Raw genomic sequence first — 72,089 nt, 5'->3', positions numbered from 1 at the left:
AATGTGTGCTTATTTAAAGATTTAGGAGTTATATTCGTGGGAGCTCCGATGACTGCATCCTACTTCATTGCTCGCTACCGGAAGATCATAGCTGTACAATTTGAAATTGTAATATCATCATTCACCACTAGATGGCAAACATGGTGTAGTTGTGCTTAAACTGGTTGTATACTGCCCTATACTTCCACATAAGTCTGACTTATAATTTATTTATTTAAATATAATTTTTTTTGTCGGCCGTCCTCCGGTGCCCCCATCTCCCCTTCTGCCCCCGGTGTTCCGTCCCTCCACGCGGTGGGGGGTGGGGTGGGCGCGGCTGCCCTCTCCGCTCCGCTGTCCGGCCCCTCGTCGGCGCCGGTGCCTGGGTGCGGGTGTCCCCGGGGGCTGGGGGTTGGGGGGCTGCCGGTCGGTCGGGGGGGGGGGGCTTTGTTGGGGGGGTGGTGGGGGGGTTGCGGGGTGGGGGGTGCTGGGGGTGGGGGGTGTCTGGGGGATTGGGGACTTGGGGGCGGCTGGGGCTGGGTTGGGGTAGATGGGGGGCGGGGGGGGGGCGTGGGGGGTGCGGGGGTTGGGGGCCGGTGGGGTGCCTGGCGGGCCTGCAGTGCCCCGTCCTGCTGCGTTGGGTCGGGGGCGCGGGCCGTGTTGGGGTGGGGGGCGCTCCTGCTCCTGGGATGGCTCTCCGGCCGGTGGCCCTGGCGGGGCCCGGGGGTCGTCCTTTGGCGCTGCCGCGGCCTGGGGGGCCCTGAGGTGTTGCGCTTGCTCTGTCCTGGCAGGGGTTGACGGCTCCCCTCTTTGGTGGAGATTTTCATGCATGCCAGATCCACCACACCAGCATTTACCGAAACTCAGACACAATCTGCTTCCTCCTCAGGTCATTGAATCGGTGGAGGCTGGTGTCTGTGGATCTCACTCGGCTTTGTCTGTCCTTCCTTCCTTCCCTCAGTCTCTCCTTCGGTCTCTTGAGGTCTCCCTGATTTTTTTATTTTTTGGGGGATTTGTTCGAATTTAGATGTTTCTTGGGTTGGGGAAGAATTCTGGTGGGTGGCCCGGTGGGTGGTGTCTGGTCGGTGCTGGATTTCACCTTCCTTGGTTTTCTTTGGTCCCCTCGGGTCCCCTCGGGTCTCCTGACGGCGGTGTTCGGTTTAGGTGAACGGTATGGGATTTTTTCTAATAGGTTTTTGGTGAGCTAACAAATACACGCACGCACGCACGCACGCACGCACATACACATACTCACCCACATACAAAAAAAATATATATATATATATGTATATATATATATATATATATATATATATATATACATATATATTAAAAAAAATAAAAAAAAGAGCAATGATGATGACATTTCCGAATGAACAATACTGAGCTCTTAAAAAAAAAAAAATAATAATAATTTACAAAAAATAAAATAAATAAAAAATAAATATATTTTTTTTTATTTACTTATTTATGCTGATGTGAAATGCCATTCAGGACAAACACAATACCTGAATAATATTAAAAACACAATATATTTTTATCATGAGCTTTTTTTTATAACGCTAACCTCGCCACAATATTGTGATAATTATCGTATTGTGAGGTTAATATCGTGATATTTATTGTTATCGTGATGTTTTGATATCGTTACATTCTTAGCTAATAGATGGTGTTGAGAGTTTTGAACTCGGCCTACAGTACATGGTGTTTTGAATGAAAGGCCTGGAAGTATCTTTCTTGAGTGACTGAAATCGGATCAATGTGTGTGTCTGTGCATGTATGCAGCATGAGTGGTTGGCATCCAAATATTGTAAATTGTTTTCATTTAAAGTGGGTGACACAAATGCGCAGGCAGTTAATCTCTCCTATAATTAGAAGATGGGCTACATTTATCTGATTTATGGTTTGTGTTCAAGTAAAGAGAAGTTCCAAAATAGTTTTCAAAGTGTGCATAACATAGAGCAGATGAAGGTTCTTATTCCAGTCACCCAATAAATCTGAAGAGGTAAAATAGCTAACTAAAATATCTGTTAATTGGACACAGTTTCCTAGTAATTGGGAATGTTCTGGGTTGAAAATGTTGGTTTGGGTCTTTCTCAATGGAGATTAGCTGCTAAACTAACTTGGTTCTCTCCACGTCTACATTATTGAGGACTTTAGGCGAATACAGGAGAAGTGACAATGGCGGGTGATTCAAGTCCAACACTGCTTGTTGAACGTGAGAATAAAGAAGCAAAATATTTTGCGCAAAACGACTACGACACTGCTATCCGGCATTGTTGTTGACAGACTGACGGTTAGCGCGCAGTCACGCGAGAATTGGCACACACGTCATCAATCTGCGACAATGCATCGTCATCGAGCTGCAACCATTACGTCTACACTGGAGGAGTATCTTGCATATGGTGTCTAGACGGATGCGTACGGGGCGCGTTTTGAAATCTTTCCACTCTGGAGCCTGGTTTCAAAAGTGATCGGTTTCAAGCTCCGAAACCTCGCCATCGTGTGGACGAACGGCCTGAACGGTAAGAAACTTGTAAAGGTTACATTGAAACTAGCTTTTTCTGTGGACGGAGCCTAAAAAATGCAGGACTGCGACCCTTCATGATTTCAGTTTGAGATTGTTAGAAAACGATCCTTGAGTTTTCCGCGTGTTCGTAATGTTGATTTTCTGAATACAGACTGGAGATCGGTGAACAGGTCCTTTGAAGGATTTATTTTACAGAAATTTCTGAACACAGACAAGTTACAGACAAAACGCTGAAGTTCCCCTTGCCAGTGTGTCGATCCCTCCCACTTATAGTCGTTCTTATACTTTCAGCATAGCGGTTCCGCCAAAACCCCTCCCCTCTCTCCTTCCTCCCCAGTGCTGCCCTTAAGTCCCAAGATAGACAGTACTCAATACACATTGACAGATGGCCAATTGATGTGGAAATATAGTAGGTCTCAGACAACCTGGCACATTGACAGATGGCCGATTGATGTGGAAATATAGTAGGTCTAAGGCAACCTGGCACCTTTGCAGCAAATACAACTTTACAAAGGAATCATTTTTAACACATTTTCTCCCCCAAAACAGATTGCTAATTACGTGGGAAAAGGAAGGAAGAATCTTCAAACGTTCCGTCACATTATTACACTCATCAAGCTTTACTGAGGAGGTTAAAGCAGTTATGACTAAATCTAAACAGTTATAACTAAAATCAAAACAGTTATAATTAAATCAGAGCAGAAGACTGTCAACAAGATCTATATATCTAGGTGGTTTGGCATCCCAGGTTTATTACTATGTTTGAGTTGTGTAGGTAGGGATGCAAAAGTGATGATCACCCTAAATTGTCTGTACAGTAGGTACAAATGTGAGAGTTTAAACAGTAATCTGACTCTCACCCTGTCAGCTAGGATATATTCAAGATTCCCATTATTTTGCAGATGTGTAGTAGGGGAAATGAATGGAATGAAATGTAATGTAAAATGTAATACTTCACATTATATGTAAATTTACATCCATAGCTAATTAACACTCAAGGGTGTTGAAGTTTTTTTTTGTATTAGTAATCTGTATACAATATGTAATTATAATCAATAATTTGGCAAATGAACACACAAAAAAGACTGATATACTGTCAGTCATGGGTAGGGAAACGTGGTCCTCGCAAGCCGCTGTCCTGTCTCCCTCCACCAACACACCTGATTCAATAAACAGGACCGTTATTAGGCTTCTACAGAGCTTGCTGATGGGTTGACCATTTGTGTCGGCTGTGTTGGTGGAGGGACACATTTAAAACAGTGGCTCTTTGAGATCAGGGTTCCCTCTGCCTGCTGAGGCCTTACAAATATGTGATGATAGCTCCCAATGCTGGTATCACTGTTTCATTTACAGCCGCATCAAGCAGCTGTAGACAAGTAGTAAAGATTGACGTCTGCCACTGTAGGGACTCGATTCGAGACCATCCACCCCCGGATACACGACTGCGGTGTCCTTGAGCAAATTTGATAGCCCAAATGATTTCCCAGGTGCTTAAGTGGACTCACGTTCCAGTATGTTTGGATAGCAGAAGTCACTAGTGTTTTATCTAGTGTGTACTGTACAAGTCAATGATGGCTCATCTAGTTCTGAGTCATCATATTGTATTTACCATGACAACATTCCTTCTCAAACCTTGTCAATGGATGACCATTTAAAATCTTTACCTTTCCTTACATCAATTTGTCCACTTTATTGGTTAATATTAGCTCGGCTAAATATATTTTGCAAAAATATATTTAAATTAAAAAAATACATACTTGTATATCTTCACGTTTCCAACCATAGAGTTGATATCTACAATACCAAGTTAATACCAAGTACCTTGTCTTAGTCATAGCTTTGTCTACAAATTTAAAAACAGTACTGAGCTAGAAGAAGCACTGTTAGCTCAGTCGGTAGAGCATTAATTAGACTCTTAATCTCAGGGTCGTGGGTTTGAGCCCAACATTTGGAGGTTGTTTGTTTTGTGGGATATTTTGTCAAGTCTTTGTCATAGCTTTGTCTCCATATTTAAAAACAGTACTGAACCAGTAGGAGCTCAGTTGGTAGAGAATTAGACTCGTAATCTTAGGGTCGAGGGTTTAAGCACCACATTGGGCAGTAGTTTGTTTTTAGATGCATTCTATATCCCCTTCGTCATCCAAGCCTTATTTAGACCTTTATATTTTCTTTTATTTTTAATATGTACTTTAATGTTTAAACATTCTATTATGTTGTCAATGGTGGGAGTCAAATTTTACTGCATCTTAGAGCTTTGTCTACATATTTAAAAACAGTACTTAACCAGTAGAAGCCCTGTTAGGTCAGTTGGAAGAGCATTGGACTCTTGATCTCAGAATTGTGGGTTTGAGCCCTACATTAGGATTTTTTTTTGTTTTGTGGGATATTTTGTCTAGTCTTTGTCACCACATTGGGCAGTAGTTTGTTTTTAGATGCATTCTCTATCCCCTTCGTCATCCATTCCTTATTTAGACCTTTATATTTTCTTTCATTTTCAATATGTACTTTAATGGTTAAACATTCTATTATGTTGTCGATGGTGGTAGTGTTAGAGTAGACAATATTAAATATTGTACTCTTTGCGTGTTCAATTAACTGAATGGTGAGATCCTGGTGAAGAAGTCCCTTTGCAAAGGTATCATTATAACAGAAGCTTCTGATGACAACAATTGACGACACTGAAGCCGTGTTCCATCAGATTGTGTGTCGTCCACTCCGGCACATCATTATTTATTGAAAAGTGGGTGAATACGAAAAGTCTCCTCCCATCAGCCCACAATACATTTGTTTACAACTCAATAAAAACAAGAGAATCTGTTCCCATGGGTATAAATCAGATTAGAGAATAACAATAATCAGCCTGTGCCTCCCCTCTTCCGACAGAGACCGGTACCAGACTTCCTTCAAGATAGCAAATGTAAAAACCCGTTGCCCTTCTTCTGAGAGTGAGACAGATAATACAATTCTATTCATTGAGCCATACTGCTATAACTAAATCCAAAACGGCTAAAATATAAATTGAAACTGAAAAACAATGTTAATAACTTAACATTCCCTCATTTGAGCTCTTGAGAGCTCAACACATTAAAACATTTTTTTCAATGGTTGTGTGGTAAAAATAATTATCCTTAAAACATCCCTTTAGCAGAAGAGGAGATAGTTTAGCAATCATATGACATTAAAAAAAACAATTTGATACATTTAAAAGATGTTTAGTGGAATAAGCATAACATATGTGAGGCTTAACATAAAATGTTGTTCATTAAAAAGTGTCGCAATGTATCGGCAGACGAATATGTGTTCTCTGAAGCCATCTCGTGATGAAGTTCTTTGTTGAATGAAAAAAGTGACGCAATAGTTTTTCTCTTCTTTAAGAATCTGGGGTAGACTACCCAAATTCTTCGATTTGTCACCGGGATTATTCTGCCCGAAAATGTGACTCTTCGTGGAATGATTGCCCAAGAAAAGGCACTTGACTTGATCCGTTGAATGATGTCAAAACGATGTCGAATGATGTCGAAACGGCCGCTCCAGAACCGAACACTGGGTCAGCTGACGTGGCTCCCAGGTCGGAGGTGATAAGATTGATGATCATCAGTTGATGAGATAGCCGGCAGCCTTGTAGACCAGTTGTGGAATTTCGTCTCTCCTTTCAACCTGAGAGCGGAATATGTTTTTAGTCTTCTCATAAACCCACATAAATTTTATTTGGAAGAAAAACCCTGATAGTTTTTGTTAGTTGGGATTAGTAAATGTTATTTGGTTAAGATCCGTAGGTCCTGTCCTGTTGGAACAGGAAAATATCTATTTTTTTTTACATTAAAATAGAGCCCAGCCTTTGATTGAGTTGAATGACATTCGCTCATTCATTAATATAAGACAGAGCTTGTAAATATTTATTTTTCAAATAGGTTTTGTTCAATAATAGGTAATTTTTTCCACGACTAAATTTGTTCTAAATTTGCATAACTTTGCCTTTCACCATCCTGAAAGGAATCATTTTACTAGCATATCATATATTCTCTTCCCAGAATCCCATGACCGGCCGAATCATGATGATCCTGGAAAAAACCCACATATATTCATATTATCTATACTCTTTTGCAAACACTGGGCTCCAAACATTACATTTTTCAAATGTGATTCTGAGATAAAAGATATAATATAATATAATTACCTTCATTCGGCGAATATGCATTATTGTCCTCTTTCCCGCTGCAAGCTTACCTTTCTTCCGCTCTTGTTTTGTTCCCTGTAGAAACTGTGAATTATCCCATTCAAACTCATCCTGTCAATTGGAGTGTAGGCCGATACCCCACAACCTTTTTAATTTTGTTTTTAAGTTTGTTTTTAATTTTCTAACCCACAACCTTTTAATTTTGTATTTAATTTTCTAATTCGTCTACATTGGTTAATTTCTTAAACATAAACTCCCTCATTTTGACAAAGATCCACTGATTTTTTCAAACACGTCAAGATAAAGGGAGGATAAAATAGAGACCTCATAACTCAAAAGACGTCGTAAATAACACAACCCTCTAAATCAGGCTATGAGGTAAACGAAAAAGCTACAAAACACTATAAAAATGAGCACAAGCAGATACAATGTAAGACAGTAATATATGATGACTTTGGGACCATAAAAATAGAGGTAACCATATTAATCTAATTCTCCTAGAGTTAAGCAAACTAAAAATTATTTAAACTGCTAATCAACCTCACCTCTTTTACAGATTAGTGGGGCTCGTAAAAAACACAGCACACCAAATATTTCTGGGATTCATAAATCACAGTGCTGTGAGAGAAAAAAAAAATCTAAAATTAACCATCAAACTCCTAGTTAGTCTTTTACTTGTTACTATTCATTTTATTCTATAATTTATTTTATACTGTAGCTGCAGCTGGACGAAGTCCAGGAAAAAGTTCCTCACGGGGAAAATAAAAGTATATCGTATCATATCATATTAATAAAATTCCCATTGTACCAATTCAGAAACTGATTCTCCCAAAAATATAGGCAAAAATATAGTAGGCTATAGATTGAAATAAATTTTCTCAATCCCTCATTTCAAATTTACATATGTCGTTATCAATTTCCTGAAATATCTTGCTATAGATCACAGTTCCCCACTCAACACATTAAAAATGCCTTGCATATACCCATGTAGCATATCTCTGAACAAGGATCACATCCCATTCCGACCACCAGCTTTCAAAAGTCAATGTTCAGGGCGGGGCTGTGTCAGACAAAGTTCGATGAGAGGAGACATCTGTAATGAGGCTTGTACACAGTCACTGGGCATTGTGGAAGGTGAACATCATGTTTTTTTAGGCACAGGAGGAGAAGACTGTTGCTCTGGGCTTTTGACCTTTGATCTCTGCCACATCCATTCAGACGCTGTCTGCAATGTGGATCCGATGACACATTTTCTTTCTGAGAGCTCACCTGACCAAAAAATGCACACTCGTTGATACAATGCATTAAAAATGCCGGACTGAGGATATGGGATCATAGCAAGACAGTTCACTTCCTGCTTTCGCAAAAATGTTTCGTAAAAAAAACACAGCCTCTTTTTTTTTTTTTTTTTTTTTTTTCTCAATACCCCTTCCAAATAGCTACTAGCAATACTTGCAAATACAACGTATCAGCAGCTGGGGCGCATCCTGTTCGCAGTTTGTAATCAGTGAAGGCCATCAAACCCTCATCTGCCTTGGAACTCAAACATCAGTTTCTGAAATGACACACTCAGAAAAAAAACAAATATTAAAAATCATTATCATTATGTCAATTTCAAAAACATTTATAACTTCTTATTCAACTATCTTACTTCTAGCCACAGCTGTACAGATGTAGGCATAATCATGTCAACTCAACACAGCTCAAACAAAATACCATTATTTTATCATTATTCTTTATTCATTTGTCCCAAAAAGGGAAAGTTAACAAATTAACCATCTTCATCAATCATTAAAGTGTAAAGACTATTGGCTCAGTCACTAAAAAAAAATAATAATAAAAAAATAAAACACTAATTTAATATTCTTCTACAAAAACTCAACAATATCTTTCAAATACTATTACTTAATTTTTATTGTTTATCATTTCTCTCTTACCTAAAAAAGAGAAAAAGTCCCACTACGAGGACACATTATGCTCTAACGCACAGCCCCCTCCTTTTCTTCTAACCTAGAAACGGGGAGGGGGGGGGGGGATCTTAACATTATACATCGCAAAACCTATTTTATCACATTCCCATTAATAAAACAAACGCCACTATCACAACAGTCTCATCTCACACAAAAACAACACCAAACTTAGTTAAAAATATTGAATAAAAACAAACAAAATCACCATATGCACATTTCTCACACACAATAACAATAATAACCCCCACCTTTTAGAAGCTAGGTCACACACTCAAATGCATACGCACACACTCTTTAGTCATTATAAAATAATAAACGGTTTTATTCTATCAATTCGTTGTCTACAAATCTTATGGCATTTAAACCGCAGTCTTGTACGGTGATTTCAATAAACGGGTTAACTTCGAACAAATCACCCGTAAACTGCTCCACAAATGCTGGAGTCATTTTAGCATCAAATTCAGCCACTACATCATTACCAACAAAGAAAATACAAAAGTCTGACGTACCATTTTGTCCAGCGAAAGCTTTTCATACAATCGATCCATAGTTTGGTTTTTCATTTTTCATCGACGCTTTTTTTTTATTTTCTCCGCATGGCTGCGACTCACAAGTCCCGACTATAAACCGGAAGCGCATTCAGGACAAACCATTCTGTATCCGGGTCGAAATCGCCTCCATTTTGTCTGTAGGCTATTTTTTACTTTCGGTTTCAATACAGTGACGTCTCACTTTTAATATAATAGTACAATAGGTTAACACATATGGCCACACAACAGACACACATAAGAATCACGTGACCTCTCGTTTATACACAGCAGTTATCCAATCCCGCTGAGCTAAACTGTTCTCCATATATTGCAAAATTTTTGCAAGGCGCTCATTTTCAAACTAACTTGTCACGCGCTATCGAATTCAACCGTAGAACAAAAGGAATTCATACGGTAATCCTGACCCCAAAACTACAATCGTAGGAGCGCCAAAAAATAAAATAAAATTCACTTAATCTCTCGATTGCAAATACAGTGATACAAAATCCAATCATCGCTGTAATCAACCTGGACCCCTCAATACTGTTCAATTTCAAACAGGCGCTTTTTTAAAAAACATATTACGTGCAAATAGGACGTTCTCACCAAGAGTCATGAGCTATTATGATACTAGTCCTCCAATCGGCCAAAACTGCCAAAAAAGACAGAAGCGCAATACCATAATCTTCGCGATACTTAGTAAAAAGAAAGACTTTTTACGTCATCCGGTAACCCTTTTATTCAATATATATTATGGTCTAAGGATTCTTCGTAGCGTTGACGAAAAACAAAACAAATTAACAAATTAAATACACTACTTCATCCCGTATAAAAAAGCTTCATCTCTACAGGCTGCATTTACGTCACTTCTAAATGCACCACCCCACGACGTGTTTAGTTCAATATCGTAGGAATTATCCCAACTATAACGACATCAAACTACAACTTGTTCACACAGATCTCATTTAAAATTTAGACAATTTGGAAGACGAAAAACCAGTTGCAGCGGACCCAAACAGACAGAACCTCCCTACGTGGATAAAAGTCTCCACTTACCGTACTTTATTTATTTAGGCCTAGAAGTTCCGCTCGTCCGTGAACGCCGCAGCTTGTTCTACGTCAGAATACCACCATCCGTTAGAATTCAACGGAGGTCACCATTCGTTAGAATTCAGCGTCGGGGACACCATTTGTTAGAGTAGACAATATTAAGTATTGTACTCTTTGCGTGTTCAATTAACTGAATGGTGAGATCCTGGTGAAGAAGTCCCTTTGCAAAGGTATCATTATAACAGAAGCTTCTGATGACAACAATTGACGACACTGAAGCCGTGTTCCATCAGATTGTGTGTCGTCCACTCCGGCACATCATTATTTATTGAAAAGTGGGTGAATACGAAAAGTCTCCTCCCATCAGCCCACAATACATTTGTTTACAACTCAATAAAAACAAGAGAATCTGTTCCCATGGGTATAAATCAGATTAGAGAAAAACAATAATAATCAGCCTGTGCCTCCCTTCCGACCGGCAGAGACTAAAACTCCCTTCAAGATAGCAAATGGAATAAACCCGTTGCCCTTCTTTTGAGAGTGAGACAGATAATACAATTCTATTCATTGAGCCATACTGCTATAACTAAATCCAAAACGGCTAAAATATAAATTGAAACTGAAAAACAATGTTAATAACTTAACATTAGTCAAATGTTAAATTGTACTGCTTCTTAGAGCTTTGTCTACATATTTAAAAGCAGTACTGAACCAGTAGAATCCCAGTTAGCTCAGTCGGTAGAGCATTAGACTCTTAATCTCAGGATTGTGGGTTTGAGCCCCACATTGGGAAGTTGTTTGATTTGTGGCATATTTTGTCGTCTTAGTCATAGCTTTGTCTACATATTTAAAAACTGTTCTGAACCAGCAGAAACCCTGTTAGCTCAGTTGGAAGAGCATTAGACTCTTAATCTCAGGATCATGGGTTCGAGCGACACATAGGAAGGTTGTTAGTTTTGTTGGGCAGTAGTTTGTTTTTACATGCATTCTCTATCCCCTTCGTCATCCATGCCTTATTTAGACCTTTATATTTTTATTGCATTTTTAATATGTACTTCAATGGTTAAACATTCTATTATGTTGTCAATTATGGTAGTCAAATGTTCAATTTTACTGCTTCTTAGAGCTTTGTCTACATATTTAAAAACAGTACTAAATCAGTAGAAGCATGGTTAGCTCAGTTGGAAGAGCATTCGACTCCTGAACTCAGGGTCATAGGTTCGAGCTACACATAGGCAGGTTGTTAGTTTTGTTGGGCAGTAGTTTGTTTTTACATCCATTCACTATCCCCTTTGTCATCCATGCCTTATTTAAACCTTTATATTTTATTGCATTTTTAATATGTACTTCAGTGGTTAAACATTCCATTATGTTGTCAATGGTGGGAGTCAAATGTTCAATTTTACTTTTTCTTAGAGCTTAATCTACATATTTAAAAACAGTACCGAACCAGTAAAATCCCGGTTAGGTCAGTCGGTAGAGCACTATACTCTTAATCTCAGGATCGTGGGTTTGAGCCCAACATTGGGAGATTGTTTAATTTGTGGGATATTATGTCGTCTTTATCATAGCTTTGTCTACATATTTAAAAACAGTACTGAAGCAGTAGAAACCCGGTTAGCTCAGTCGGTAGAGCAATAGACTCTTGATCTCAGGATTGTGGGTGAAATCCCCACATTCGGAGTTTGTTTGTTTTGTGGGATATTTTGTCTAGTCTTTGTCATAGCTTTATCTACATATTTATAAAAAAAAAGTACTGAACCAGCAGAATCCCGGTTAGGTCAATTGGAAGAGCATTAGACTTTAAATCTCAGAATTGTGGTTTCGAGCCCCACATTGGGAGGTCTTTAATTTGTGGGATATTTTGTCTAGTCTTAGTCATACCTTTGTCTACATATTTAAAAACAGTACACAATTAGTGGAAGTGCACTTAGCTCAGTCGGTAGAGCATTAGACTCTTAATCTCTGGTTCGTGGGTTCCAGCCTTACATTGGCAGGTTGTTTGATTTGTGGGATATTTTGTCTAGTCTTTGTCATAGCTTTGTCTACATATTTAAAAACAGTACTGACCCAGCAGAAGCCTGGTTATCTTAGTCGGTAGAGCATTAGACTCTTAATCTCAGGGTCGTGGGTTAGAACCTCACCTTTGGCAGTAGTTTGTTTTTACATGCATTCTTTACCCCCTTCGACATCCATGCCTTATTTAGACCTTTATATTTTCTTGCATTTTTAATATGTACTTCAATGGTTAAACATTCTATTATGTTGTTAATGGTGGTAGTCAAATTGACTGCTTCTTAGAGCTTTGTCTACATATTTAAAAACATTACTCAACCAGTAGAAGAACGTTTAGCTCAGTCGGTAGAGTATTAGACTCTAAATTTAAGGATCGTGGATTTCGAGCCCAACATTGGGAGGTTGTTTGTTTTGTGGGATATTTTGTCTAGTTTTAGTCTCATGCCATAGTTCTCAATTTAATAAATAATTTGTATAAAAAAAAAATCTTTTTACATGCATTCTCTATCTCCTTCGTCATCCATGCCTTATTTAGACCTTTATATTTTTTTGTAAAAACAGTACTGAACCAATGGATGCCAGGTTAACTCAGTGGTTAGAGCATTTGACTCTTAATCTCAGGGTCCGAAGTTCAAACCTCACATTTTTTGGGGATATTTTGGCTAGTTTTAGTCATAGCTTTGTCTGCATATTTAATAACGCAGTTAGCTCAGTTGGTTGAGCATTAGACCCTTAATCTCACGGTCGTTGGTTTGATCCCCACATTGGGAGGTAGTTTATTTTGTGGTATATTTTTAGTTTTAGTCATAGCTTTGTCTACATATTTAAAAACAGTACTAACCCAGTAGAACCCCAGTTGGCTCAGTTGGTAGAGCATTCGACTCCTAATCTCGACCTTGGGCAGCAGTTTATTTTGCCTATTCTTTGCGATAGTTCTCAATTGAATAAATCTTTTGTATAAAATGTTTTTATTTGTACATGCATTCTCTATCCCTTTCGTCATTCATGCCTCATTTAGACCTTTATATTTTCTTGCATTTTAATATGTACTTCAATGGTTAAACATTCGTTTTAGTCATAGCTTTGTCTGCATATTTAAAAACAGTTCCGAACCAGTAAAAGCCCAGTTAGCTCAGTCGGTTGAGCAATAGACCCTTAATCTCACGGTCGTTGGTTCGATCTCCACATTGGGAGGTAGCTTATTTTGTGGGATATTTTGTCTTGTATTTGTCAAATTTTACTGCTTCTTAGAGCTTTGTCTACATATTTAAAAACATTACTGAACCAGTAGAAGTAGGTTACATTTAAAGGGAAGAAAAAGAGCACATTTGATTGTCCAAGATTGAAGTTTGCTGTGACCTCTCCCAGCGGCACAACTTTTGAGCAATTACCAACAATGGGTCTAACTCGCCTTCCCACAGGATTATTTTTTTTTGCATCTTCCATCAACAATTCCAATTCTATCACTTCAAATTTCATTTTGTTCTTTCACTGCCATATTTACACCTGTTACTAACAACTCTAGCAATCTATTACTGAGTGAACATCTTAGTTTTAACAAACAAACAAATTGCACTCTTAGTAGCTCCTGCACAACACTTCTTTACAGTATCCAGCACCTGGACTCCACAGGAACCTAAATTAGGATCCTATTTGTGGGTTTCAACTCTTCCTAAATCATCCTGGCTCTGCTCCAGCAAAAACTTTCTCAGCTGAATGTTCACGCCCCAACCAAGAATGATTTCACTATCTGCATCATAGCACGGCAGAGAACAATTACTCGAAATATGGAAAACAATACAACTGCAACAACCACATATTTTCAAGAATACATTTTATTACATTAAAGATTCAGTTTTCGCCCTAATTGTACATAATGTTAGATATTTAGTTACAAATGCGTCATTTCCAACTCCAAAGCACCCACAACCACTACTCAATTGGCATTTAGGGAGTACAAGTGAAAAATAAACATACCAAGAAAGACATTCTCATTTTGAATATTTGTATTTTGGGAGGTGGAGAGTGGGGGTAAACAGGGGTGGGGGGTTGGAATTCAACAGAATCTTACCACACAAAAAAAACATCTGATATAAAAACCCATTTTCACTTGTTGTATGTGATAGTTCGTCATCAAGAGGAAAAATGACTGTACTTTTTAAGGTATACTCAAGAACTATTTGCTATTTGTATCACATATTCTTACTCACACCACTGGTGTGCTGGATCTTATGGCTGATCTTGCCCACATTTGAACTCACAGCCTCCAGATTTGTGAAGCAGATGTGCAAACCACTGCACCAGTGTGCTAACACTGCTTGGGATTTTAAATATAATCTAAATGGAAGCACTGATAAAACAACGTACTAGAACAAATTCAACAATGTTGACAGCGAAAAACATGTGCAACATCGATCAAGTTTTGCGTGGATATTTACTAGTGCACAGTTTTGCCTCAATATAAGAAACAATGTGGTTGTTCTATTATGCCAAAGTACTTGCTGGATATGCAATAAATGTCATAATGGCTTGCCATAATGCCAGTGAGCACATTTTCGCAGCGAGCTAGGTTTCATCCATAATTCAATACTAGTTGAGTATCAAATAAATGCTAAAGTCTTTATGACCACTGACCAGCCATTTGATTTGAGCATTTATTCGATATCCTACTAGCACACTGTCTTACTACTAATACGGACAAGGTAAATACAAGCAAATACATGGAACCCACTACAGCTACACTCATTTTGCTCAGGAAAACCTACGTATTTGAAACTCCATGCTTGGTTGTAGCTGTTATTATAAAATACACCACTAAATGGTGACAAAACAAAAAACAAAAACTATCACATCAGACGCTTCCAATGATCGATAATCGATATTCTTGATCTTTAGTTGATCAAATATGTATAAATAAATAAATAAATAAAAATAAAAAGGTTGAGACACACTATAAACTTGAAAACGATAAAAACAAAAAAATATTTACTATTATTACAGTCATTTTCCCATGAGACCATATCACTGGTTTAGCTTAGTGGTTATTAGTGGCGGGTCATAAAAAATAAATTAACAAGTAGTATGTGCTGCTTTGAAGACCCCCTTTTTCTTTTATCGCTTAGTTCCTTAGACCCCAGTATTAGATTTGGCAGAGGCATCTTTTGTTGAATTACAGTTATAATTCTTTAATAAAAAATATACAAACATCTTTACCAGCTAAAAATGCACAAAGCGCCTCTCGCTGTTCAACATTCAACAAGGAAACAGTGAGTAATTTTGCAAGAACATAATTAATTGCAGCGTCTATTTGTCCATGTTAGGTTTGTTTCTCTCTTTTTTAAATAATGTTTTATTGAACAAACAATATAATACAAAACAGTATAACAGCCAGGGGGAGACAAATACATGGGAAAATAAACTGGCCTTCTACAAAAATATATTATAAAGTTCACATAAATATAAAGTTTACTTGCTTTCTTGTAGGGGTGTGAATTGCGTAGTACCTGGCGATTCAATCCGTATCACGATTCATAGGTCACGATTCGATTCGATACCGATTAATCCCGATATGAATCTATAAATTGATTATTGCGATTTTATTTTACCTCAAATTTAGAAAATACTAAATCAGTAAACTTGTACATGTACATTGTAAGATTTGTATGAAAATGTATTTATTTATCTGAAACTTCAGGCTTATAACTGTGAGCCACTGTATTTAACAAACAATCTGTTAGAATCTGTTTAATGTTTGAACAACATTGAAATAAAATATTAAGGCTTAATGTTCCATTAATATGACATTCTTCCATGCTTAACGTATGAACCCTAACCCTAAGTAAGACGTTTTGTTGAACATTTCCATAAAAAAATTGATGTTTAAACATCGATTCAGCCGCATATCGCGATATATTGCCGAATTGATTTTTTTTTTAACACCTCTACTTTCTTGTTTGTGGAGTGTCCAAAAGTTTTTTTATATATTGTTTGTCAACCATGAAAAAAATAGGTCATCAACATTTGTGTAAATGCCATTTAGCCAATATTAGAACAAGATTGATGAGATAAAATTGCATTTTTACTTCCAGATGGATAATTATTGAAGCCAAACAATATATTTTCAAAACAGAGAGAAACCTGCGGTTCTCTACCTCATTCACTCCCAGCCATTTTCACTGAAGCATTCCCCTTTGCTACAGGTTGTTTTATTGGATTTTGACTGATTTTGCAAGGCCCACAGAATATTGTGTTCTATTTCTATAAAAACATGGAACCTACCAAAAGAAAGATTAGAGTATTTTCTTCGTCAGAAAAAAAGTATATTTCTATCTATTTCCGTTTTGCAGCAATTAGCATTAGAATATAGCTAAGTTTCATCATTATTCACAAATCTGTTTAAAAATCTGGGGAAAAGAGATTATTGCAACATGCCCCTGATTGATCTCTATACTCTGCTGCCACCTGCTGGTCATTTTTTAGTAATAACTACCATTGCTTTACGCCACCTCTTCAGGTCGGAAGCTGCATCAAAACCTTCTGTATGCTCTAGAATAAAAAACATAAAAAACGTATAAATATTTTTGGGGGACCATGACAATATTTAAAATAGAACGTTTTTATACGTTTTTGGGTTTAAATTAGTTAATAATGAAAACCGATTTCTAGGTTTGTTTGCTTCCCATGGTGTCGGCGCTTCCTGGTTTCGTCACAGCTGCATATCCCGACTCCAAACACAATGTTGCTCTGTGATTGGCCCGAGCCACCAGTGGTTCAGATTATAGATATATATATAAGGCTTAGATGTCTTACGGTGCAGAATCCAACGTCCGCACGAGGCGGCCATCTTGTCACAGGCAGGCAGTCTGGTCTGTTGTATTGACTATGAGTGAAGGTGAGTGATCTGAACGTAAACTCTGTTATCTCGCTTCAAACTTGATGGACTTACACACGGACTTTCTCACAAACTATAATAAAGTAGTAATAATTCTGGATGGATATGTATTGACTATATGGATTATTAAAGGTGGGGTCTTAAGTTTTCACTCAAGAATAAACACTGGATGTATACACATGAAATCCTTCTCAATCAACACTTCTGGGCTTTTGTTGATGTGTGGTGGTGATTTTGTCATCAACCACCACCAACCACCACAGCCTGTATTTTGCCATTTTGTTGTGTTTTGCCATAAGAGGGACGTTTCTGGGTGGAAAGTCCATGTTCACCCCTCCAGCCAATCACAGAGCGGGGGGCGTGTCACTGAAGGCAGGCGCAATGTTGACAAGAAGAGTGGGAGGTTGAGCCATGGGTTAAACCATGGGAGGTAGTCCATTTTGAATTGTTTGTTTACAAACCCCACCTTTAATTATTAACAAGTGTGTAAGATAAACAACTACACTTATAAACTAAACTGCTTGATAATCAGTAGATTTTTGATAAACCACTATTTGGAGTTAATTAAAAGCAACCCCGACTGTAATGACAAGTTTGCTCTATATTATTTATTTGGTTGTTATTAGCATAACTATGAGATTCATTTTTCAAAAATCATTTCCAGTTTAATACATTTTTGTGGACGTACGCCGCCATTGTTATTGTTATACGTCACTAGGCACTGAATACGTTGCAACGTAGAATGGTGGCTGGCTCTCTGCCGAGAGATGTGAAACGCCTATATAGAAAGTAAAGTAATTGTTTGTAGAGTTCCTAAAGGGACGGTCAAAACTCTTGAATACTTCTAGTGAATGACGAAAGCACAGCGTGGGGGAGGCTGACTCTCCCGATCGCGTGTTGTTGTTTTTTTAGGAACATTGCAGAGGCTTACCTTGCTTTCTTTATAGCGTTTCACATTGCTCGGCAGAGCCGCCATTCTACGTCACTATGCACTGAATGCCTTGCAACGTAAATAACAATGGCAGCGTACGTCCAAATAAAGTTTCTACAAATGTTAGTAACAAGTTAAACCAAATAAATAATAAATAAAATAAATAATATAGAGCAAACTTGTCATTACAGTCGGGGTTCCTTTTAAAAGAACATGTCCGATAAAAACACATTGTAATGAATGAGAGAGACTGAGCGAGGTGACTGTGGCAAGATGGCCGCCCCATGCGGACGTTCGATTCCATTGGCCAGCAGCATGGACGAAACATCTAATCTTTATAGATATCTATTGGTTCGGATCGGTGAAAATCAATGGGCTCGGTATAAGATGTATTCTCAGGAGTTTGTGAATTCACAAATACCGCGAGAATTCAGTCTCAACAGTCATTGGGATAAAGTGGAAAACGGAATCTGCCTGTTAAAAGACATGTCATATGGGTGGAATCATCCATTCAGTTGTAACAACAGTCATTGAGGCACCCGAAAGTGGCTGTAAACTTATGAAAGGATGAAAGCATTGTATGTGATAGTTAGTTACGTAGGTAGTGTCGCATACCTCACCATCTGTTCACAGGTTGTTTCTCAACCTTGTCATAATAGGCCTCCCACACTCCTCTTTCAAACCAAGTGTCTTCTCTGTCCAGAGTATGTCCATTTTGGTCCTCAAAAGAGTAATGTTTCTCTTTGAAGTGCAGGTAGACAGCTGGCAAGACAGACAGTGGCTCGTGAAATCGTATTTGTTGTCTCATGAATAATATACAGTAACTTCAGCTTTAATCAAACCTGCTGACAATTGAATGTTGTTATGCGTAATTGCAGAATGCTAATATGGTAAATACATAGAGTACCAACTTCATGAAGTTACCATTGGTTTGCATTAGCACCCCTGTGGCTAACTGCAGCCTCACAGAACTGCTTGCACAGCTGTAGACTCTGCTGTGTTGTTTTAAGTGGGCCTCAAGATGTCATTCAGCCGGTGCTGTACTCAGAGTGGTGCTCGTGGGTTTGGATGTCTGTAGTCTGCCTTAGACCATAAAGACCGTCAAGTGGCCTGGACTTGGTCTGAGTGTTATGGGAAAATGGAGTCTTCACTTATGATGACAGCACATTGTAAATAATCATGGATGTACTTTTGTGTCATCCAGGACAATGTGATGTACAAACTGATTTCCTGCTGCTCAAGGGTCAAAAAGCATCGTTGACATTTTACCTCCTGTCATGTGCCTTTGCTATTCTTTTGTCACCAGCAAAGAAGTCCTGTGGTTAATACGTTAACCATTCTGAGGTCAAGCAGTGATGGGGTAACTGTGTCACTATCATTTAAGGAGGTTGACGTGAAAACAAGAGCAACACAACAACTGTTCATGATTTGGTTTGAAATCCTATAAGACCAGAACTTCATGGACTGCAGCTCGTCTTTATGATGCCTTTAAAGGTATGCACAACGCAAACCTATTGTCTTCCCATAGGCTGTTAAGATACGATACGATATACTTTTATTTTCCCCGTGGGGAACTTTTTCCTGGGCTCCGTCCAGCTGCAGTTACAGTAAAGAAAAAACAACAGAATAAAAAGAGATAAAATTTAAGTTAAATAAGAAGTGCAGCAATAAGTAGAAGACTTCCCAGAAGTCTTCACAGAAGTATACATGTGTAAAGAAGTACATACATGCACACACCCATATACACACACACTTTTAAATATATATATATATATATATATATATATATATATATATATATATATATATGTATATATATATATACACATGAGTATGTACAGCACGGCTGCATATATTCCACACACACAACATTGCACCATATATCTTATATTTGATTTGCATTGTTTTAATTTTGCATAACTACAAATACTTTCATTCTTATTTATTCATTTATTTATTTATTATTGCTATTTTATGTTTCGATAAACCACACCTTCAAATATCATAAAGCCAAGATTTTCATGTGTACAAATAAATACTTCCATATGCTGAATGCAGACCCATCCTACGACTGCGTATTAGGGTAATATTCCGAGAAAAAACGTGCAAATTTGCCACTTTAAAAAAACGTGCAAATTTGCGAGTTTATAAAGAGGCAAATTTGCAAGAAAAAAACTTAGACAAATACACGTAGTGTAGCTATAGTCTAATGTGAGGATTTATTGGTGGTCAATGAGACATTGTTTATAAAATGAAAAGACAGGATGGAGACAGATTAATTCTTAATTTAAACTTTACTCATCATGCATATCAGCAAGAGCGACAACACTTCCTCACTATCCAATCAGATGCTAGCATACCATAGGTAAATGCAAGTGAATGACGGAGAGCAGCAAATTTGACACATCAATTAAGATACTTGTACAAAAAAATACCAAAATGTATGAATGTGTAAATAATAATTCTGGAAATATAAATGTACAAGTAAATATCAATTTTAATAAATGAACATAAATGTTTGATCCTCAGGGTGTGAACCTTCGCAAAGCGAGGTGTCTTTGTCGTTGCCCATACCCAATGCTTAAAAGAGTGAATGCTTAATTTAATTAACATCATATGATTAAGCTGTGCTAAAGCTATTACTATCTCGTTATGAAAACCCGACCAAAAAAGTATTGGCACAAACATTCGAGTAGTACGCCTCGTGTATTTCTCATAAGTTTCTGAGTTTTTTTCTCACTAATTTGCCCCTTTATAAACTAGCAAATTTACAAGTTTTTTTTTCTCTCGCAAATTTGCCATTTTATAAAGTTGAACATTTGCACGTTTTTATCTCAGAATATTATTATTATTATTATATTTATTATTATTATTATTATTTATTTGTCTTAAATAGCAGTAGCTGCGGGACACCAACCAGCAACAAGCTGCTTTTTGAATGAACTGTGACAAGGTGTTGTTCTTTCCCCATGCACTCCCTCTATCCTCTGTCGTCTGTCTTCCGGGAACGCTAATAGGCTCCATGCAGAGTAATGTGACCAATTGAATCATCCTCGGCCCGGAGCTGGAAGTTGCAAATCGGCGGGGCAGAGAGCGTCGTGCTCACTACGGCTGCAGCACCAAAAAAATAAAAAAAACTCTGAGTGGTGACACAAACGGTGTTTGTCTCAAGACTTCTCTGGGATTTATACCCTGTCCTGCCAAAGGAACTACTATTTGCAGCATTCCGATCGGTTTCGTCTGCTTTTACCACTTGGCAGACTTAAGACAAGCTGATAGGTGAAAAGGTCAGAGGGCCCCTCTGTAACCCTGACTGCAGATTGAGGTGAGTAGATAGAATAGACTGTCATATCAGGACAATGAGTTGTGATGTGATCAGTTTACTCAATTTGAGGAAACATGACTTGAAACTTTATGAGTATAGCTGTATAACATGTTTGTTTGACAGTACGTACATATTGTGTAAGAGCACAACTGTTTATTAAATGGAGTCTTTTGTACATGTTTGACAGTACCGCATTTAATACAAATGGACACAAAGGGCCTATGCGAATTCATTCATGCTCTGTCAGTTGACTGAATGTGACATGAAGCCTTGTGAGATGGGCAGTCACATTTCTTTCTACTCGTTTTATACAAATTTAGACTCTAGATAAAAGAAATGGCTGACATTCTCAAAGTCTTATTTAACCACCATTATTAGGGAATAAAGAGAGATGTCTGAGTATTCTACCAGCCTCAGGGTCTTTTTACTGCACATATGTTGTACAAACCGCAACATTTTTTGTGGGTTTCATCAGACATTTGAACAAATCACAAGTAGAATGTTTGTTTTTCACAGATGTTTCAAATATCTCATATACTATGTATTGATTTAGAGTGGACTATGTGTGAAAAACATTTTGACACATTAAGTTAGCCCCGTAGAGCTAATTTTTGCTTCATCTGCCACTGATGCATTCCATTTTTAAAAGATCTAATAGTATAATTTCACTTGGGTCATGTTTACATATTAAAGGGAGATACTGCAGATTAAAAATATCAACAAAAACAGAAAATTGTGATTTTATTCATCAGTTTTAGCTCTCATGGCCCAAAAATGAGTCGTGTTTGCAGGCACTCCCCGTGCTCAAGTGTTTTTTTTGCGGGTACTGCAGTTTCCCCCAACCTTCCAGATATATACAGACTCCATATTGATGGCTGGTGACCAGTCCGAGAATGTACCTACCTCTCATTCAGTCAGCTGTGATAGGGATTTTATGATCGCCCATGTTAATCGTAACCAAGTTGCAATACTAGGGCTTCATTTTTCTTTGTGTGGGAAAAAAAACGTTACTGATCTCAAATATGCTAAAGCAAAATGGCCCAGATAACAAAGGTACATGTACATTTTCTCAGTACGAGTCACATTTTCTAACTGACAAAATGTAAAATCTATAAAATAGAATATAGTAATATAGAATGTAAAAATAAAAAGCAATTTAGTCCAGTCATTCAAAACTCAAGTCTTTTTGTGCAATGTTGCGATGCAGTGAACTGATTTTCCTCTCATAAAGATTCCTTCTTATTACATACAGTTTAACATACAGAAGATGAATACAAAAATAAATGAACGTTTTTGTCACCTTTCCACTAGTCAAGGCATGTAATTTGCTGAAGCAGAAGTGGTCCTGGTATCTGCTCCTTGAAAACCTCAAAAGCTAAAGATAACTGCGGAAATGACTCAAACTTTTTGAAACGGTACAAAGAATGTCTGCAATTATTTTCTATAAAGCACTCAATTGTGCCTGAAGCTTGAAAGGGTGGCCCCAGGTTTGTCAAACATATCAATCTGATGATAAAAACTGCTAATGCTATTATTCATGTGAACCAAACAATTCATTGATCAACAAATATATGCCAGGACTTACTGCGCCATATTCAATTTGGATAGTGGACCCACGATTCCACTAGCTCAGCCATTTCTTTTTTCCTGGAGAAAACTGTAATGCAGGCATGACAAATTGCGGTCCTCGAGGGTCGGAGTCCTGCATGTTTTAGAGGTTTCCCTACTCGAACTGCAGCTGATTCCAATTAACAGCATCGTTATCAGGCTTATGCAGAGCTTAATGATGAACTGATCTGTGTTGAAGAAGGGAAATATCCAAGACCTGCAGGACTCCGGCCCTCGAGGACCAGATCTCGCCATCCCTTGTATTTGTTGTAGCGTGCAGGGTGGCAATAGATTGACAATAAACTCGGACAAACTTCAGAACGGCAAGCTTCTAACATACATTGCTGGTACTGAGCAAGTAATAGCATAAATAATAGCGCTCCTATTGGAGACTCTCGGTACTACACATGACAAAAACAAAGTGCTGTTTAGATTTTTTTTTTTTTAATAACTGTGTTGCTGCTGTGTGTTTTTTGTGTGTTATATTATCTGTGATAATATTAAAGCCCGTAACCCTCGTGAGGATAAGTGGTTCAGACAATGGATGGATGGATTCATATTCAAATGTGTGCAAATGGCAATGTTTTTACACCGGCAATTTTTTGGGGAAGAAACTGTCAGTATCCTCACACTAGCAACAACTCAAATAATTGCTTGATAAGTAACTGTATGAAAACAGCTAATCATCATCATCGTCGTCATCATCATGAATTTATATTCTCCCAAAACAAAGCAGAGGAGCCACAACTTGTTAGTGAATTCCAGTACTTGGGTGTTGTTCTACATCCATTCAAAGTACAGCTTTTTCAGTTTAAACAAATTTAAAACAATTGAACCTTGTTTGCTTGATATGTAAAGTTTTACATGGACTAGCACAACCATGACGTTTTCAATGTCATGTTTTGTAACATGAAACCAGAGCCATCTTTAAAGGGGAAGCCAACCGTAAACATTTATTGACAATAATATGTTGTATGTGACCTCACTAGTCTAAACATAACATTCTGATTAATATTACATTTGTAGAATATGAGTTATGAAGCACAATTCAGCTGTTTTTACCCATCTCTGGGGGCAGCCATTTTGCCACTTACTGTCGATTTAAGATTACATCAGTTGCTCAGGGCTCGGTTATGACCAAGCACAGCTCGCCTGTTTTCTGATGTTGAGCTGTGATTGGTTGTTACCTGAGACCTAAGCAACTGAGATGTAATTTTCACTCGACAGCAAGTGGCAAAATGGCCGCCTTTTGATATTTATAAAAACGGCTGGATTTTGCTGCTTAACTCATATTCCACTAAAGCCAGATTAATCAGAATACCATATTTAGACTAGTGGGGCTGCTTAGAACATGTTACTATCAAGAAAAATTTGGGGGGTTGACTTCCCCTTTAAAGGAAAATTAAAATTTTGAATTGACTTTTAGGTGGACTGTATTGAACAAAATATCACTGAATAGTTTGCCACTCTCAATCAGAGAATCTTCAATCTTTATAACATTCTAGAAACATCTAAAAGTGCGGATTAGGACCGACTCCATCTGTGACCATGTGAAATAATTTACAGGGTTGGGGAATCCAAGTCAGTAATGTTAAAACTCTGTCACAGATTGGCTTTAGCCACAGGTGCTCCTCAACTGGCAGGTAAACGAATAGAAGCACCTGTGGTGAAAACCCAAAAAGTTTCAGGGTTTTTACTTTCTGGACCTGGATTCCCCAACCCTGATCATTTATGTAACTTGATGTGACAGTCAGAGAAGTGTGCAGATGTTCAATTCCTCTGCCACTTCATTATGCCATATACACATTTTACATTATGTCGATTTACTTTTCTTCTGATTGTTGAAGCATGCACGTGTCGCCGATGCAGCAAAAGAGGTCTGCAAATCCCTTGATGTGATGTTCGAGTTGGCTTTTTACCTGAATTGTCATTTTTCTTGTGGTTCTTGCTGATATTTTAAAAGGTCGTCCACTTCTAGGCAGGATTGTAGTAATTTTCAGTGTTCTCTAGATACAGATGATCTGCTTCACAGTGGAATGATGATGCTCAATTTTTCTTTAGATGACTTTATAGCTTTCCCCAGACAGATGTGCTGTCACTACCCATTTCCCAAGGACCCCTGAGATGTAGTTTTGTCTCTGTTTCAGTCAGTGATGCACAATTTCTCCGCTAAACCTCTCTCATTTCATTGGTCTATTTCAGTGGTTAGTTTAGCTACCAATTTGTCCTACCTGATCTTACTTGACTGCTTGTTTTAAGCAATGCAGCTCAGGGTTCACTTACTTTTGCACCTACATGAATTGCCCAAAAACTCTTTTTAATTAAGTTTTAACTACACAATTGATAAAAAATATATATAAATAAAAATAACAATGCATTGAATTGATAAACCTACACCTGTTATTTCATATAAAATGTAATGGTTCAGATTGAACAACAAATCAGGTTGAAACAATTGGAAAGCCCTTTTTTAAATACTGTACAAATAGTAATAAAGGGGAAGCTTTTAAAAGTTATACACATGGAGTAGGAGGAGGAGTCAAATTAGATGCTGTTGACCTTTAAAACTGTGGTAAAGGTTTTGTAAGTACTATGAAAATGGTTGAGAAACCCAATTTGTCTTTTTACTAGGGATGGGAGAGTACCGATACCAATCACGACGGTAGCTGATACGAGTATTGCCGCCCTCTTGTGGCCGTTTTACGATCAAGCACAAGAAACTATGAAAATAGAAATAGCCATTAACTGTTTGCATATTGTACGTCTAATTTTAAGGGAAACTGCTATATTCGGATGTGTAGGCTTGCTCACAGAGACAGTTTTAGGAATTTGGCAAAATGTAACTTTTTATATAATTTCACATTTAATGGGAGTGCAGGCACTCCAGAGATACAAGCAACTCAAACTCCCATGTCACTTTGAAATTACATATTGGAAACGAATAGTAAACAATGCTAGCTATGCATTAGAAATGCTGTGAATGTTGCTAAGGTCACAATTTCAGATAGCTCCGACAGACTGGCCCAGTACAGTATAATAAAGCCTTATGGCGCACATGGTTAACATGTGACCCCTTACACACTACTGTATTGTCTGATGCTTTTCCCATAATGTCAGACCGCACATTATTCAGTAGCAATATTGAAATACAATGAATTGAAGGGGTAAATGAGTTAGCTTTGTGTTTGTGTTTGTTAAACACATTAACTGTGAATGTATTTATTCAAATGACGAATACATTAATATTGTTTATAGTCCTCAAAAGCTGAGCTCAAACGCACATGAGCTTTTGGAGACTGATCAAGTGTGTTTACTCAAGTTTAGTAATGTATGGTTTGATTGTAACCAAAGGGGCCTGTTGGTGGGCTCAATCTGGCTATGAGGATTAATTTGAAGCAAAAAAATAAATACAATTCTGTAGTGACTCGAGATCGGACTGTTTTTTCTTTTCTGTGTTTGTCATGCTTACACAGTTCTCTGGGGGTCACATCAATCAATTCACCGCTTCCCCCACAGAGGAAGTGCTTATTTGGTATTATCATGTGTAGTCATCTGAATTGGGCATTGGTTTACATTTGAATCTCTGTTAACTTTTCAATTTTAAAAGATAATAGTAATAACTTTTAAATTGAAATTCACCTCCAATTTTTGCACCCTCTAGAGGATATGACCAGGAACGCTTTTCCTAAGAAATATGACACTCTTTTGCAAAATAAAAAATATTTTCCTAATTTACTTGTATTGGTTTTAAAGAGGAAGTCAACAACAACAACAAAACTTTGAATAATGTGTTCGATGCAGCCCCACTGGTCAAAACGCAGTATTCTGATAAATATTGTGTTTGTGGAATTCATATTCCACAAACACAATATTTATCAGAGTACCGTTACGCAGAAAAATCCAAGGGACGGCCATTTTGCCGCTTGCTGTCAACTGAAGATGACATCACAGTTGCTCAGGGGTCAGCTAATGACCACTTACAGCTCACCTGTTTTCTGAAACTGAGCCATGATTGGTTGTTATCTGAGCCTTGAGAAATTGTGATGTCATCTTCAGTTGACAGCAAGTGGCAAAATGGCCACCCACTAAGATGGATAAAAACATGGCTTTTGCTGCTTAACTCATATTCCATGAACAATATTAATTAGAATGTCGTGGTTAGACTAGTGGGGGCACATACAACATATTATTGTAAAGAAAATCTTTGGGTTGAATTCCTCTTCGTTCTTCTTGTTATTTATATCAATTTCACTATGCCACAATTTTACTGGTACTCTTGACACCAAATTAGGCAAGGTGACCTCTGAACTTCAATATTACAAAAAAATTACCCAACTTTTTCATTTTGCTGCCATTCAAAAGATATCCAATGTGAAAGCAAATTTTCACAGAGCAGTTTGGACTCCTGTAAAATCCCATTGAAAGTGAATACGAGCTAGCTAACAAGATGAGTGTGGAGCAGTGCAGTGTGGTAAGTTTGGAGCTCCCTGCAGATGAAGGTCACATTCCTACTCTGCATGTTGCTGTGTTCCTCAGACAGATTTCCAGCTGGGAACTGCTCTAATCACCTGGCAATAATATTGACATAGAAATAGAAACTCTGGAGAGGACAAGACTCCAACTCTCTGCCAGTCGCACAATACATACATCTGGCTGTCAGAGTTCATGTACACACTGCGGGAGGAAGACACATGTGACATGTACATTATGAAATAATTAACTCTATACTGTAACTTGAGCAGTGTTTAATGAAATGTTTGTTTATTGAACGTATAAACAAGTAGCAGAAAAATAAAAGATTTAAAAGAAGAAAAACCTTATACAGTAATCATTACCCAGATAGCAAAATGTGGTTGAATCAATGTTGAATCATAGTTCAGCTTAAGTATTGAATCTACGTTGAGATCTGAAGTTTAAATTATACAGAAAGCGCAAGGTTGATAAAATGTTTGCTTATCAACCATAAATCACACAATATCAATGTTGGTTCAACCACCATCTAAATCCGAATCTACATGCATATTTTGGTTGATTTTACATTGAATTCTAAAGTTTAAACTATATAGAAAGCACAAGGTTGATAAAGTATTGAGTCAACGTTTGCTTTTCAACCATAAATCACACAATATCAATGTTGATTCAACCATCATCTAAATTAGAATCTACATCCATCTGTTTTTTTAACCGCTTGTCCTCACAAGGGTTGCAGGGGGCGCTGGAGCCTATCCCAGCAGTCTACAGGTAGTAGGCGGGGTACACCCTGAACTGGTTGCCAGCCAATCGCAGGGAACAGAGACCAACAACTATCCACACTCACAATCACAATCACACCTATGGACAATTTGGAGTGTACAATTAACCTGCCATGCATGTCTTTGGAATGTGGGAGGAAACCGGAGTACCCGGAGAAAACCCACGCAAGCACGGGGAGAACATGCAAAGCCCACCCAGGAAGGCCGAAGCCTGGACTTGAGCTCACGTTCGCTGCACTGGGAGGCGGACGTGCTAACCAGTCAGCCACAGTGGCTCCCTAGAATCTACATGCATAATAATAATATTTGTTTAATATTACAGTCACTTCCTTCACCTTATTAGTGAGCAAATACTTATTTGGAATAGACCAGACAAAGGCTCATTTATGCTTAACGTTGAATACGGATACAGTTACGTACATTATATGAGCCTTTCAAATGACAATGTGAAAGTGGAGGACTTTGCCTAGGAGTGTCGCATAGAGATGATCCATATATTCACTTGTTCGTCTCAGCAAGCTGTATAACATTCTAAAATATGTGTCCTTAACTCCCCACATGTTTTGAATTATTAAGCATTGAAGTATGAATTTGGGTTAGTCTAAAGAGTGAGAACTTTGCGTAGGAGTGTCACACAGAAATGATACAAATATGTACTTTTGTCTTGGCGGGCTTAACAGAGAGAGAGAGAGAGAGAGAGAGAGAGAGAGAGAGAGAGAGAGAGAGAGAGAGAGAGAGAGAGAGAGAGAGAGAGAGAGAGAGAGAGAGAGAGAGAGAGAGAGAGAGAGAGAGAGAGAGAGCGATTGAAAATGATGTCTCTTTCGGAAAGATCACAACTTTGAAGTGTCGTAGAGGCAGAGGACCAAGTTTAATGGATTCAGTGTCCTTCAAACATTCAGAAAGAAATACGCTTTTAAAGAAAAGAGTAGTTTATTGATTTTTAAGGACTCTCACGTTCATTGGATTCAGCGTCCCTCAAATAATAAGAAATTGTCCTGCTTGAAACAAAAGGAATTGCAATCATATAAAATTGCAATTATGCAATATTTATGTGTATGATTATAGCAGGCCTGTCCACAGAATACCCCCCCGCCCCCCCTAATCCCTTTCTCCGCTGAAGGAGAAAAAGGAGAAAGGCAAACATAGATTCAACGTTAATTAAACATTGACCTTTCAAATGTTTTAATTCAACCAAAATACAATGTAGATGCAATGTCATCTTTTAAACACAAACTTCAATGTTGACATAATTTTGTTGAATCAATGTTGATTGAATCACTCTTCAACCGTAACCAAAAATCAACCTTCTTAACCCTAATTCAATGTTGATTTGACATCTTGTGCTATCTGGGTAGTCACGGTTTACATGTTCAAAAGGAAGTAGGAAGAAAACGTATTTAGTCCTACTCCTTATTCTTTATACGTTTTGACTTATTTCATTATTGATGCAATGACAGGTTAATATATTTCAATGAAAGAAACAAACGTATACAAGTCTGCTCATGTATACAAGTCTACTTTGACGTGCGTACATTTGCCAGTAGCATATGTACATGAAATTCATAGGCATATACCATAATACATTTATGAATCATATCCTCATACTCACATATACAATGTTCATTACACTCATACTGAAAAAATTACATCTCTGCAATTTTACCAGCTCATGTCTGATTTAAGTAATTTTCTTAAACTTTGCTTTTGAACTTCTTTTTTTTTTACTCAGAAAGTGACTCACATCTATTCAAGTCAGTTAAAAAAACACACACCTTTGCTTAATATTTGTTCTTGATTTTTTTGTAGGCTTCTTCTTTTTTTTTACTCAGAAAGTGACTCACATCTATTCAAGTCAGTTAAAAAAACACACACCTTTGCTTAATATTTGTTCTTCATTTTTTTGTAGGCACTTTTACCCCTTATAAGGACTCTCTAATTTTAAACAGCTTCTGAGCAGAGTAGATAGTTATGTGCTTTTTGTGCTATTTTAAGTCTTAAAATTTCATCAGCAAATAAAACACTTCTGAATCACAACATATATCATTTATATACAATATGAATAGCCTAGCACAGACCCTTGGGGAACTCCATGATTAATCTTGAAGTGTTTTGATTGTATATTGTTAAACTGCAAGTACTGATATCTATTGTCCAAATAACTTTTCATCCATTTATATGCTAAACCTCTTATGCCATACCTTTCTAATTAATTCATTAATATAGAATAATCTATAGTATCAAATGTTTTTTTTAGATCTATAAAAATCCCAACAGTATTTTTTTTTATTATCTATGTTGGTAGATATTGTTTCTACGAGTTCCATGACTGCCATTGAGGTGGTCCGTTTTTCTCTAACCCCATATTGATTTTCGCTCAAAAGCTTATGTTTCTCAATAAAATTATTTAGTCTATATGAAAATATTTGTTCTAGAATTTTTGAGAAGTACAGTAAACAAAATGAGACCCAATATTGTGTTCCCTCACTATAATGTGATTCACTTTTTGCGGCCTTGCTGTTTTTGTGTACAGTTTTGCATGTAGTAATGTACCTATTTTCTAAAAAAATTATGAAGGTTTGAACATTGAGAATGTTTAAACGAGAAATGTGAGAAAATGCAAATACCTCAATGAGAAAAGTATATGAACTGTGTAGTGAGGGGTTTTAAGGCCTAGATACACCAATCCAACGTCGGCCAAATGTGACTGACGCCTACCACCTGTGGTGTCGGCCCAGAAGTTGGTACGTCGCATACAAAAATAATGTAAATACACACCGCAACGACCCCAACTATTACATACCTTCAGCGCATGCGCAAGAAGTAATTCCCCTCCATAACATTGGCGGCAGTAGTCATTATTCCTAAAGGCAACCAGAAACTTCTTTACGGGGGCGGGATATAAAAACGTAAACAATGCATACCGGTTACTTTTCTCTCACGATGTCCTCCCACGTGAATGAAAACCTCCGGCTTTTTGCAAAGTATTGTATATAAAAGTAAATCCTACCTTCTATATCCAGTCGCGTGCCATAGTTTGGCTTTCATACCTTTGTCGACATACCTTTTCAATATCATACAATGCTGGTCTCTCTTGAACCAAAGAGACAAAGTCATCTTCCCGAGCTTCTGTCCAGACAGACAATGTACGTTTAAATGTACAGCAGGGTGACGATGCGCAATATGAGCGGGGAAAAAATGGTCCAGGCTTTTCATCAGTACTGTTTATCCGCGTTCGTCACTTCCTCTTCTTGCCCCGTGCGCTGATCCACTAGCTAACAGCCAATCACAGTGATCAAATGTCATGTCGAATTTGCTGGAAACGCCCCCCTGACGTATTCCAACTTGATCCGGCTTTACGATAGTAAACTGGTCAGACAGCCCAATGCTGTTCAATTCCCGACGTCGGATTGGTGTATCTAGGCCTTGGATCCTTAAAACATTTAAAATAAATGTAAAGCATAAAGCTAACTACTTCGTGGATTTCATTTATTGTGGGTATTTTTTGGAAACCTAACCCCAGTGGAAAATCATACTGTGTTGACCCACAAAGGATTCAGCAGGGACCTAAACCTTTAAAAGGCACCTGGATTGTTATGACAAGTTTGCTCAACATTATTTATTTGGCTGCTACTAAAATAACATAACATAACATAACATATTCATTTTTGAAAAAAGATTTTTGAGAAAATATTTTTGAAAAAATATTTTTTAAAAAAGATTTTTTTTAAATAATTTTTGAAAAATCTTTTTTCAAAAATCTTTTTTCAAAAATCATCTTCATTTCCAGTTTAATCAAATTTTCTTCATTTCCAGTTTAATCAATTTTGTAGAAACCTTATTTGGACGTACTCCGATTGTTATTTACGTCGCAATGCATTCAGTGCGTAGTGACATAGAATGGCGGCTGGCTCTCTGCCGAGCAATGTGAAACGCCTATCAAGAAAGCAAGGTAAGCCTCGTTGCTTTCCTAAAGGGACGATCAAAACTCTTGAATGCGTCTAGTGAATGAGAGCACGGCGTGTGGGAGGGTGACTCTCCCGATAGCATGTTGTTTCTTTAGGAATGCTACAGAGACTTACCTTGCTTTCTTTATAGGCATTTCACATTGCTCGGCAGAGAGCCGCCATTCTATGTCACTACACAATGCCGCATACCTCCAAATAAAGTTTCTACAAAATGTATTTAACTGGAAATGATTTTTGAAAAATTAATCTCATTGTTATGTTAGTAACAACCAAATAAATAATACAGAGCAAACTTGTCATTACAGTTGTGGTTCCTTTTAAGCCATGGGTGGAAGAATGACGTATCAAAGGGAGAAGAAAGATCAAAGGGAAGAAGGGCAGTTGCTTGTTGCTTGCTGAGTAAAGAGTCAGTTTTTGGCGTGGAGACTAAAGAGACATGACTTTCCTTCACGTCCTTGTGTCATCATTTACCGCAATTCCACAATACAAATAATATCCTTGCTATGTGCACAGAGCACATCCTATGGGAACATTTGATGTTGAACTTATTTAATTTCAGCGTTGATCACAAACTTAATGTTGTTTGATTTATTCCAGGATCTGTAAAGATGACAAGCAAATCCAATACCAGCGTTGCGGATGGCAAGGTGTCCTCCTCCCCTCTTCTGTCGTCGCCAAAGCGGCACCGTCTGGTCACCAAAGACGGACACTGCACCCTTCGCCCCCCGCTGTGCCCCTCCGGATCGTGGCTGGGAGCGTCGAGTAGGGCCTGGCTGTTAGCCCTGCATGACATGTGGGGACAGTTAGTGGGTCTGCGCTGGAGATGGGTCCTCTTGGCCTTCTGCGCATCCTTTGTGGCCCACTGGCTGCTGTTCGCCTGTCTTTGGTATTTGCTGGCCCACATCAACGGAGACCTAGACGTACTGGATCACGACGCCCCCCCGCAGGGCCATGTGGTTTGTGTCAAGCACATCACCAGCTTCACCGCCGCCTTCTCGTTTTCCCTGGAGACGCAGCTCACCATCGGCTACGGCACCATGTTCCCCAGTGGGGACTGTCCGAGTGCCATAGCACTGCTGGCTGTGCAGATGCTGCTGGGGCTCATGCTTGAAGCATTCATCACAGGTGCTCTTATTTCCTCAACCTTTCTTTTGACCAACATTCAACTCAAGATACATTTGGAATTAAATAGGATTGAATGCGTCTGAGGCAAAGTTATTACAGTTAAAGACAAAGTCAACCCAAAAATTTTCTTGACAATATGTTCTATGCAACCCCACTAGTATTACGATATTCTGATTAATATTGTGTTTGTGTAATATGAGTTTAAGCAGCAAAATCCACCCGTTTTTATCCATCACATGGGGGCGGCCATTTTGCCACTTGCTGTCGACTTAAAATTACATCACAGTTGCTCAGGGCTCAGGTAACAATAGTGATTGGAAGATGAAGCTTCATGAAGCATTTGTGATCTTTTTTTACTCCTCTAAATGGTGCTCTTGATTTAAAGATTAAGTCTAGTGCAATGGAGAAATTGCCACTGCATTTTAAAACCAACAGTGCAATCTAGAGGAGTCAAAAAATATCAAGTGCTTCATGAAGCTTCGTTTGTCCATCACTAAGTAGCAATCAATCATGGTTCACCTTTTTTTTTTTAAGATGAGCCGTGATTGGTCGTTACCTGACCCCTGTGTAACTGTCATGTCCCTAAACTAATACTTTAAAGGTCATTACAGAATTGGAGGACATTCATACGGAACAGGGTTAAGGCCAGTGAAGAGAGAGAAAAAAAAGTTTGGCAGGATTCTGACTTTATTCTCAGAATTCTCACTTTAAATTTAGAATTCTCACTTTAAAGTGAGAATTCTCACTTTATATATTTATTTTTTACAGAGCCCCTAAAGTGACATTGGAGAATTTTTTATTTTTTAATATGCTTATTATTTTAAAAAAAATTGTTGTTTTAATTCTGCCATGTCACTTCAGGGGCTCCGTAAAAAATAAATATATAAATAGAATTAAATATCAATCAATAAATAAAAATGCTCTGCTCTCACTTTTATTTATTTCGTGCTGCAGACGCTTTGCCAGGTCGAAATGTTATTCAAATAAGGGGGCGGTCCTAAGCATGTCGTGGGTTGGGCTCCGCTCTTACAAAGTTCAAGCTGCCTTTCAATGGACTATATGCCATGGAGGAGGCAGGACTTCCGACTTCCGGGTTTTCACCCATCAACTTTGTTTCCGTTTCCGGTTTGCGACGTGTGGGCCGCGTTCCAGTACTTGCGCTTCCGCCTTTGTGCGCCTCGGTTGTGTGTTCCCATCGACAGCTGCAAGGCGTGTAGTGTCTGTCTCAGTGTCCGAAGCATTTCAGCCAATGAGCGGGAGCGCGCGGTTGGGTGGCGCAGGGGTGGGGGTGCGAGTGTTGGAACGCGGCCAGCAATGGCCGGAAACGGCGCTGTGTAAAACCGGAAGTCAGAAGTCCGTGTATCTAACCCATGATCGAGTGAGCGGGTCGGCGAACAAGGAAGTCTCCCCAGCTTGCATGGAGAGCTCCAACAATGGACGAGTATCTTGTCCACTGTCACCACGACTTGTTGTCCAGCAAGTCAAGTTCCAAGTTGTGGTGACAGTGGACAAGATAGTCGTCCATTACTGGAGCTTTCCATGCAAGCCGGCGACCGCGGCCAGACTTCCTTGTTCGCTGACCCACTCACTCTAGGCAGTTTGCAACAGCAGAGCCCAACCCACAACAGGCTTAGGAACGCCCCCACATTTGAATAAAATTTCGACCTGACAGAGCGTCTGCAGCATGAAATAAATGTTTTTATTTATTGATTGATATTTAATTATATATATACATTTAGTTTTGTATTTATTTCGACATTTCTTTTTATATATTTTATTTAATTTCGTTTTATATAGATGTTGATTGGGATATCACCCGTTTATTCCTCTCAACAAAACGCCACTGTTAGCCGTAGCTGACGTCAGAGTACAACAACTCACGAGGCTAGCAGAAAAAAAAAAACACACGCAACCAAACCACACGTCTCATCCCCTCCCTCCTGCGAGACCTGTGTTGCGCTCACTAACAGTCAGACATAATAGTGCTCAACATTAAGGCAACCCAGAACACACACAACCACTTAGTTCGTTACAACACACACACACACACTTCTTTCTCTCTCTCTCTCTCTCTCTCTCTCTCTCTCTCTCTCTCTCTCTCTCTCTCTCTCTCTCTCTCTCTCTATAGAGTTGTTTTTATTTCCATGTATTATTTATTTTTTGTATTTAATTTTGGAATTCTTTTTTTTTATATCCATTTTTATTTTCACTTTTAGACATTTATTTATTCATTTTTAATTTGGGCGGTTTTGGTCCTCCATAAAGTCCAGCATATCATGTGATGCACTGCTTTCTTCTTCTACCATGCTAAAACGCTTATGGTAACAGGGTTGTGTGCAAGTTGTGGGACACACGTTCCATGAACAATAATTATTTGAAATATTGTGTTTATTAAAGCAAATGTTCCCACCGTTACGAGACAACAATGAAACAATGCACAAAAAAAAGTCATTTAAATTTCATTTTAACCATTTTATTTGAGACTATTCGGTCAGTAGGGTGTTTGAGACAAGAGATGAAAGCAATTTAGGGGGTACTCCAGACTTATTTGGTATTTCTAAAACAGCATCCTTTTGTGTGTTTTTTTTTAATTTAAGATTTGGTCTCAGGACAAGTAAATTTACTCATAAACTGCATGTTTTAGTATTTTGTATGTGGATTATTTAAAATTTGATGGGTGGGATGTCAAATGTGCTCAAATTCTGGAATGACCCAAAACTGCTAATAATTAAATACAAATACAAACTAATACAAAGCATTTGAAAAATATAAACTAATAAAGGCTAACTAAAATGATTCATTACATTTTGTTTTTGTAATAACTAAACTGAAACGAAGCATTTTAAAAACCAATAAAAACTAACAAAAAATACTCTAAAAAAATAACTGAATTAAAAAAACTAAATTCAAAACAACATTTTAAAAAAGTAGCTATATTTAAAGGCTGCGTGTATCCATGGACAAGAAAAATGTACAAATTGTACTTGTTTTTTTCTGGGGGGGGTCATTTACAATCTCTGCCATACCTCTCTTCAGGAGTATGGCACATTTAAAGTTGTGATTGTTTTAATAAAATTAAAAGTTAATTAAAATCTTGGTCTTAATTTGAATGGTGGAGACAGTGCAATGCTGAGTCGCTCGCAGACTTTGATAATAAGCGATGAAGCACACAATGACTCACCAAAGCAAAAACATACACGAGACAAATTGGAATGAGGAACGTCATTTACAAATTGTCAATTGTCTACCAGGTGCATTTGTGGCCAAGATCTCTTGTCCTCAGAAGCGAGCCACAGCCATCCAGTTTAGCCACCAGGGCGTGGTGGGCCAGCACCAGGGCCAAACCTGCCTCATGCTGAGAGCCACAAACCTGCTGCGGCGCCCTCTGGTGGACGTGAAGGTGAGTGCCGTCCTGTATGAGGAGCACGAAGGCCAACCCCTGCACCAAACCTCTCTGGACTTCTACGTGGATCATCTGGGCCAGCATCCCTGCCCCTTCTTCATCTTCCCACTCACCTTTTACCATCCCCTGGACCGCCGCAGCCCCCTCTACCCCGCCCTGCGTGAAGGCACACCAAACCACTTTGAGCTGGTGGTGTTTCTGTCAGCCTCGCAGGAGGGAACGGGGGACACCTGCCAGAAGAGGACCTCCTACCTGTGCCAGGAGATCCAGTTTGATCGTTGCTTTGTGCCCGCCTTGGGCCTGGATGCCTGCGGGAGGTACGTGGTGAGCAACCATCACTTTGACACGATGCATTCCAAGGACCCTTTGGACAAGGACTGTGTTGTGCAGATCAACGGTGATGGTAGCGACAGGATGGAGTAAGGCTACTGGGACAAAGGGCAGGTCATGAGGTACAGTTGTGGAGCAGAAATTGTATTTTGTCAGGTGGAATGAGGATGATTTGGGGAAATTAAAGTATGTGTTGAGTTGTTGTTGTTAACCTTAATTAAAAACCTTAAGTCATTGTTCACCTTTTAATCTGTTCCCAAGGAATGATCCCAATGGGGATCTAATTTCTAATTCCAACAGGCCCACTTCTTATTAAAATCCATCAATCCACTTTCTCTACTGCTTTTCCTCATTAGGGTCATGTGTGAACTTGAGGCAGGGTCCACCACCATATGCTGTACTGGCCAGTGAACTAATTGTGGGGTACATATAAACAAGAAACCATTCATACTCATCTTAATGGGCAACCTGGTGAAAACCCACTCCGAGCCAAGATTCAAACTCAGTACCTCTCAACTGTGAGAAAGACGTGCTTTCCACTAAACCACTATGCTGCCATGGATTAAGATTAAGATATAGTACTGTAATGTGTTTTATTTTTGTTACTGCTCTCTGGAGCTTTCTGGTACAGTTCACATCAGGGGTCACTAACTACGGCCCTTGAGGGCCCCTAGCCTGCATGTTTTGGATGTTTCCTTTTTTTCTCTGAGAGCTCAGTATTATTCATCCGGCAGTCTTCCCGAGTCAAAATGTCATCATAATCACTCTTTTTTTGTATTTTTTAATTCACCTGAAACCTGTTCACCTAAACAAACCCCCAAACACTTTGATCCTTCCTCTGGTCTCCTGATAAATTGACAACTCTGGCGGGACTCTGAAGTTGGGCTGCTTGTTTATGGAAAAAATAATAATCACAATTATTTTGGTAATAATTGAAATCACGATTATTCAAATGATTCTTAATTTAAACATTTTAAAATATTAAGACGAATAAAATTATTTGAAACTATAATTACGTAAGTTCCTTTTGGACCAAGCTAGCTTGCTGCTGGTAGCTTGCTGTTAGCTAGCAGTCACCGCTAAACACTGGCAACAGGTGCCGTACAATACAATGTCAGCATAATTATGTCTCAGCGCTCTTAACTGGAGCTTGAACGTTATACCACGACGACACACTTCCAGAAACAACTTCAAAATAAAAGCGCTACTATGCATTGATCTACATATACTACTTGGTAAGGTAAGGTTTATTTTGAAATTGGGTTAGCCCCGTGTACTGTCATGCATACTGCCGTTAGCTTGACTACGATTATCTCAGCGGGTATCCGAGGCAGAAATGACGGCCATAGCATTAATAATCGTTTTTATACGATTATGCCAATTTTGTAATCGTAGAGGCTAATCATCGAAATCGTAATTGAATTTCGATTAATTGCATAGCTCTATTCTGAAGTATCCGGTTAAGGTGAAGGGTTTGGGATTTTTCAAAGGTTTTAGGTGAGTACAAAGCACAACCGCACACGCATGCACGCAAAAAAAAAAGAAGAGCGATGATGATAACATGTTGACTTAGGAAGGCTGCCGAATGAATAATACTGAGCTCTCAAAAAAAAAAAAAATCCAAGACCCTTCACCTTAACCAGATACTTCAGAGTCCCGCCAGTTGTCATGAAGTTGCCAAGAGACCAGAGGATGGATCAAAGGAAGGAAAGATTACGCAAAGTTAAATCCAACACCAACCAGGCACCACCCTCCACCCACAGAGTTACAAATCCAGAATCTTTCACCAACCCCAGATACATCTGAATTCAGGATTAGGGAGACATCAAGAAACCAGAGGATGTTTTTGATGTTTCCATCCTCCAACACACCTCAATCAAATGATCAGTTTCTGATAATTTGAATCAGGTGTGTTGGAGGAGGAACCGCTTAAAAAATGCAGGACTCCGGTCCATGATGACCTGAGTTGGTGACCCCTGGTTTACATGGCCCATACAAACCACTAATCAATCACAATTTTACATAGGCATCCAATAATCTGGTTTTTGCTGACTTTGATCGGAAGTCAGGGGATTAACTGCAAATTTTTCACGGTGCGTGTGTGTAGAAGACACAAGTTGATTAACACAAAATTTGTTAACAATTCATTTCTCTCCCATAATAGAAATCAAGAAAAAATGTACCAGGTTGAACAGCACTGAATATTATCCACTTCCATTTTGACTATAGACTAGTGTCCATACAAGCCCGCTCAAGTCACATGCAGAACCTTAATACAGCATTTTACATTGTTGAATGTGTTGTTTGTGCCTTCCAAACAGTCGGCGCTTTCAGTTAGTTAATGTCATTATATGTGGAAGATATTCAATCATTATTCAGATATTTCAAGTAGTCAAACTGTGTCCTTTGATGGAAACTGAAGTTATGGTGAGTGTCTTAGCAAAAAGGCTCAAGACACACTTCGAACTACTTTAAATGACAGTGTGACATTGTCTTGATTTAATCATCAGTCCCATTGTTATTCCATCAAGTCAGCAAATACTATCAGACTACATTGGTAACGGAAAATATTCAAATGATCAGTATATAATGTTTAACATGGTCAGCAACTGTTAATGTGCCACAAAAATCAAAATTGTTGACTGAATGGAATTTGTAACTGAACTTGCTGATTAAGACATTACATTTTTTCACATTGCATTTTTCCATCCATCCATTTTCTTAACCGCTTTTCCTCACAAGGGTCGCGGGGGGCGCTGGAGCCTATCCCAGCTGGCTTCGGGCAGTAGGCGGGGTACACCCTGAACTGGTTGCCAGCCAATCGCAGGACATTGCATTTTTGTTTTATTAATATTTTTATTTTTGCCATATTTGAGCAAGTAGAATATTTGAAAGTAGGAATAAATAGTGTGTGAAGAGGATATGTAAAGAAGGGACAGAAAGGAATGGTGCACTGTCGTCCTTGAAGTGCATTCAAGTTGCTGATTTGTGATGACGTGATAATCATAAGTGACACTCAAGAGGCCGACATATCAATAGTCAATAAGCCAGATCGAACCCCAAACTCAGAACTATGCAACATACATGCAAAACACTCATTGCTTCACCCAAACTAAATATCTATACTACTCACATAAATAAAGAAAAAGAAAGATTTTTTTTCTTTTACACACAAACACGTGATCTCCTTTAACAAACAGTGCTTGAGACCTCACAATATAATTGTCACAAAGGTTGAATGAACACACAGCTGATTGTGTTATTGTAGCAGTTCGGTTCAATGTAGTCAGTCAGCAATAATATTAAGAGTTTAAGAGTGCTATGATCAAAAAGGGTTTCATGAATACATTTGTGGTTTGAAAACTATCCTTCATATGACATGTTCAACAAAGCAACTGGCAATTGACTGATTTGTAGATAACCTCTTAATTTTGAAAAATCATTGCACAAATCATTATATGAATCATGTATTTTATTTATCAAAATGTTTTTCTATTTGTTGTAGTACACAAATGGGTGCTTGTATTGTCATTGGTACAATAGAGAATCATTTCACAGAATCATTCAGTTTTAAATCAAATATTTTTAGGAAGAAACACTTCACATGCGTATGATTGTGATGATGGGTGAGATGTGTCTCACGTTTTTGTGCCTTTGTACAGTGTACATTATGAGAAATAAATATTTTCTAAACAAGCCTGGTAGATGAGACTTTTTTTTTATTCTTCCGTTGTTCAATATGAAGTCTCAAGTGATGTATAGCGTGAAGTACACAGAGGAGCAACGCTGCCCCCAAGTGGTGGGGAATCAAACATGCATATTTCTGAGCGCACAGAAAATGAACGGAAACACGGGGGAGCACATGCAAAACTCCATACAAGAAGGAAGGCAGGATCTAAGTAAGATTCGAATCCTGAACCTCAGAAATGTGAGTCAGACAAGTTGCTGCTCAGAATATTTTGGGGAAGCAATTTATGCCAGATGTTCAATTCAAAAAGTGCAATTCATAGGCTATTATTTACATTTAATATATTGCACACAAAGTGAACTACTTGATTTCATTTTATTTATTTATTTATTTACAGGTGTATGATTTATTGCTTTAAGATAATGAAAACCAAAATTCATCACCTTAAGAAATTACAATAGCATGTTACCTTATTATTATTATTCTTAAAACTGCTTCACCATGAGATTGCATCATCTTACAATGCTGAGCATCTGATAGTTCCTGGCCAAGAAGAAAATTACCATTCTAGACCCAGAGCAAGCTCCCTATTCACATGGCATGGCGCTGTGTGATTCTTCTCTATTTCTCAAGCTTAAGGTCATCAAGGGGGACCCGTTTGGAAGACATGGACGACATCAAGATAGCAGTGACCAGAAACCTTCCACGTATGTATGAAGGTGTGGCGGAGAGGGCTGGGAGAAGTGCATTACACTCTAGGAGTACTTCAAAAGAGACAAATTTATCTACTTCATATGTGGATTTTCTTAATTTAGCTAAAAAGGCAAAAAATTGTAAACACTGATGCATGTTGTAGCTGGTGAGTATGTTATTCCATAATTCGATTGAATAGTAATGTGACTATGTGAGCTACAGAAACAAAATAACCAGCGCAAACATTTGATGATGATGATGACACGTGTTTAACCAATGAAATGTGACAACTTCATTCAATTTGTAGCAAACCCAGCTAGACAATGGTGACACGTACTGGTGTTTGGACATCATGTGGTATGACCTGAAAAAAAAAGAAGCCTTTATTTTCATTATAACTTTACTTGTGTGGCTAGCTAGCTTGTTTTGTTCAGATAGCTATTTGTTAGCCTCATAACTTTAAAAATATGTGGTGCGACCAACCGCCATCTGGTGCAACCATTGTAGAAAGTTTTCCAAGATAGATCTATGTCCTAAACTATACATATCATAAATTGTAGATGATAGTTCAATGGTAAATAATAAATAATACGTTTTTTGTATTTTTAAATGTGTTTTCATAATAAATTAACTGTGCTGGTCTGATGGAAATCCTTAACCGTCGTTACCCATATAATAAAAATTGTAGGCCTATATAAAAGCTGCAATATGGAACTTTTTTCCCAAAAATAACTTTACAATAAGCTTTTTATTTGACCATTTATGACTGAAATGCCTTCTAATTAGTAGATTAACACCTTAGCTGTTCACAATCGGTACTCCTGCAAGCCTCTGGCCAATAGTTTTTAGACTGGATTAGGGTTAGAATTTCCCGTGCCCTGTCTGCGTATGTGTGTGTGCGTATGGTTTTGCTAAACTTCCCAATGAAACTTTCCAGAGAAACTTCCCCTCTGCAACTTTTGGTAATTAATTTGGTTATGTGATGATAATAGTGATTAAAAAATAATGACGCTGTCACTTCATCATATTAGTGACTTTAGTCTTTTATTTCTTTTCGGAAGTGTGATTAGTAACAGAATATATTTTCAGATGCACAAAAATATATTTCACTGATCATATTTGTTTGGCAATTTATAAGCCTCTGCTAAAACAAATTATATACTGTATACCATTTTTATCTATGAAGAAAAATACATGGTCATTTTTCAAACAAGAAAATACACAAGAGGCTAAGAGATACACACAGTAGTCATTGCTATCCAAGTACAACATGCAACTAGTTAACAAAGAGAGAATTAAGGGCCAAGGTCAGATGTTGAACCTTTACCTTTGTCATTTCACTTTGAGTTGACTGCTTTTCTCTCATGCATTACATTGTGGCCAGCGATTGAATGAATCAGTCTTTCTTTCTTTCATCTTTACTGCTTAACATGTATAGTCCATTGGTACTTCACATCTTGCTGCAAATTATGGATTTTAAAGTACACAAAACTACACACATATTATTGCAGCAATGACTGGAGGAGAGTGGCAAAAGACATTTCAAGGTGATTGGTTAACACACGTTCTCATCTTTTTTTCCCCCTGCACACAAAGAAACTTAAAATCAAGCATTACTTCAGAGCCTACGCTTCCAGCTGTGGCACAAAATTGCTCAAACAAGAATATTAGGAATGTGCAGTTTACATTTGAAATGTGTTCAAAGCAACTCCTCACTTTTTTGGGAGGTAGGGGGTGTCTCTAAATATGCAACTCTTCTGGAAAAGGGGCAACTGATTTTTTAATTCCTTATATACAAATAGTTGCGGTCTCCAAAGTGAAACAATCAAGTAAATCTTTTGTTAGCTGCCTCTTTCCAAAAATGCGGCTGTGACCAAGCCATTCAGAATTTTGAAGTGTGACCAACAGTTGGGCTAATTTACATAATAGGAATCCCACACTGACTTTTTTTTTTTTACCAATGACTTGGATCCGCCATTTTCAAGCGCCAGACGGACAGCAATGGAAAACACCGTCATTTCAAAACCAACTAGGCAGGGAGGTATTTGTGTTTGGCTATTTGGCTGCTGCACACATCACACACACGTTAATTGTCAAGTGTAAGTTAGCAGCTTGATGATGAAGTGCTGTCTCTACACGCAAAAATTACTAATATTGACTTTAATTAATCAAAGTCGCACTCGTTTTTAGATTCTAGGCTCAACAAGTGCAGTGGCTCCGGCTCTTATTACCATGGTGATATAAGCCGCTCTCCCATTGGCCCACCCTGATGAAACACACCCCAAATGAAGATGATTTCAAGAGGCAAATGTGCCAACTGAATTTTTCAAATAAAATCCTGAGAATCCTAACCAAAGCATATTTGCATATTTTTAATCAGAATGAAGCAGACTCAATTTAAAGGGAGAAAATACTTGGCTACTGATGTCTCCTGCATCTGTAGCAGTTTTTGCTACACATTCACTCAACTGAAAGGTCAAAACAATTTACCAAGGTTTCATCAGATACTTAATGAGAGACCTTAACACTTTTACTGCATGCTCCAAATCAGTGGCGGGCCATGCATATGCTAGCTTGGCCTTCAGTGGGGATTTCCCACCTGTTAATACCACGACTGTAACATCGCAATTATAGGAACCATCAATACAAAAACATGTGGCATTTCCTCTCTTCACAATTTAAAGCTTCTCTTAAAAATTCTGCCTTAAACGTATTATAAGTATGTTTGTTGAATTTCTCCTCTACCTCCTCCACCGCCATTGGGCACTAAAAAAAATTGAAAGCTAGCGAGCCCTGGGAGGTCCATTTAAAATCTGAATGATAATGGCCCCATTGCTAATATAGTTCAAGTTAAAATGGTCAGCACTCGCAATTTTTAAGTGCCTGGGACTTCAAATCTAAAGTCAACACACACTTACTGGAAGCAGCATCACCAAGAGAAATGCTTCAAAATAAAGAGAATACTGGAAAAGAATTTATATGATTTCATGGAACAAATACTAGAATTGAAATTGTACATGTAGGTTAGTAGTGAAGACCTTGCTCGTCTTCGCGGCCCACCACTGTTCAAAATCAACATCAACTTAACAAAAGTAAGCTGTCGCAAAGACCTGTAAACGCAGAAAGATTAATCAGTACTTGAATCTAAATATGTAAATAAAGGAAAAGTTAAAAAAAAATATTTCCCAGAAAGGATTTGGACAAATGATTCTGGAAATAACATCCACTCCGATTAATGATTTAATCTCAAAGATTCACAAATATTTTTCTTGATGTGATGCAGTGATGACCAATCTTTTTTTCTTCTTTCAAAATTGAGTCATCTATCTCATCATAGAAACAGAAGACAGAGGCCACTCAGTAGCAAACACTGGAATGTGGCATGTTTTAAAGTTGCAGGAGCGCGTATAATTTAATCAGACAGACAATGTGCCACTTGTGAAAGAAACCATAAGCTGCATTTTTAAATGGGAAGTTAATTTAAGTTTAAAAAAAATCTTAACTGTTCTGTGTCCCTACTAGGCTAAACACGGTATTCTAATTGATATTGCATTTGTGGAATATGGATTAAGCACAAAAATATACTCGTTTTTATCCATCTCAGGGAGCAGCCGTTGTACTGCTATTGTTGTTGACTGAAAATGACCTCACAGTTCTTAAGGGGGACTTGCTTGCAACGACACATGACCAATCCCAGAAACCAGGTGCGTTCTGATGTCATTTTCAGCCAACAGCATCTGGCAGTACAAGGCAAAATGGCAGCACCCTGAAATGGATAAAGATGGGTGAATTTTCCAGCTAAACTTACAATCCACAAATTCAACATTTATCAGAATACCGTGTTAAAATTAGTGGGTGCGCATAGAACACATTATCGTAAAGAAATGTTTTGACTTGACTTCCCCTTTAAGAGCAAGATTTTCTGTGCTTCCAATTTTGTATGCCAAATTAGGACAACTCCCTCCTGATTTCACTTCCAAACAAACATTGACACAATGGTATCAGAATTGTCATGCCACCGTCAGAAAGAAGAAATGCTGCTAATGTTCACTTAAGGAAAGCAAATCTGAAATGAAATGTTGAATACACAGTTGAAAGTACAAAACAAAATATTTCTTACATTATTCCAACAGCATGATTTTAAATTGTTCACAGCTGCTCCAGACTATTTTCACCTTGATAAAAAATAATAATAATGTCATTGTTTCAGTTTGATCAGACAAAAAAAATAGATTGAAATAGATTTATTAATATGGAATGGCATGATGTAGGCAGAGGTGGCCAGTATCATGAGACAAAAAAATAATAATAATAATTAAAGAAAAAAAAAGGACCGACTCAAGAGTCAAAAGTCATGCGCTAACATTGCACGAGGCTTTTTTTTTGTTTTTACCCGCCTAGTAAGGCAATATTGTCATGCAATTATGTTTTGAAATATATTAGTCAAACAAAAACACATACTAAGTGTCTCTCTCTAATTACGACGATGTATTAGGGCAACGTACCAATATATATTTTTTAGAGGGCGGGGGTAATATTCCAAGAAAAAACTTGTAAATTTGCGAGTTTATAAAGTGGCAAATTTACCACTTTATAAAGTCACCGATTTGCAAGAAAAAAAAATCTGAAACGTACGAGAAATACACGTAGCGTACTATGCCAATACTTTTCGGTCAGGTTTTAAAATAAGGAGACAGTAATGGCTTTAACTATATCATGTTAAGCATTCGCACTTTAAAGCGTTGGGTACGGCCAGCGAGAAAGATGCCTCGCTTTGCGAATGTCCACACCCGTACGATAAAACATTTAAGTTAATTTGTTAAAATAAATATTTACTTGTACATTTGTTTCCAGAATTATTATTTACATATTCATACATTTTGGTATTTTTTTTTGTACAAGTAGCTAATGTGTCGAATCTGCTGCTCTCCGTCATTCACTTGCATTTACCTAAAGTATGCTAGCTTCTGATTGGTTAGTGTTAGTCAGCTGACAGCTGTTGTCGGTCTAGCTGCTGTGTATGACAAGTGAAGTTTAAATTAAGAATTAACCAGTCTCCATTCTGCCTTTTCATTTTATAAACAGTGTCCCATTAACCACAAATGAATCCTTAGATTAGACTATAGCTACGCTACGTGTATTTGTCGTAATTTTTTTTTCTTGCAAATTTGCCACTTTATACACTCGCATGTTTTTTTTAAAGTGGCAAATTTGCGAGTTTTTTCTCAGAATATTACCCCCCTCTGAAAAAATCAAAATATATACACGTGGCCCTAATACATCGTGACACTTTAATAAACACACAATGGTATTTTATTTTATTTTTAAGTGAGGGTGAAACAACACGGCTATACTGGAACATCACACTTGATAGACACAATAAAGACAGAATACACTGAAGCCAATAAAGGGATGCAAAAAAACAGTACAGTGTTTATGGAATACACAACAAAATGAATATTTTGACTTGAAGGTGAAAATGTAATACAATGGCACGCTCACACAAATGCACGCATTTGGACTGGTCCCTATTTGTTTTCTTCATTGATGTAGTGCATTTACGTTTCCATTGTTAAACAATTTATCACAACGTTGCTCAAAATTTTCAATGAGTGTTTAACTAACTTTGTTATAAAGTGCCAAATTCTGATGATTATCATAAGAATATCAGTAATGTGAATGTACTACTAAAATCTGACCAACGTTGAATGTGCATTTTCAGGTTTGCCGTCTGCTTCCTCCTGTACAGGGTCATGAGCAGAAAGCCGACTGCAGCTGTTTGAAGGCGGCTTGCCTCTCTTTTTTCTCCACTTCCTGTTTCTTGCGTTCTTCCTTTTCCTCTCGGATCTCGGCCTCAAACTTGCTGCTCACAGACAGTGCCTGCATCTGGTGACAAACACAATATAATAATAATTGCATAATTGTCATTTCACCGTGACCCTGCTCAGCTCTCGGTTAAGAATTTAAAAGTAATCAACTTTTCTGTAAGAGTGCATTTATTTCTAAGTATGTGGTCAAAATAGTCACACTTGTCCTTTCACACAGAATCCCAGTGTAATCCATCTAGTCAGCAGAAGTGTATGTTCCCTGCCTATTTCCAAAGAAGGGCAAAAGATTAGGTGTAAGAGAGCTTAAGAGGGTCAAAAGGAAAATATGTCAGAATCAGAAAATCCTCAGTAGCTCTTAAAGTAACACCTGCTTGTAATCAAGCTGGTAGTGCATATTGAATAAATACTAATTGATGACTTGCCTGGCTGAGCACAAGATAACCAACGTACCTTAGCTTCAAAAAAGTCTTTGGCCCCACTCACTCCCTCAGTGGAGACATTAATTTCAGACAGTCTGGCGAGCGCCATAAGACCACTCTCTTCTTGCAGCTCCCCTGCTGCTGCTCTTCGGAAGATCAACAAAAACTGTGGGAAGGTGAACAATAGTTGTTGATTCGCGGTTGTCGCTCTTCAAACTGGGATCGCATTTGACCTGTCAAACATGCAGCTAGAACGTCTATTCACAGATAAAAACTGAACACACAGTTTAGCTAGCAGAGGCTGTTAAACTGCAGTTGTGTTCTTCTCATGCAAGCCTTGCATGTATCATTACTAGGCATGAAAATATTATTTACATATTCAAATTAATCTGTCTCTTATCCCAGGTATTGAACACACTGTATGGAGCAGTTGGGTGTCTGGCTCAGGGGTACTTCAGAAGGGACCAAAGAGTCGGAGGCTACACATGGCGACTGTGTCACTGCAGGCACTCCTTCAAGTTTTTGGTTCTTACAACCAACCAAGTTAGTCCTACTGCCCTTAATATATATATAATAGAGAAAAAACATTTCACACTCATGTCATATATTGTTAATACAGAGCCTCTGAGGAGTTAGCTGAGAAACAAAGCTCCATTCAGCAGCACATACATAAATGACTTCATGCAAGTTTCTCAAAATAGTTGCTGGGACGGAGTTGCAAGTCAGCCGGGTTTCTTTCCCCACGAGGACAAACAATTAAATACATGTTGATAAAAATCAAACTCAATCATTAAACTTCTGATTTTTGGTGGTAGTACCTTGAAGTACAGCTACAATGTTCTGTGATGCTGGTTGACAACAACAATTTTAGTTGTTGGAAGTTAATAATCATGTAACCAACCATAGGCCATTGAATATTTGAATGATTATAAAGAATTACTTGGAAATAAATTGACAGTTACATAACTGCAGATGAACACTTGATTCTAGTAGCAAAGTCGTCTCACACATGGTGTTAGAGTAATGTATCTTAATTATCCCATATTTAGTATTTTATTTATTGTAAAGCATTTATTCAACCTTGTGAACTTATTTAATATTGTAATCTCTGTTTGAACTGTGTGAGTTGGAGTCAACTGCAGACACAAGGCAGGAAATGTGCCCTCATCACAAGACAAATGGCCAAGACAAATGGCCGGAACATTTTTATGTTTGAGAAGCTTTTAGTGTTAAAGAATATCTGCAATGTTTCCTGTGTAAACGATTGTCACATTCCCCCCAAACCCCTCAGAGCAGTAATGTCCATGTATTGGGTCAACCCAATAAAAGGAGAAACAACATAGTATGTCAGAAAAGGCAGGAGCTTGTGATCTGTTAACAAATCTGCTTGTTTCTCCTCGCGAGTCTATATCTCTTGTCTTCCTTCCATGTCTGTTTATTAAATGTTCTAAGTTGAATGAACCCAACACATGGCCATACCGTATTTTCACGACCATAAGGCACACCTAAAAAGTCTTAAATTTTCTCAAAAATTTACTCCGCGCCTAATAATGAGGTGCACCTTATGTGTGCACCGAGTTCCAAAATCTGCAAACATGTGCAACTTCAGTAAGCGCTCCGCCTGACTGACTGTGGGAGAGCAATTTCCGCCGACACTTTGCTTATATGGAGAGAATGTGGTCCTGGTTGAGGTCTGGCAGGCATGATGAGAACCCAAAAGGCTCAACTGAAAGACAACGTCGTCAACCTAGGTTTTCATCATGCCTGCCAGTCCTCAACAAGGGCCAAATTTCCTGTATTAAGATACAGATGGACATCTTAGTGCTTTCGCTTTATAAAAGCGAGTTACGCCACAATTTGTGAATGGATTGTGCATGTTCGAGCTTTCGCAAAAGCCGGCATTATTTCTGAGGAGCCGCACAGTAATGAGACTGACTCTGACAATACTACAATGACGAGAGGGAACCTGCCGTGTTTGATGGAGAACTTGACCAGCTGTTTGTTTCAAATACAGAAGAATACATAACAGTGTGGGGGGGCTATGCACCAAACAGGACTTTAGAGTACCCACCCTTCTTGGAGTCCTTGGAGGGGTGCTGTTCTGTTGGGGGACTTCAATGCTCACATGGGCAATGACAGTGGGACTAGGAAGGGCATGTTATGTATTCAGTTATTGGACGTGCTAGACATGGGTTGTCCATAACAAGCACCAGGTTCAGACCTCTAAGGGTGTCCACGTGTGTACGTGGCACCAGGACATACTAGGTCACATTTGATGATCAAATTGGTTGTAGTGTCCTCAGACTTGGAGACTCGGGTGAGGGAGGGGTGGAGTTGTCAACCAATCACCACCTGATGGTGTGTTATCCCCGATGGTGAGGGAAGATACCAGTCCGACCTGGCAGACCAAAACGTGTTGTGAGCGTCTGTTGGGAAAGAGCCACCCGTCAGAAAGAGATTCAACTCCCACCTCGGGCAGAACTTTGCGCACATCCTGAGGGAGGTAGGGACATTGAGTCTGAGTGGATCATGTTCCGTGCCACGATTGCTGAGGTGGCTAACCACAGTTGTGCCTGTAAGGTGGTCCGTGTCTAATATGGCGGCAACCGCACGGCCTCTGCTGCTTTTCAATTGCAACAGGCATGCGCCGGGATGGGGGGCGGGATCAATTGAACTGTCCAAGCTTCCACACTTGCAACGTGTGCGGTTCTACCATAACATTTCACAAGTGGCGAGTCTCGGCCACAGTTTTTGCAGGGATTCAAAATATGAATTGCCGTTGCATGATATGGCGATGTCGCAAAGTCAAGCCAATCACATGCCCAGAAGCTTTCACATATAAGGACAAATCAATTTCCAGGTTTAAACGAGCTGGACACAGGCACCTACTGGTCGGCCACTGTCGCTGCCACTGATGCTCGGTGCATCATTGTTGACCAAACAGACAGTGACTATATGGCCCCGCTTGGGCGGCGCTTCAAAACCACCTCCGCAATGGTTCTGAAAAGTGCTTTCATTGTAATCGCTCGGCCCCAAGACAGCAAAATGGAAAGGCGAACATCTGGGGCCAAGCTAGGCCGTCTGTGGGGAACCGGGCTAATGCTTTTACTGAGGGAAGTTGTTCCACCTTATTAATGCATACACTGCGAGTTAAAAGGGATCTTTAACTTGTAAAGCTGTCAATGGCAGATGAAGGAGATAAACAAGTTTTCATATGTTATGAGGTAAAGGACAACGCTGATGTAAAGCTGAAATAGTGCAAATGCCTTAAAAAAAAAAAAGAATAGAACATTTTGAAGGCAAATGCATCGTATAAGACAGCAGGCAATACAGTAAATAGCAAGCAGGTCTGTTATGTCACGAGTCCCAAGAAACTGGAGACAGGCTTGCAGTCATGCATAAAATTATATTTTGTTCATGAAACTCCTGTTTTCAAGTGTGACTTAATGGTGACGCTAATCCACATATCCATGCATTAAATGGACGAGAGAGTAAACAGACACACTAACCTCTCGAAAGCTCAGTTTCCCATCAAAGTCCTCATCCACCTCTTTAATCATATTCTTAAGGCCCAGGTGAGTCTGCGGAGCCCCCAGCTTCTCCATCATCAGCTTCAGCTCCATTAGGTCGATGAAGCCATCTTTGCCAGTGTCATACCTAGAAAGAACAAGTTAGTTTCACTTATGGAACTGAACCTGAAGTACAGAGACTTGGACAATTATTTTACTGTGTTAACATTATAGTTGTATATTCTTCGACGTTAACTTGTTCACTAGCATTGCAAAAAGAGTCACAAAATAGCGGCCAAGCTACATAATAACTTGTTTTTTTATGGGATGCTTTGAGTTGGTGCTTTACCAACGTCTTCTGCGGGCAGCTGGCTAGTGGCTGGCGCTACAGAATGTATGCATAATATGCTTACCATGTCACCATCATCCAAGTGTTAAAATACGTTTTAGTTGCTGGCATGGTAAGAGGTATGAATGAGGTAGTGTCCATGCTGCTTAGTTATGGTGTCACATTTGTGGGGGCTCATGGTTTCATTTTGGACATGGGTAACTGCAGTGGCGAAACACCATGCTGAGAGGCCTCGGTGCAAAAAAAAATGTGGGCCCCTTCCTCAACCCTTTGACTCAAACCAGGTCTATCACATCTCTTCCAATAGCTTTAACGTCATTTTTTTGGGGGGACTTTTCTTTTTTGCGTGCCGCTTTTTCTTTTTTTAAGTTTGCAAAGCATGACGCGACAATGGCACGCACACTATACCATTTTCAACTCGCATCACGTCATCGAGACTCATCGTGACTGACAAATGCCGAAGTCAAGTGATTAAATGATAATTTCCAACATCGTATTTACAAAATAACTCTAGCCGTTTATTTCCCCGTTTTTGTTCTCTTTCTTTCTTTCTTTCCTTTTTTTCCCTTCTGTCATGGATCCCTGCGCTGTCTCTGGGCCCCAGTGCAACGCACCGGCTGCACCGGCGATATTTACACCACTGGGTAAACTGTGTGTCTTTTGCAGGTGCATAATTTGTAAACTCTTGTTTCCTTGCTTCGTTTCACAAACTTTGTTTATTACTGGAGTTCTAGATTTCTCATGTGAATAATTATTTGATTTAATGCAGCAGGTAGGAGCTAGTGCTGGGAGACTGAAAAGTAACACAAGATTGGTTAATGTTCTTCTTATGTCTCTAATCTACAGCTACAGTACAACTGTCAATTTTGCACAGCAGCTACAAGCCCCAGGCCAAAAAATATCCAGAGCAAAGATGCCAACTGCTCCACTGCCCCTCTTGCCCTTCTTATAAGGGCTATTTGTGAGCAAGACAGTCTGAGTATGAGTGTAATTTCTGTCATTTAGGGTTTTAAGAGGTTTACACTGCATTTTTATGTTTTGATATCAGTCAGCAAGTGGTGAAAACAGAATGATAATTGCACATCTCCCACAATCATTAATTGCACAAGGGGAAATTCATATTCCATTGATTCAACTGTGTGCGTGCCACAACACAAATATGTTTCATTCAGTCATGGCAAAATCAACCGTAACAGGAATAGGAATGTTGCCCAAACAAAGATCAATTTAGACTTAATATTACAAAATAGATTGTAGGAAACAGCTGTTTTCAGAAATCGGGTGAGCCTCATGTCTGATTAGTACATGTATTTTTAGAAGCTTTCAGCAGCCGTTCACGCATGTGTACTGGTTTGGATTGTTGATCTTGGAGACTTAGCTGCTGCCACCAGGAAACAAGTCATTGTTTTATTCAAAGCCTTTTAAAAGGTCCATTAGGGTTTTTTTTCACATACTGTAGATCAGTCCGATGGGAAACCATCGGTTTGGCCTTCATTCTTTTTAGGTATACAAGGTATATATTGTAATCTATATTTGACAGCAGCTGTATCCATTGCAACATCACAATTCAACATTTGTTCCAACAACTGCCAAACATAACAGCAGTTCCTGCTGGATAAGAAAAAAAATATACTGCTTAGTGCTCAAAAGGTTTGGTGGAGGGGGGGGGGGGCTGTGTTGGGCCAACTATGTAGCTACCGATGCCAGACTGGGCCAGTACAAATGTATCTACTTAAAGCCAAGCCATTTTACCCAATCACACAGATTAAGCGCGTCAGGTTAAATTCCTCTAGTAAGGAATGGCTTTAACACAGTAAATAAATGTCCAAGTGTTGTTGTTTTTTCCAGACCGATACCAGTAGGAATACTTAACTCATGTATACACACCAATACTAATTTTTAAAAATGTTTAAGAATGACTATGTTATTCACTATAAGTGAGCATAGCATAATACACATGAGAGTAAATGTTCTATGTTGCCTGTACTGCACTCAGCAAGAAAAATAGTGCATACACAACAGAACATTCTAATTTTCTTAGTCGATAAAAGCGGGTAAACGTGTAAAATAACTTAGACGCATGAAATAATATAATGGAGAAGGTCATCCTACCACCCAGATTAATTGATTGATTGGTTCGCTTACTCGATCAGCTTTAATCAGGAGAAACAGAAAAACAATTTTTTTCTGGGGAAACAAGCCAATCGAAAAGGCGTTGGGTGAAGCTACAGCTAATCAAGCTTTACATAACAAAACATATTTCAGTTTAAAAAATAATAATAACCACAACACCCAAACACAAGATTCATCATCTCAAGTCATGAGGAGAAAAAACAAACACTTTTTTAAAAACAAATCAAAAACAAACTTGCTTCGCAAATTATTTTCTCCCTTGTGAGGACAACAACATTTGTGACACTTTCATTTACATTTGGTTAATATCTTTGGTCAGTACTTTGACTTTAGACATTCGTTTGAAAGTAATATTGAACGACACATTTTTTATTAATTATCATAGTTATTCCACAAATTTACACCTTTAACAAAGACATATTTGCCCTATGTTAGTCCTTTTCTTTTGTTTTTTGAGAACACCAGACAAGACACAGGACTCCTAACACGTCTGCGGAAACAGTCCACCAATCAGGAATGGGGGTTCGCACAGCAAAATTTGCATATACTACTGATAGATAGTAGCTTGCCACCGCAGTTTGGCTGGAGGGAAAACATCTGCTCACAAACGTCCCGTACAGGCCAACACAAATCCATCAGACTAGACTTTTAAGGGAACTGAGAATGGCATCAAATTGGTGTGACGACGATCTCGGTGGGACCGGATTCTAGGCCTACAGAAATACTCTATAAATGCTTATTCAACATTTTAAGACATAGAGGTTACGTTTTACCAAATAGCCATGATCCAGATAGGAAATAGGCAAATTAGTTGGCATTTGTCAGTCCAGTCTGTGTGTTTAATAGCCAATTCGGCCAAAGGTTCCACTGGTGTTTCTGAAATGGCCTCTTTCTTCTTGGAATTGAGAAAAACAAACTCCTTTCTACTCTGATTCGCATACCTGTACACACAACAGCATGTTGATATTTATTGTTACTATTATTATTATTTATTTTGAAACTATTCAAAAAGTATAACTCCACGCTATAAAAATACAATTTAAAAAATCTTCACCGCCACTGCCATGCAAAAAATGTCTTCTATTGTTTTGAGTCAATGTTGCGCATGCAACCTTTAATGACGTAGACTGTAAAGGGGTCTATAATCGGCCTGATTAATTGCCCCGCCCATACATTGGTCTGCTGTATATTAAATAGTGAAAATATATCCATTGTGTGTGTGTGGGGGGGGGGGGGGGTGCGTGTGCGTGTGCGTGTGTGTGTGTGCGTTTTGGGGGCCCGAACAGACTGATCAGATGCCATTTACATTCATTTCAAAGGGAAAAGTTGATTGAAGTTACGAGTATGAACACGGAATGACTTCAAAATGCAAGTTAAGGTTCCGCTGTAAATGTAACAAATACATAAAATTTGCATGCATGCAAATGGTACCACTATCTCAACTCAATCTGGGCCAGGAAAAAACATTAATATCAATAGTGACTACAGGGGTCTTAGTGGAGCCAAAGTGGTCCCTTCCCTTGGAATGACGTGTCCATGAGACACAACAACCCCTTTCTTTAGTTTCCTTTTCTAGGATGCCAGGGGCGCACAAAGGGCCCACATTCCCTTGCAGTCTTCCACCAATGGCTACACATCAGTACCCTGTGACATCAAGAAATACCCTCTACAAAAAAAGTTTGAGGACGATGCCTTATAAAAAGTCTTGATGATTTTATTTAGATCTATTATGATTGTGTGTGTGTGCATGTGTACGCGTTTTTCTTATTAAAAGCTTAACTTATCGATTGTTTTGATTACTGTACTGTATACTTGCCTGTGAGAAGCTATAGTGAGATTCTGTTTTAATTGTTCGCTATTAATTATAGATGGCTGAGCCTTTAGCAGAACACTCACTTTCTCAGAAAATGTATGTCAGAATTGCAACCATCCAGTTGTTTGCTCAAACTATATACTATATAACACTTAAGCTCCCATTCCAAAAAAAAGGGCTAAAGAAATATTTAGCAAGTTCAAGTGTTTATTCTAAATTATGCCATAAGGGAAAACAGTCTGTTGGAGAAAATGGGTCACTGGGTGGTGGCTGTTCCATGTGAATGTGTAGCATGTATGAGATCAGTGCAAGTGAAGCTAAAGACATTTGAGACAAAAGTAAGTGAATATCCTCCAAGTTTTGAAAATAAATTGTAGGCAGTGGGAGAACTGTGCCTACTTTGTAACAGCAGCATATCTATCTAATAAGAGCTCTCCGGGTGCCCTACATTATGGATACAAGAGCAATTCAGAGGGAAAAAAAACAATAAAACCAGTCTTCTAAAGAGTAGTCATCGTCATTTGACTAACTACTAGCCAGGGGCAGAAGCAAATTGGCATCAGTATATTGTGGTTTAAGCACTAAAAGTAAAAATTTGATCTGGGTCAAATTTTCGTCCCACAAACCCCATTCCTAAAATAGCTTAAAAATGTGTGAGAAAATGTGATGTTGCATTGTATAACTACATTTTGGTGAGAGAGAAAAAAAGTAAGTAGAGGCAGCCGATACCCATTCCACAATCAACACCAGAGTTTCAGTTCAAAATAATGACATTTAACACTACGTGAACTGACGTTTTTCGAACCAACACGAACAAAGCTGAACTGTTGAGCTACAGCAGTGGTGGGCAAACTCGATCCTCGAGGGCTGGAGTCCTGCAGGTTTCCCTGCTCCAACGCAGCTGATTCCAATCAACAGGATTGTTATCAGGTTTATGCAGAGCTTGCTGATAAGCTGATCATATATCAGCTGTGTTGGAGAAGGGAAACATCCAAAACCTGCAGGACCAAGTTTGCCCACCCCTGAGCTACACACATCTGTTTGCATCATAATTAATAACAAATAGACGAATAAGAAGAATAATTTTCTTCATGTCGATAATTCATGAAGTGTTTTAAATTGCTCAATGTGGAGTTTTCTTGGTCACTTGCAATTGCAACAATATTTTACTACTAAAGCTTTGTTTAGAGACAAAGGAATTTCTCAGTAAAACACACCCATTGTATTTTTATTTTATTTTATTGTATTGCTATGTGACTGACCAAAGGTTACTGATATTATTATGGATAACTTTAGCCTTCAACTGCCCTTTCAATAAAAGACTACAGACCAGATTGTAAAAAAAAAAAAAAGTGGATTCCAAATAATTGTCGGAATTATACGTATATTAATAAATGTTCTTAGCATTGTGTATCGCTTACATTTCATGAAGTAATTCATGTTGGTATGTGACAAACCAAGCCCTCCAAAGCATATAACTCATGATACTGTCAGCTATTAATAATTAAACTGTACTGGTGAAACATTACATGTGCTTTCACGTTTCAAAACAATGTCATTCATTTTTCACCTCTTTCCCACTGTTTGTTTGTACTGTTTTGGTTAGTTCAGTTTTGAATTTTACAGTATATATTAGGGCTGGGCAATTATGGAAAAATAATCAGGAGTATTTATATTGTTATTGAAATCACAAGTAATGAAAATGGTTATTAATTGATTTCAAAACTTACAATTTATTGAACTGCCAAAACTCAACTACTCAAAACTACCATCATAGACTCATCCTCATTCATCCCTGCACATTGAACACACCATTCTTGAAAACACCATTCTTTTGGTCAAGTACAAAATTACCTTTCAAATTACATGTGAAATGCAAGTCTCTCGCAATTTCATTCTGCTGCAGCCACACCTTTGCAACATTGGATCTGGCCACATTGTCAAACCATGAATAAGTATCTCCTTATCTCTTTATCGTATTCATTTTTTTACTTATCTTTGCATTTCTCAGGTATTGTATTTCATGCCGTATCATGTTGAAATGTGTGTTGGTACGACAATAAAAATTCCTTGAATCCTTGAAAACTCAACTTTATTTATTTACCGTAAGTTCCCCAAAAATGTTTGGGGTGAATGGCGAACTGACGTAATTTTATACTACAGGGAGTCCTCAAGTTATGGAGGAGTTCCTTTCCTACGCTGGCGATGTAACCCAAATTTCGACTTCAGTCGGATTTCCCCGCTAAAGTTGATATTTACGTCAAAATACTTTGTGCAGTAATTTTTAAAAACATATTTGCGCGACCCGGAAGAGTCAAAACCAATATTTTCTGTTTCCGCACGGACAATCATTGCTGACGGACGGCAGAGCGGAGCTAATTCAAACAAACACGGAAATGACACGCGCCTGATGGCGAGTCGACCTGCTTGATGGACGTCCATTGCTGGAGGTAACAACAACACAACTTTAAATAACTTTAAAATGGCGTGATTACTGTGGAAAAATAATGAAAACAAAGGCGCTATGGACGAGGCACGGGCGCCGCGCTGTTAAGTCAAAACAACGTCGGTCGCATACGACGCAACTTAAGGACTCCCTGTATTTTAATTTGTTAACTTGCCGTACAAACTATATATTTCTGGCGTCGGCCCAAAACCTTGTACATCCAAAATCATCTGGAGACCCCAAAAACGGAACATTGCATCATCAAAGAGAGCAAGCCATTTCCAACACTTTAGATTAGTCAATAAATTGTAAAAAAAAAAATATATATATATATATATATGACACCCACACGTGGATTGACCGGCCGATCCCTTAAAATAAAAGCAATCTTGTCCACCGATCTCATCTCCCTGGGTTGGAGTTTTCTGAGTTTTCATAATTGTGATCAATGCACCCCTAATATACAGTTGTCTTTTTCGGGTAACAATCAGTTCCGCTTTTCAAGTTGACAGTTGAGAGTAAAAAGGAGAAATGACTAAGAGACTAAATTGCTGTTGTCTAAACGCTCGGTTTAACTGATCCCTATCTCCAAACTGTAATTTCCCCAAATTACTGCTCAACCCCCTACAGTTTGGTCTGAGTGTGACGTAATTAGCCTTGTTAATTCGGTCAATAGTAAAAGATTTTTCTTTCCAGATGACACCATTACTTTGGCCATAAACATATACTATTGTACCACAACAAAGCGACATTGGTGGAATAGTCTAATCAGCTGCGACTGCGACGCAATGCCAAACAATCATACAGTACAAACTAGAAGGTGGAGGCTTGTCCATGTTCGCTACACGTGAGTATGAGTAGGCCTGCACCGAGCACATGAGGAAATAATTAACTTAATCAAAGAGCCAAGTGTTTTCACCTGGGAACTACGCGTCAGCATCTCCATCATAATCTCATCACGAGCTTCCACGGCTCATTCCTCTCAATTCGCACGACAGGACGACACTTCGGTGTGTCCAGGGGCAAACGACAGAATCGTATGCTCGAACAGATCGTGACTCGATATCTTTACATTCTTACCGTTTAAACATCACCTCCATGTCCTTAATCTGCTTTCGGGAGAACTCCTTGAATTCCGTGTAGGGGTTGAAGACGCGGCTAGCCCGAGGGGGAGCGTTCCCCTCGTTGATGTCTAGCTGTCGGTTTAGTTTAGCAGACAGCTCGGACGAAGAGTCACCACAAGCTGCCTCGGATTGGTGATGTTTGGCCGCGACGATGGTCTCCTCGGGCTCCGGCCTCTGCTCGGCCTCCTCCGATGCGGCCAGCCGTGACTGTAGTTTTTTTGCGAGCTCTTCCGACGCCATACTGTTTCAGGGACGTTGCTCGCGGAGACTGACTGTCAAAACTCGAAAGAATGAGGAGAGGGAGCTTGGCTTGGGATCCGCTTGTAGTGCTACTGTCAAACTACGTGTCTCCCGCCCACATGACGCAAGCGGCTTCCGCTCATGTGCTTCAAAATAAAAGCTCAGAGAGCAAAACTGTACCAGCAGAAATAGGGAAGTAATTTGTCATTTGGGTGTTGTCCAGAGAAAATTACAAACATTTTTATTTTGGGGTTTGAACCAATTTGCTGTTGAAATAAACATTTCAAGGGAAGTTTTACCTTAGAACTCTGCTTTCACAAGCCATGAATAAACATCCAACATTAGATTTAAAAAATATATTTCTGGTACAAAAAAAAAGAAATAAAGAATATTTGTGTTTGGTAAATAATTTATTGGTTGTAACAAGGCGTCTTGGTAATAATAATATAAAAAATATATATATATATATATATATATATATATATATATATATATATATATATATATATATATAGGGCAAGGGCCAACTTCAACAAGCCAAAGCAAATTACGTGCGGGTTAATTCGTTGCTAGCTCAGTCAACCGATGAAGTAAAGCCCCTCCAAGTACAAACTTTAAGAGAGGAACGCAATGCCAAAGTGGAGCTCTCGTATGAATTGCAAACAAAACTAGCATTGACTGAAGCCGAGGGTAACCGCCACCAACAATGCCAAAAGGAACATGAGGTAGAGTTAGCTCAAATTAAACATGAGTTGCAGCTCGTGCGGCAGTTAAATAAGGTTTCACGAGGAGCTCCCCCTCCGGAAGCCCCCCACACACACACACCTCCTGAGCCCAGCGTCACAGCACCACCGCTGAAACTGTCACCCAGGTCTGGAGCCGCCTGGAGGACGCCACCTGCGACCACCACCGATTTGGGCCTGGCACCGCGGGTGGACACGTCACCACGAGGCTTGGAACCCTTCGGTGCTGACAGTTTCCAACGTGGACCCATGTCTACTCCCCCGTTGGAAAGACACATGGGCGTGGCCGGGAAAGATTTGGACAAGCTGGCTCGAAATATCGCCAGGTTCAAACCAAAAGCTGGCGGGTCCCACAGCACATCAGAGTACCTTGAGGACATCCACTATCATCTCCATAGGTTCCCAACGGCAACCGTGGAGAATAAGTTGTACTTGATTAGAATGACGTCCAGCCGAGCAGTCAATCGATTACTGGAACGGCAGCCTGCTGATGTGTTGTCGGATCCCTTAGCTCTGCACCAGGCCATGGCACGTGAATTGGATGGCTCTCCTGAGTTGACCGTCAAACAGGGAAAACAGGAGCCCCCTCAGGCTTTCTATAGTCGTCTTCGCGATGCTTATTTTGAGACTCGTAACGAACCCAACATGGAGGAAGACCAGGGTTTTAAAACATTGTTTGCCCGGAACCTCCAACCAAATCTCAACCACTACTTGGGATTGGCTTTGTGCCCTCAGACACTGACTAGCTGGCAGTTGCGCGACCTAGCAGCTAGGGGCTACGCAAAATTGAAAGTCTCAACCCCCAGGACCACCGACGCCGGAATTTATCAGGTAAACGTGGGTCCTCCATCGGAGCTGGAAGGAGCTTCCTCCCGTGTTCAGAGGGAAGACCCGTCTAAATCAAAAAGGTTGAGCCAGTCCCGCAGGCCGCGAAACCGCAAGCCACGTTTCAAACCCGACAGCCCACGTGACGAGCAGCCGGACAAAGAAAAGCAAGCTGACGACCGCCGGCACCCCAAATTTGCTAAAGGTAAGCCTAATTCGCGTTACAATCCAAAGCGCGATAAAACCGAATACGCGACAGCAACCGACTCCCGCCGTGAGTCTCGAAACCGCCAAACCGACTCCGAGACCGAGCACAGCGCAGCATATTAAAGGCTCTCTTGAAGTGGTCAAAAGACCCGCCTTTATGACTGACCGATGGCCGGACGGCCCCTGACGTGACCCACCCGCGGAGTCCACGCGCGGGCCCTCCAGAAGCCGAAACTTGCTTACCTTGTAAACCGCCTCCTGACTCAAGAGTACTGGTACTTCAGGTTGACTCAAATACTACAGCCGACCCGCGTGAATCGCCACCAACCGACGAAGTGAGACCGTTCCAACAGCTGTTAGGGGAACTCAGCACCAGGGGGACAGCTCGTAAATTCTATCTGAGCGTCACCTTGGAGCAAGTTCTGACCCACGAAGCCCTCGTAGATTCAGCTGCAGACGTCACGGTAATGTCAAACTCGATGTTTGAACAACTCCGCGCGGCGTCACGAGCTAACGACCGACCGCTCCGCCAACAGCGGTACCCACTCACCATTACCCCCATGGAGTTCATCCTTCCAGTCTATGTGGGACCCATCGAATCGGTCCCCCTTCTTATGGGTCAAGATCTGTTGTTCCGCTTCCAACCGATCATCGACGAGCAGAACCTCGAGATTTGGGCCCAGGTGCGGCAGGCCCTGCCGACATGTCACCCAGACCCTGACCGGTCTCAGCTCTGCCCCGTGACTCGGGAAGCAGACGCCCCCATAACTAGCTGGGACACGTCACACACCAAGACAGGACCTCTCACGTCCCCTCTGAAGGACCGGCTAAGCCACAATACCTTCCTTTGTGACCTTGACCCGCCACCGCCTGGCGCCAAGTACATCCCGCGCCTCATCGGAGATGTCCAGGTACAAGGCACGCCCGTCGTCGACGCTGTCCTCGCCCTGTGGGCTGACAAGTCAGCCATTTCTGCAGGTCTTGCTGACCACTTGCAAGATCACAACCCAAACATTGCTGTCGCCTCCAAGTCTTGTCGCTTTCCACTGAACACGGAACCTCCTCGTACAATTACCGCAGTGGGCGTGGGCGCCTTAAACCTTCAGTGGAATCAGCACTCACTGACCCACTACTTCCTGGTTGTCCCGGACACGCCCCACTCCCTCTTTGTGGGGGCAGATTTGCTTGTTCGCCTTGCTGTCCAGGTAGACACCATCAACAATGTGTTGTGGTCCCTCCCCACCTCGGAACCTCTTGTGTATGTGCCCAGTCTTCCAAACATGAAGTCCAGACAGACCATCCCAGATGTTTGCGAAGTCGTGAACAAGGATGAAATGATCGCCCCTGCGAGCACGATTAACATTCCGATCCGCTTGGTGGAGCGAGCGGACTAGGTCTTGAATGCTCGCTCCGCATTCTTCCAACCCTCACTGGAATTCATGAACCTGTCGCTGCTTTTGGAGGCCACTCCCATTGTGCATGCCTCCCTCACCATTCTAACTCTTTGACCGCCATAAACGTTATAAAACGTTTAGCATAAACCTAGGGAAGGGCGCCGAGGACGTTAAAAGACGTTCACTATGTTTTTTTGTTTGTTTTTTGGAAACGGGTGCAGGAAAGCCTTGGGCAGCTGTGCTGAAAGTATCAGGCAGATCTGGTTAGTAAAAGACTCGTTTTGGCCCCTAGAGGGCAGCGATGACTCTCTTTGCACAAGGTTGGATGGGCCGCCCACCGTGGGCGTCAGTAGAAGACGTGAGGCGGAGCTAGAGTGTTGAGGAGACAATGGCTGATGAAGCCACAATGGCTGATGAAGCCACAATGGCTGATGAAGCCACAATGGCTGATGAAGCCACAATGGCTGATGAAGCCACAATGGCTGATGAAGCCACAATGGCTGATGAAGCCACAATGGCTGATGAAGCCACAATGGCTGATCAAGCAACCGGTTGCAAGCAGCTCACGCTTGAGCATTTTTTTCAAAGACGGAAAGCATCGATCAATACTAAAAAGTGCATTGATGTCGACGATGATGATGACTCCGAGCTTGACGCCAAAGTTGGAAGCCTTGACGCGACTGTTATGATCACGTAGTAAGCCTCACCGGCTAAGCGCGGCTAGCGCGGCTAGCGCTGCTAAGGCCGGAAAACGCGCACAATAACCGACCGGGTACTTCAACACAATTGGACATTCGATCGGGCGATGGAGAGTTGGCATCGACCAATGCACATTGATGATGATGGTGAATCCAGAGGTTCACGCCACAGTTGGACGCCACAGTTGGACGCGGCCTTTATTCTCACGTCATAAAGCATCACCGGCTAGCGCTGCTAACGCCGCTAACGCCGGAGCTGCACATGCGGACATTTTGTCGGACAATGAAGAGTACCCCGAGTCCAATGCATATTCATCGGAGGAGCGGGTACAGTCTGATCACGGAGAAGACACTGTTTCTGGACTACGATGCCACCATGAATGGAGTGGATAAAATGGATCAAAACATCTCTTACAACCCGGTTTAGCAACTGAAGGACATGAGGAAGCGAGACGTAACATCACCGTAACGTAACCGTAGCATGATCCTGATATTAGACTTGATGGCAACACACACTGCAGTATATACTTGCTATTCCCCGGAAAAAACGGCCTGCAAGAAAGTGGAGCACGCGAAGAGGCAATCTGTTGTGCAAATGCTGTTGCGTCTCCTTGCACGCAGGAGTGTGTTACAAAAAGAAAAACTGTCGTTGAAACATCCACATATTTGTAAATAGCACCACAGTTGCACACATTTGTAAATAGTTTGCCAAATTGTTGTCAAATTGTTACACTGTTGAATGTAAATAAACGTATTTTGCTATCAAAAAACACTTTTTCATTCTTGGTGGTAGTGTTTGATGAGTTATTAACATTGTTTTTTTAGTTTTAATTTATATTTTAGCCGTTTTGGATTTAGTTATAGCAGTATGGCTCAATGAATAGAATTGTATTCTTATCTGTGTTACTTTCATGAGAAAGGGCAACGGGTTTGTACATTTGCTATCTCTAATGGGAGGGCCGGTCTCTGCCGGTCGGAAGGGAGTCACAGGCTTATTATTATTGTTTTTCTCTAATCTGATTTATACCCATGGGAACAGATTCTCTTGTATTTACTGAGTTGTAACCAAGTGTGCTGTGGGCTGATGGGCGGAGACTATTCTATTCACCCACTTTTGAATAAATGATGATGGGACGGGGAGCCGAACACACAATCTGACCAGAACACGGCTTCAGTGTCGTCAGCCTTTTGTCATCAGAAGCTTCTGATAATTATTTACCTTTGCAAAGGGACTTCTTCACCAGGATCTCACCATTCAGTTAATTGAACACGCAAAGAGTACAATACTTAATATTGTCTACTCTAACATGTTTTATAGAAGTAAAGCACTATTTAGGTGTTTGTGGCATCATTCATGGACAAAAAGAAGTGTAAAATTCACTAGAATGCATGAAATAATATTGTTTCACTAAAAGCTTGATTTCTCCGTATTTTGGTCCAAAACAGGCGAAATTGGGTGAAACTAACCATTTTCTATTGTTGATTACTAAAGAACGGAATAAGGTAGAAACAAACCTTTTTTTTCTGATGAAAGATGAAAGTCCAATCTTTCATTTGGTAGTATGTGTGTTTCCATAGTCCGAACAGAACATTTTCTGTGGACCTTGAAAGATCAGTCAAAATGCTTAAATCGGCTGGCACTGACGGCATCCCTTTTCTCAAAACGTCTGGCAGTCAAAGAGCTAATCTTGGTTCACAATCCCCTATCTCATGACGTTCGCATACCAAAAGCCACCCGCCTGCGTCTGCTCATCCGTTCCGACTTCCACGACTTCACTCTAACGGTGCCAGTGGTTGGACACATTCCACCTAACTTGTTCTTGACCGAAGATGCAGACGGCCGAAGACTCACCAGGCCATCTCAACTTGTCACGGTCAAGCCTGCCGGTCCCACAAACGATGAAGACATCGGCCGAGTGGACCTGGGAGCAGACCAACAACTGGTGATTTACGCATTGAGCGCGTTGCCCCCAACGCCCTCTAGCTCCCCCTCTGAAAACCCAGAGACCCCTCAACCAACCGTGAGACCAGAGTTCAGACCTCCAACCGTACCCAGAGTTCGAGGCGCATCTCCACGAAGTCCTGCACCGCGCCTACGCGCTGCGATCTGACCAGGACCGCGAACGCTTGCGCACGGTGTTAATGAAATATACTCCTTCTTTTGCCAGGGACTCCTTGGACTGCGGACTGACGGACCTACATGTGGTCCGCATCCCTTCTCAGCCCGGAGCTCCTCCAACTTTCGTACGCCAGTACAAGATCCCGATAGCCTCTTACAAACCAGTACAGAAGACTATCGACGCCATGCCGGAAAGAGGCATCATTTCCCCTTGTAACAGCACTTACTCGGCTCCCTTGTGGCCAGTCTTTAAACCAAACGGCACATGGAGGCCGACCATTGAATCTGCAAACTGAATCTGCAGGTTCCTCTTTCGCGATGGCCCATGACACAACTTGAACAGGAACTTCCAAAGGTTCGTGATGCTACGTTCTTCACCACTATTGATGTGGCTTCGGGGTTCTGGTGGACCCCAGAGATCAATACAAGTTGGCATTCACCTTTGGCAACAAACAGTACACCTTCACTCGCCGGCCGAATTTAACATCTTCCTCAACGAGGCGTGCCCCGACGCTGCCGCCAGGGGCAACCTCATTTATGTCGATGACATTATGATGAGAAGTTCCTCCCTGGACGATCACTTGGTGGAAATCGACCACGTCCTTGGACAAATGTCCTCCGCACGGGCCAAACTGGCCCTCCTGAAAGGACAGTGGTGCCGCAAAAAGGGGGATCTTGGTCGAGCCGAACGGGATTGAACCTAAGTCTAGCCATTTTCAAGGCCTTCTGGACATCAAAACCCCCACCGATGTTTCAAAACTTCGCAGCTTCCTTGGCGTGTGCAATTACCCACGCCAGTTCATCGAACACTTTGCTGACATAGCACGTCCTCTTACTAACCTGCTGAAGAAAGACACGCCCTTCGTTTGGGGTAACGAACAAAGCGACGCGATGAACACGCTAATACAGAAGCACCCTGTCTCGCGTACCCCGATAGCAAAAAATAAATTTTCTTAGAAGCAGGATTCTCCAACCATTGTGTGAGCGCAGGTCTATACCAAATTTATGATCAGGACAAACGGGTCGTGGCGTACGCAAGTAAAATGTTGAACGGCCCCGAGTTGAAATACTCCGACTGCAAAAAAGCCCTGCTTTCCACAGTGTGGGCAATCAAACATTTCTCAACAAGAATCACTATCCGGTTACTTTTCTCAACAACCAACGCATTCGAGACGGCGTTGTGACGAACGTGCGCATTGCCGGCTGGCTCATGGCACTACAAAGTTACGACGTTCGGGTCCGGTATGCGAAAAACTAAAAGTTACCGCTAGGTACCGACCTGGCAATCTGCCAAAACTGTGTGTCAACTTCAGCATCTCCGCCTGCGGAGGTCGCCACCCTACCGATGCCGGAATTCACGCGTCGCCGCTATTTTGAGGAGCATGTCTGCAAGGACATGCCTACAGCTTACGTGGATGGCTGCTCTTACCACCACCAGACTCAGCGGCAGGCTGGGGTGGGCATAGCTTGGGTCAACGACACATCGTGCAAACCACTGCAATTTCAGTTGGGCTGGGGCCCCACTCTTCTCAATATGCGGAAATCGTTGGCATCCTGATTACGCTTAAATTAGCAATTGAATACGATGTCACGATGCTGGTCCTCTGCACCGACTCGAACTATGCCCGCCTCGCCTTCACCTGTCATCTACCGGCGTGGCATCATAATGGTTTTCTCACATCGGCGAAAAAAACGTTAAACACTGTGACCTCATTGAAATGTGCGACCACTTAGTTTCATCCAACGATATGCATGTCTACTGGAAAAAGGTTCGGGGACCTGACAAACCCTTTAACGACCTGACAGACACGTTGGCTAAGCAAGGGGCCCTCACCGGGACTCCTTGGACATTCGGTGACTCTTGGCTTCCCTCCCAACCCGCCTTGGATGTCCACGTTCTTACGCGTTGCCGCGATGCGTCCGCCGCGGCGTCCGCCGCGACATCCCGCGACTCTTCCGCACAGGCCACTTCGGTACCGCCTGTTAGGACCTCCGACTTGGTCGCCCAACAGGCCTCCGACCCCGCGATTTCCAAAATCGTTCAACACCTGTCCGACCCTGTCGCCAACCCAATCTCGGTCGACGCGTTCAGGCACGACAGCGACTTGAAGGATTTGTTCTCCATGTTGCAAAGGCTGCGTCTGGTTAAGGGCCTTCTGTTTGGTGACTCCGCGTCTTCACCCGCCCTGCGGTTGGTGGTTCCACTGAGCCAAAGGGGGGTCCTTCTAACATACGCCCACGACGCGCCTTATGCAGGCCATCGCGGAGTCAAGGCCACCGTTACCGCGCTACAACACGTACTGGCCCCGCATGCATAACGATGTGGCAACCTATGTTAAAGGATGCCTGGTTTGCTGCCAGTTTCGGCCAGCGAAGCCGAATCACCGAGCACCACTCCAGCAGAAAGGAGTCGCCTTCCCCTGGTCAGACCTTCAAATTGATTGGGTGGGACCCCTGGTCAGATCACTGAGAGGGAACAAATACTTTCTTACAGTAGTTTGCGCATTTACCAAGTGGGTAGAATGTCTGCCTGCACCAAATGACACTGCGCTTACCACCGCATGCCTGTTAATAAATCACGTGTTCTCCCGTTTTGGGTTAACCGCGCAGATTAACTCGGACAAAGGAACCCACTTCACAGCCGAGGTAATGCAACAACTTTGGCAAATGCTCGGAATTAAGGCCCAGTCGCACATTAGCCATCACCCGCAGTTATCAGGGCAGGTAGAGCGGACTAATCGCACTGTGGTAAACTTGCTAAAGAAATTTGTGACTTCCAACCATCGGGACTGGGACACCCGACTCCCGCTGATACTCATGGCTATTCAGGCCACCCCGCACGAATCCACGGGGGTGTCCCCCTTTGAAATGATGACCGGACGACGAATGACGCTTCCCTTACACCTGATGTACCAGCCGAGACGAACCAACCTAGCTAAGGCGTACACGGCCTCCCAGTATGTGGAGGACTTGCAAGCTCACCTCCGGACCACGTTTGCGTTCGCACAACAACGGCTTAAAGAAAGCGCGGAAGGTCAGAAAGCCTACTATGATAAAAAGGCCTCACGAACTGAGTTCCAAATAGGTGATCGAGTGTGGTACTACTTGTTCGCGCAACCAAACGCGAGTACTCTCGCTGGGCCGGGCCCTACGAAATCGTTGACAAACTGTCGCCCGTCGCCTATCAAATTGGAATGAACAAAGGACGTCAAGGGGATCAATTGAGGTGGGTCCATCGAAATCAGATTAAAAGTCACTGCGGTTTGGGACGCTCATACGCGCAATCAAACGGCGCTCCAGACCAGCGCGCTTGCGAGACTAACAAAGGGGGGTCACCGGCGGACACCGACTCAGCGACCCAGCCGGGACCCTCGACCGACACGTCAAACCCGCCGACCGACCCAGCTGACTATGATGACTAAAAGTACCAGGCGTGCACAAAGGGGGGTCACTTCCCCACTGCACCCACTGGACCTAAGACAAATCTGTGATACCCCTAGTGAACACTACGCCAAACAAAGCTAAATCGCGTGCCTTTGTCTGTTACTAGGAGATGATGCTGACCGTTATCCTGATGTTGTGTATGGCCGCCGTGGCGAGTCAATCCGGGATGGTTAAACCCGGACCCGCCGCGGGAATTGCCTTGAGAGAGCAACCAGGATTGCTCATGACCAACTGCCGGACTCATACTCAAAGAATATATTATATTTGTCTACCTCTACCCCCAGGCGACGTATAGGAAGCACTCTGGCCAGAACGATAGTGACGCCACTTGGGCTGGCAAACAGTTTGGCCTTCGAGCTACTTACCACGCCGCCGAAGACATCACCCACATGTTACGACAACTCGAGAAATTTGTAGTTACCCAAACCGACCTCAGTGGGGCTCAGAGACATGGAAAACGGTTTCTCGGAGGCCTACTATTAGCTGCCGCGTCAATTGGAAGTCTATTTAGTATAGGAACTTCTACTATTAATGCCGTTCACTTGCAGACCGTGCGCAAACAGGTTAGTGAGCTTTAAACTGAGCTGCCAGATATCCGGAGTAAGCTAGTTCAGCAGGCTTTTAATTTACAGATGCTTGGTAAGACTCTTAAGGGTATGATCCTTGTTCTTAACACACATAGCGTTATGTTGAACCAAACTAGATCAGCCGTGAAAATGCTGGCAACCGTGATCCAAAAGGACACGGCGTTATGATGCTTATGAATGACATGCTGCGTGAAGTTAGTTCATCTGTGGACCAACTCGCTATGGGAAATATTCCCCCGTACTTGGTACCGTTACAATTGGTCCAAGAGATCCTGTCTAGAGCTTTAGCTAGTTCAGCTACCCCAATGCAAACCCACCTCGCGTTTTCTTTAGGAAGCGCCACGTTAATAAATCACGTGTTCTCCCGTTTTGTTAAACCCGAAAACTATGAAGTGGCTTTTATTATCACTCTGCGGATTATAGATGCCCGTAACATCCACCACCTGAAAAATGTCATCAACGTGGGTGCGTGGCAAGGAGATACTTACGTAAGGGTTGACACCCCGGAAGTGATTGCCTATCACGACTCCAGCCCTACCCTCTATTTGGCCCCAAATTTACAGATGTGTACATCCACTACCTGTGCCCCAGTAAGCCGTTCCTTCGGGATATAACGGATGGGATCTGCGGCCTAAAGCCCTTAAAGGAGGGATCGAAATGTAAAGCAGAGGCCACGCCTCGATACCAAATGACTACGACTCGCGCTGAGATTATTGGCTCGCGGTGGCAGGTTAACACCCCCGCCTCGAATGCAGCCTCCCCGTCTTCAAAGAGAGTTAGCCGTAGTATAGTGCTGGGTTTTAGGGATTTAAGAAGGCAAAAGCTTTTCCCGGTCTTCTTTAGTTTTTTTCCCCAACTTGTTCGGTTTTAGTTCTTTAGTTACTCATGATTTGATAATAGCCTTATAGCCTTAGGATAAGTTAGCGGCTCTTTTGCGTCTGTCTCAGGCCCGTGCCTGTTTCCAGGACCCGCGTTCCCTAGTAGCTAGTATAGTACCTAGCAAGACACACCTAGTAACTGAATACACATAGATGGACACTGACAACACACCAACATACACTGCACACAAATAGCCCTGCAGATGGTAGGGGAAACTTGCACCAGTGGTATGTCTTGGTCGTTGCAGTGGCGCGTGACTGGGACTACTGCCAGCTGAACGTGGCCGGAACCCTGGACTTGGCAACCCAAACATCCTGTAGATTCATCCCTCTTGCCAAAAGGGGGGATCTGTAACGAATACTGCCAGTCACCCTCTATTTATTTTTTTTGTTCTCCCTTCCTCAAACATTCTACTCTTGGAAATATGTGTGAGGTGAAGCCTGGGGGTTTAAGGTGAAGAGATGAGCTTACCCCCTCCTGTTTCACCCTCGCCAGGCAAGGCCAAAATGTGACTTCTACCCTTTTGAAGTCAACCGTCGCCCATGTCCCCCAGGATGTTAATGTTTACTTTTCACCCGCCAGAACCACGAGTTTATGGTACTAAAGTGTCTTATCGGGGGCTCCATCCTCTCCCCTGTTGAGTTGGGGAATTAACACAACAGATAAATCATACTAGATGTTCAAGTAAACCCAGATGGTCACATTCCAACGTTCTTGAAAGTTACATGTGACCACAGCGCCTTCAAGTGGGGACGGTCGAAACTGCCCTCACTTGGAACACCTATGACCCACAAAGCAATCTTACACATTTCACCTAAAAAATAATTCATCACATACAAGTGAATGTACGCACAACTGAATGTTTTACACCATGTATGTTTTGTTTGTGTTTGGAAAAGAATGTCATCTGTATGTCAATCTCAAGAGAGTTCTTAGTTACTCCGCAAAGAACGAAATTACCTCGTGCCGCAGGATTAATCGATATGTGTAACGACAACATGTTTTGCCTGGAAGAACTTGGCTTGCCAGCCTGACCAAATTTTAATTGTTAGTTATTAATTCCTTAAATAATTTGGAATTTAAGAAGTCTTGGAGTTGAGTCGAGCCAAAGAGGAAGGGCGGTTCTCCTTTCCTAGTCCACGCCCTCCCACCTTAAAAAGCGGGCGCGGACTATTGTTCGTTCTCGACAAAAGAACTTCCACGTGGTAATTTTTCTTTTGTCCAAGAAACTACCAAGTGTCTCGGACTTGGCGATCGTACTTGTAGGCAGTGTAAAGCAGCCGGCATGCGTCCGCACTGGCAGACGGACACCTTGTTTGTTTTTGTTTTATTTTCCATATTTTCATTTTTTTTGTGGTCGTCCCGCGTCGGCGGCTGAACTTTTTCCGTGACCCCTCTTGGGACCCAGCAATCACAGTTGAACGGACAAGTGCGTTGTCACTCCGCACCTGCTCTTTGAGTCCCAGTGCAGCGAGAGCTGGTCCAGCGGCTGATCTCCCTCGGGACACAGACACGCAGCGAATTTCGGCTTCAGGTGATTGGCCAGCTGAGACGCGGATCTCCCCGTGCGCCGAGAGGACAACTCCGGTTGGGGCCGGACGCACCTGAGCCGAGCTATGGCGCGCAGTCTTTTTACTCTGAAATATAAATGAGACATGACGTACAAATATGAAGTTACAAAATATACAGTAGGCCCTATTTAGCTTCCGCCCAACGAAGCGCATCTGTTTCGGAATTATATCTACAAAATAATTGAGCTTCACGCAAACGTTTTGTCAAATACACTGTGGCCATTTCAAGTCAAATTAAACCACGCTCCTTGCGTGGAGCTAACAAATATTTGTACCGCATCACCAGGGGCATGAAGTG

General features: G+C 40.6%; 2 protein-coding genes and 1 long non-coding RNA gene across 3 annotated transcripts; 1 reads left to right on the top strand and 2 right to left on the bottom strand.

Annotated features, from left to right (window-relative positions):
* Positions 1 to 5,198: 5,198 nt before the first annotated feature.
* Positions 5,199 to 9,291, bottom strand: LOC147170378 (uncharacterized). Its single transcript, XR_015095485.1, has 2 exons — positions 9,166 to 9,291; positions 5,199 to 6,166 (listed from the first exon to the last, which is right to left on the bottom strand). It is a non-coding gene; the product is annotated as an uncharacterized LOC147170378 (long non-coding RNA).
* Positions 9,292 to 21,159: 11,868 nt separating this feature from the next.
* On the top strand, positions 21,160 to 40,778 carry kcnj13 (potassium inwardly rectifying channel subfamily J member 13). Its single transcript, XM_086080629.1, has 3 exons — positions 21,160 to 21,399; positions 32,822 to 33,349; positions 36,601 to 40,778. Exons 2-3 carry the CDS (start codon positions 32,833 to 32,835, stop codon positions 37,173 to 37,175), a joined length of 1,092 nt encoding a protein of 363 aa, XP_085936755.1. The 5' UTR covers positions 21,160 to 21,399; positions 32,822 to 32,832; the 3' UTR covers positions 37,176 to 40,778.
* A 1,712-nt stretch (positions 40,779 to 42,490) lies between these two features.
* Positions 42,491 to 59,446, bottom strand: efhd1 (EF-hand domain family, member D1). The gene is made up of 4 exons (XM_086080864.1): positions 59,041 to 59,446; positions 51,220 to 51,367; positions 47,742 to 47,876; positions 42,491 to 47,349 (listed from the first exon to the last, which is right to left on the bottom strand). Exons 1-4 carry the CDS (start codon positions 59,322 to 59,324, stop codon positions 47,215 to 47,217), a joined length of 702 nt encoding a protein of 233 aa, XP_085936990.1. The 5' UTR covers positions 59,325 to 59,446; the 3' UTR covers positions 42,491 to 47,214.
* Positions 59,447 to 72,089: the final 12,643 nt, after the last annotated feature.

The sequence above is a fragment of the Leptonotus elevatus genome, chromosome 7 (genome assembly GCF_054856555.1).
Source record: "Leptonotus elevatus isolate MCC_2025b chromosome 7, RoL_Lele_1.0, whole genome shotgun sequence".
Lineage (NCBI taxonomy): Eukaryota > Metazoa > Chordata > Actinopteri > Syngnathiformes > Syngnathidae > Leptonotus > Leptonotus elevatus.
The sequence above is the reverse complement of the archived record's forward strand: the minus strand, read 5'-3'. Positions and strand labels throughout refer to the sequence as shown.

What these genes read in the sequence shown, in the direction of transcription:
- kcnj13 (XM_086080629.1), top strand. Translation starts at nt 32,833, where the DNA reads ATGACAAGCAAATCCAATACCAGCGTTGCGGATGGCAAGGTGTCCTCC. An exon ending in GCTTGAAGCATTCATCACAG is followed by an intron (nt 33,350 to 36,600) that starts GTGCTCTTATTT and finishes ATTGTCTACCAG; the next exon opens with GTGCATTTGTGGCCAAGATC.
- efhd1 (XM_086080864.1), bottom strand. Translation starts at nt 59,324, where the DNA reads ATGGCGTCGGAAGAGCTCGCAAAAAAACTACAGTCACGGCTGGCCGCA. An exon ending in GGAAACTGAGCTTTCGAGAG is followed by an intron (nt 47,877 to 51,219) that starts GTTAGTGTGTCT and finishes ACCTTCCCACAG; the next exon opens with TTTTTGTTGATCTTCCGAAG. An exon ending in AAGACTTTTTTGAAGCTAAG is followed by an intron (nt 47,350 to 47,741) that starts GTACGTTGGTTA and finishes GTTTGTCACCAG; the next exon opens with ATGCAGGCACTGTCTGTGAG.